This window comes from Thunnus maccoyii, chromosome 21 (genome assembly GCF_910596095.1).
Source record: "Thunnus maccoyii chromosome 21, fThuMac1.1, whole genome shotgun sequence".
In the NCBI taxonomy this organism is placed as follows: domain Eukaryota; kingdom Metazoa; phylum Chordata; class Actinopteri; order Scombriformes; family Scombridae; genus Thunnus; species Thunnus maccoyii.
In genome coordinates, this window is record NC_056553.1 from 25,121,554 (window position 1) to 25,193,642 (window position 72,089).

Below are 72,089 nucleotides of genomic sequence, written 5' to 3' on the forward strand. Positions count from 1 at the left end.
GGGGTGTTTCAGTCTCCCACCTATAACAGGTAAATAACATCTCTTGTATCAGTTAACATTGTTTACACAAAAACATAACACACAATATAGTCCTCACCATAAGTCAAGATAAGAACAAATCACATAAATACTAACCCAAACATTTAACTAAATACAATACATTTGCCCCCAACCGATGACAACACTGTCAGCAGGAGCTAAAAGCAGGAGGTGGTTCTGTGCCTCCCCCTTTTGTCTCATGAAAGCATGATGGTTATGGCAACACAACAAGCTAATATATAACTCAAGAAACTCATGAATAAATCAATAAACAATAAGTGAACTTAAATACTTGTCTGTCTTGATTAAACCATACATGGAGATATAAATGTAACAAAACAACGGTAAACACAAACAAAACCCAGGATAGTATGCAAAAGCAATACTACAAATAGATATCAAACTGGCAAACCAAAAACAAATGATGAGCATGTTAAGAAATACATCAGGTACTCAAAGAAATACTTTGATTTATAACCAAATTCAGTAGCAAAACTAATGATGTGTCCATCAGCAGGTCTGCTTAACATTAGCATGTTAACATTTCCAATGTGAGCGTGTTAGCATGTAGAGCTGCATCAATTAATCAATTAACCAATCTACAGAAATTTAAACGCCAATATTTTGATAATTGATTAGTTGATTGAGCAATTTTGCAAACAAAAATGTCAACCATTCTCTATGTCAGCTTCTCAAATGAGAGGGTCTTTTTAGATAGTATTGAATACCGTTGGGTTGTGGAGTGTTGGTCAGACAAAACAAGTAAACTGAAGACATCACTGTGGACAATTTATAGACTAAATGATTAATTGAGAAAATAATTGGCAGATTAATTGTTAGTTGTTAGTTGCAGCCCTATTAGCATACTGCCATTAACATTTAGCTCAAAGCACTGCTGTGCCAAAGTCAGTCCTCCCCACTCCGCACCATCGCGACTACTGCCCTGTCTAACAATCATCAGCCTTGCTTGTTCGCATACAGTAGTGCATCAACAGTCACTCATGACTGCAGTTCAAATTTATGACCTCTTGCGGCACCAAATACAAGTCATATAATCATTATACGCCCATAGTTAAGCATACATATATGATACAGAAATTGCATCACAAAATGCATGCATACCAGCACTTACACACACACACACACACACACACACACACACACACACACACACACACACTAACAGATGAAAGCGAGCCCTTGGCCTAATAAGTTCAGGTGCCATAAAGTCTAAATGGCCTCAATAAAAGGGAACACCAATGTCCAAAAACAAAACTCATACAACACTGGCAAGTGAAGCCTGCATACATCCCTCTGTCTACTCACAATTGGTGCAAGAGCAAGAATATTGCACAATTCAATCAATAACCGCAGGTATTAAAGTCTGTTCCTACCTTTAAAACATCTTCCTGCTGGTTTCACATGTGGCAAAGTCCTTGATTAGAGCGGTAATATCTAGGGCTCTAATAATATCACTTTCCAATGACATTTTAAGTCAAGCATGATTCCATTTTAATTTAACTTGTTTTGATTGTTAGCCCTAACATGCTAACCTCAGGTAGCCGCTTTCAAACTTCCCGCTCCAGCATCAAAATTATTTAAGTTGGTGTTAACTGCACGCACACTCATTCCTCTCTCTCTCTCTCTCTCTCTCTCTCTTCAAGCTTGTGAGGCTTGGATGATATTGAATTGAATGATATCACGGGCGAAATCTACAGTCAGACATGGGGGGGATCAATTGGGGTTGTGGGCTTACCTCGGATTTAAAAATAAAAACAACTGCACTGACGGAACTGGTTTTCTAAATGCACTCCAAAGGCAACTTGTTGATATTTGAATCATTTATTACACCAAAAAGGGGTTACAAACATTCACAAAAATGTAACTAACTAAAAGTTATAGGTAATAGTCATAAAGTGGTCAAAATTGGCTTGATGTGCAGCCATATACACAGGGACATCCTGGCACGGCACAAGTGGACCTGACTGCTGTTGCAAGGGAATTTGTCCAGAATTTGTTACTTTTGATTTCACTGTGCTTGTCTCAAGTGTATGAGTGCGCACGGCTCTGCACACCCCGCCTGTCTCTGTGTGTATAAGATATTTATCTCCTGAGTGCTGACTCGTAATAATAATAAATATGATGATGATTTAGACTTGCGGCAGGATGTGTTTGGTTGTGAAGTGGATGTCTGTTGTTCACTATTGTTTCATCTGTACATTTATGTGTAAATAGGCTTGGCCTGTTGTGTATGAATTTTAGTGTTGGATCACAGGGGTTAATCTGAGCATGTGTATGTGTGTGTTCATCATGTATGTAGATAGAAAAAAATGTTTTGTAATATTACTCAATACTCATACATCAGTAATATAGGCCTATGTCTGTTTCAATAAATAGGCTATGCCCCAACCCCCTCCACGTGCCTTGAAATTATGGCCCCTCCTTGTTCAGATGCATTCCGTGGTCCATGCGTTCAGTGACACCTGAACATTATTGTAATATTCAGACATTAATGTAACAGGTAATCATGGTAATCCATCCCCCACTTTCAGTGTGCAAAGTACAAGTGCAGGCAAGGGCAGATGAAAAATTGTGAGGAAGAAGTGTCTTTCTTTCTTTTTTTGTTCATTTGTTACCTCAAGGCAGAAAATGAGGAATGGCACCCACTGGCAAATTTTTATTTATTTATTTATTCCTTTGAGCGCCCGCCAGACAAGGTGGCACCCTAGGTGACCATTTATATGGCCTATGCCTATGCCCTGTTGTTTACAGTTTGGGAAAGGTCATGGTTTGGGTTAAAATAGCTACTTTGATAGAGTTAGGGATCCCTCATCATCATGGTTAAGAGAGGAACTGCTTGGTTAAGGATAAAGACAAATGTCATGGTTAAAAGAAACCACAGTTGACAATTTGTAAGAATCAGGAAACAACCTGCAGTTCCCTGTGTTAATGTCACACACCTTGTCCAACCACCTGACTGAGATTTTATGACTCTATAAGAAGATCATGCTACTTCCGCCTTTGCAATGTAAAGTAAAATCTGCATAATGAGATGAAACACTGATTATTAGTCTGGAGCTCAGACTTGCAGGATGTCTTGAAATATTTTCAAAATATTACTTTTTAAAAAAATCTTTATTCTTCTTTTTTTTTTTTTTTAGAAATACTGAAGTTTTTTTTTTATTCTTCCATAGATATCCTGTTGAAGCTTGTTGTATGGTTCTCTCATCCACATGGGATCATTTTCTTCCATTACCTCTCTGGATTCACATTGGTCTGATTCTCAGATTTCAGCTCTGCCTCTGCCTGATTTATTAGAGATTGACCTCGCCTCGCACCGTAGACAGGATCTGCTGCCTCCAAAAGTCGGCTTAACTCATTAAAAACTACTGAATGTATAATTGATGCACAATTATGCAAATTTTATTACATTTTCATATCCTTTTCTGAGTAGAATTAAATACATCATATTGAAACTTTAATTATTTACAAGGCTGGAGATGTCGTTTCACAGGCAGAGAGTGAGAGCCAGGAAGAAAAAGAGATGCATGAAGAGAAAGGAAGAGTGAGAGGAACAGAAAGAGATGCATAAAGAGAGAGAGAGAGAGAGAGGGAGGGAGGAGGGGTGGTACAGCCTGTGGTGAGCCTTTGCAGATTTAAATCTCCCCCAAAATTGTTTCAGGCCAGCTTGAAAATCAATCTTGTATAGCGTGGAATTACCAGCGATCAGAACCTTTGGACAGCCCTGCTGAGAAATTCAGACATGAATAATTGTTATGAGAATTCCCTGAATATCCCAAATGTATGGAAAATTAAATTTCACACTAAATGTGGATGTGTGACTTGGTCCATGTTGTTAATTTATACACTGTGATCACACTGATTGGGCCATGATGGCCTGTGTTAAGCCATTTCCATCTAGTTAGCACTGGTCTCTCAAACCCCAACTCAGCTGTCAGTCACACTAATCATATATTGTACTTATCGTTCTCTTGCAATTTACGAGAAATAAGCGGTTTCTAGTGAATATTTCTTTTTTTTCTGTTTTAGCAATTTACCATTACCACTCAATAAGTGAAGTCAACAGATACCGTGATTAAATTCAAATATCTAAATAGAAAAAAACCAAAACAATATTTACTAAAGAAATGTTTGAAGAGGAATTATTTTTGGAAATTATATATTTCATTTGATTACCAAAATTCTAAACTCTGGATGAACGGGAACACATTTGCCATGGATTTTAATATATAAAATAATACATGAAAAAAAAAATATAGACTCCTGTATGCAGACATTTTAATTAAAATCGCTCTTCACAATTATAGTCACAAAACTATTGCTGCATATCTAGGTCTTGAACAGTCTCCAGTGTGCAGATTTTGTAACTAGAATCATTAACTCATATGAACTGGTACTGCCCTCCAGTGGCACTGTTCTGGACCAAAACTCAAATGTGCCTCAGGGTACTAATGCGTGATATTAAATGTTTTAAGCTAGCACCTCCTTCAAAATTTTTACTTTTAACACAAACAGACCGAATCAAAAAATTGAATGACTGAAAGTTGCTGCAGTTAAGCCGCTAATTAAAAATTATGGATTTTTTTCTATATTACAAAATGACCTTTACCAGTTTCTGCCCCAAGATTTGTTAGTAAAGCTGCAATGCACAGATTTACATTGAATGTGGCCTTGGAAACAGCAGTTTGACTAAAAAAACTGAGTTATTGTTCAGTTGTCTTTTGTCATCACCTTGGTTACATGATGACACCACGAGCCACCTCCATGACTGAGCAAATTCCATCTCCTGAGAAAGACTGCAACAGTTATAAAATTTCTTTTAAACCAGAGGTTTAGCAGTTCAGCATCCACTTTCTTTAAAAATGTCCACACATTCATCAGCTAATGAGTAAGGTCCAGTCATATTCATGCAGGTGTACAGCTTGGCCATTATCTGTCAATTCTTACTGTTGCTTCACTGATGCACTCATGCTTTTTGGTGCCGGAGCGCCTTCCATCAAACCAACTTCCTCCTTGTGTCGAAGCTTTTGGTATCATTATTTTTTTTTTATTCAGATTTAATGTCCATGCATGTGTTCAAGAGGAGGATTAATTCTCCCAGCAGAACCTAAACGGCAGCGAGCTAGTTGCTTTAAATGGTCAGTTCCTAGATGTGTCTGTGTTTGAAATGTGTAAATTTACAACTTGAAAAAAGAAATCATACCTGAGGATACATCCAACAGATGCTTCAATGTAAGTGTCTGTCATAAGAGGTTTGAGGGGCATCAGAGGAAAAATGTTCTTGCAGTTTTGGTGAACATACACTCTTTGCACATTTGCTCCACTGCTATAATCATTTGTGTCCTTCAATTAGCAGCAGACACGTCTGCAGGCAGATTAAGCATCTCTTGTTGGACATGTTGTCTTTAAAGCCAATGAATGCGATGTGTCTTCTCCCTCAGCCCCACCGGCCCTGGAAGTATCTACCACCCATCACCATGACAACTAGGCAGCCAGAGGGTGTAACATGATCCACCAGATCCAATTAGGAGTATGGGATAGGATTAGATTTGAATAGATGTGATTGCATTAAGGATAGATTAGGTTTATTGCGTTATTAGCTTTAGAAGGGCAGGACGACTGAGCTCCAGACAATTGGTGGGGTGATGCAGCATGTGCTAGCTCGTCTGATCTGTTGAAAGCAGAGAGAAGGAGGCAGCAGTTAGAATGTTCTTTCTTTTTTCATGACGATCAAATAGCAGAGGAAAGAGACACAACTTCAATTGCCAACTCTGTCTCATACAAATTATACTCATATGTAACTAATTTGCAACAGCAATTTATGTTTATTGGTAACATTTATTGCCTTTCAAAACTGGAGACCAGGCTAATATCTCATCTCATACTACCAGTCACTGATGACATCTGGGATATTTAAATACGACCAAAACCATAACCCTAAACTAATGGTTTAAGATGGCTAACCTTAAAGGATAAATCTCATGTGCAGAGCCAAACCAACAATGACCTCATCATGCTAACAAGTATTGTGTGTGTGTTAAATCCTGATATATCTTATTCCTCTGTGCCATAGACCTCCGTTGTTGTCCAGAACTATTAAAAATATGTCATTGAGCCACACTGCTGCACTCGTTGACATGTTCCTTCACCACAAAAATAGGGTGATGGTAGTTTGTTAAGAAATTGCTCCAAACACTAATGACAGTGATCATGTTTTCAGTCTCTGGAGTCTCCAGAGAGTAGTTCTGTGTAAGGCAGACCCTGCTGAGCAAGCACAGGAATACAGTTCCATTTACAGTGTTTTGTTAGCTTGTTGTGCTACATATTACAACCTCCTGACTTTGTACTACATTGTAAATTTAAGAGGTTGTGATATGTAGCTGGCAAAAAACTGTAAATGGAGCCACGTTCCTTGGCATGCTCAGTGGTGTCAAAAATTGTGATTTTCACAGTGTTGGTAAACCAGAGATTCATACTCCTACATATCAAACAGCCAATGTCATCCATCTACAGTGTGATAGCGGGTTCACCACCTGTTACATCACTAAAACCTGCAGAAGCCAAGAACAACGGTTGTAGGTTAATGTTTTTTTAAAATCATGTCGATCATCTCATTATCTTCTCATGTCACCCATTAGCTTGTTAATTGTCTTGTTACCACGTTAAGTATTATCTTGTTATCTTGAAGTAAGTAATTTTCGTAGGATAATGACATAATTAACTCGGTATCTCCGGTAAATTAATGTTTGTTTGTTTTTGCTTTTTTCCTTCAGGATAACAAGCTTATTAACCTGTTATCACATGAAATAAATTTTATCCTGTATTTTCTCCAGATCAGGTATTGGTAGTAGCTGATAAGGACAACATGTACTTAAATTTCTGCCCACATTCCTTTATTCTCCAAATGATTTCACTAAATGAACAGAGGCTGTTCTAGGAATTTTTTTTTACTGGGGTGGCCTCAGGGTGACAAAGGGATGTCTAGAGGTAGCCACAATGTGTTGTTAATGTGTATACACAGCATGCAGAATTTTTTATATGCATTAATACTCTACTAATCATTTTTATGAATGTAATTTCTTTATTGTAAAGCACTTTGAGCTGCATTTCTTGTATGAAAGTTATATAAATAAAGTTATTTATTATTATTATTATTATTATTATTATTATTATTATTATTATTATTATTATTATTAGGCTAAAACATTAATTAATAGGCTACATGCATACACATAACTGATGATGGTCAGTCTCAGTCTCTAATTTGCAGAACCTTTATAGTCAAGTAGGCTAACATTAACTATGACAAATAAGTAGGACCTTTTTCATTTACAAAAGTTAAGGCTATTGAGTAGTCAAATGCTATAGGCAAACCACCAAACAAAAATGCATTATGCAAACCCTGATTTCTGTCTTCCTCTAAATTAACTCAAAATGAGTAATATGAATTATATAATATACCATCAGGGGTTAAAGTGGGATTTGGCAGGTGAGGGAACCCTAAAATCCAGTGTAGCGGTGCAGCAGGGAAAAATTACTCACCTCAGAATAACTCCCAAATTGATTTGTACTTTGCGCTCTGGTGGACTTGTTTTCTTAGTGTGAGCAGTGTGGCTATGTGATCAGCTGACATTCCTTTAAGCACCTGCTTCTTGCTGTGGCTCTGGACTATGCTGCTGCTGCTACTCTAGGCTGTGCTGCATTTGAATTAACCAAATAATTCAAATAACACATCATGTACAGATCCACTGTCTGATTAAAAAAAAAAAAAAAAAAAAAAAACCTATCTCTTTACCCAAGGTTTAAATAGCTTTGCACTTGCTCTCTGCTGCACTTTTAAAATGTTATATTTTAATTTATTTTATACATTCTACGCTTGAACTTGTTCTTATCATATTATATTCTTTGATTATAATGCATTCTTTGTTTTTTTCACTTTATCAAGTGGGTTTTCATTTTAATTTTATTTTCCATCTTATGTTACATCAATGTTTTTTTCTAAATGCTAAAGGCCACTTTGAAATAATAATAATAATAATAATAATAATAATAATAATAATAATAATAATAATAATAATAAGCAGACTTCAAGAAAGCTCAACCTCTGCTAGAATGAAATAAGCTTGCAAGAGAGTTTCAGATTGCAAAAATACTAGCTGATGTATTATGTGTCTATCAGGACAGGATTAGTAGACAGGAGAAACTGAAAAATCGCTATTAACATAGCGTCTCATTAACATCACAACCTCAGGGAGGGAGTGAGAAGGAATTACCTGTATCTGCTACACAGCTAATGTTATCTGTGGAAGGGATACTTTGTTTTCAAGAGCCTCTTCAGCTACTTGGCAGCACTGTTTGTATCAGTTGGCATTAGTGATGTTAGCTAACATAGCTTATCACTGCAGAGCACACTCTTGGGTTGAGGGCTATTGACATCTGCAGACAGTCCAAATAACTCAAGATAATTTTCATACTGTCTGTTGCCAATTTTTACTCTTTGTTTCTTGATGTGGAGTGCCTTTATCACAAAATACATGGAGTTGTTGACATTTAATGTGTAGCTAAATAATTATTCCTCCTCCTGTTACCAAAATTGAGAATGTGGATGGAGCACACATTAGGTATATAAAAATGAATCGGTCATCCTAATGACAATTCCATGGCACACTTGATCTTGCCTCATGGCACACCAGTTGAGAACCATTAATCTAACAGCTAGCTAACCACTTAGTGTAAGTCGAATAACATAGGCTACAGTGTCAACATTAGCCTGCAAACAAATTCCTTGGTTGTAGATACTTGAAGACGTTTCGCCTCTCATTCAATGGGCTACTTCAGTTCTAACTGACTGGTGGGGAGTTCCAGGTATTTAACCTTGTGGGGTCGTTATCAAGATCAATGATACCACTTTGTTCATTAGTGCTCCTTGCTAAGGGTGTTGGCTGGACTGGTAACCATCAGGGACTGAAGCCAGATTCTTCTCCATCAAAATTTTTACAAAAAAACTTACTTCTAAATAGATTATTTCCGTGCATTTTTTTCTTGCATGTGAGAGCTACACATTACTTAAAAATGTGAAAATTGGAGAAGGAAGGACGGGTTTGGATTTGATTCACCACTTGAATGTCACAAACCAAAATTAGCGTCATATCAGATACCTACTACCATTATTACCAGGCCTACATGATGGGAAATCCTCAAAACCCATATAATACAATGGCAATTTCATGAATGAGAGTTGAAAACAGCTAACTACTGAGTAAACATTTATAATTTGGTTGTAAAATCATTGCTGATGGACCTACTCAATATGAACCACAATGCCCACCTCAATGGTACAGGAGGTAAAACATGACAAATGTTATCTGTTAAAATATGAAGACAATGATTGAATTCTGTCCTTTTAAAATTATGTTAACTAGTTAAATTTTGCCTCCTTCAGTATTGTTACAACCCAACTTGTCCAGGCTACAATATAAGAAAGGAAACAGACATAAGGTTAAGATTAAATGAAATGACTCAATTTATTTGTAATTAGGAAGAAAGAAAGAAAGAAAGAAAGAAAGAAAGAAAGAAAGAAAGAAATAGAACTGTGTTCTCTGAAGCTAGTAAACAGTGCTGGCAATTAAAAAGTGCTGCGAGTAAAAAAGAAAAAAAAAACATTTTTATAATTATCATCACTACAGAATGTTTTCTACAATCAAGTCAAAGACCTTTTAAATGCTCATTATCCAACTTACTGCCAACCATTTATTTTCCATCAAGCTTTGGTTCAACTAAGCAGTGGTGGAAGAAGAATTCAGATCCTTTACCTAAGTACCAATACAGCAATGTAAAAATACTCCATTACAAGTAAATGTCCTGCACGAAAAATCCTACTTAGATAAAAGTACATAAGTATCATGAGCTTGATGTAGTTAAAGTATTGCAATAAAAGTAGTGGTTTGGTCCCTCTGACTGATATATTATTATATATGACATCATTAGATTATTAATACTGAAGCATCAGTGTTACAGCAGTATGTTACTGTTGTAGCTGCTGGAGGTGGAGCTAGTTTCAACTACTTTATATACAGTTAGCTAGTTTAGTCTCGTGGTTCCCAACCTAAGTGTCGGGCCCCTCCAAATGGTCACCAGATAAATCTTAGGGGTCATGAGATGATTAATGGAGAGGAAAGAAGAAAAAACGAAGTTCTGATGCACAAATCTGTTTTCAGCAGGGTGACATGCCTATATGCCGATCAAGATTTTTTCCTCGACTCCAGAAAACCTATTCTCAAGCTCCTCCAGCATTCTATCAATAACTGGAAAGAAGATTCTCCCTCTCAGATTCCAATAGTGAGGTCTCACCCTGTGACACAAAATGTTTTGACTACATAGTCCTCTATGTTTTGTTTTGTTTTTTGCTTCTTCCTCCAAGTCCCAGTAGCATAAATCAAGATCTTCACAGGGCCTTGGTCTTCTCATACAGTTCATGTGCTTTCTTATTGTTCTGTTAACTTTTGAGTGTATTCTGAACTGCTGTTTTGTATTCTATTGCCTGCACCAAATCAACTGTCTCTTTCTGTATGTATTTGTGCAGGTCCTAAATTACTGAGAGCAGTGTCTGAAACAGGTCACGCATGTAGATGGTACTGAATCTGCAAAGCTTGCTTTCCAGTCCCTTAGCTAGAGGTGCTGAAATGCTCCATAAGGCCAGGATCAAAGGAGGGAGGTTTTGTAAAGTGGCATTCACAGATTAAATCTGGCACCCCCAGCGAGTCTTGGACAGCTGGACAAGTTCTCTCTCCCTACCCCTTGCTTCTTTAAGGCTTGTAATTTATGATGGTGGACAAGAGATGTGGAAAAGAAAGTAGAGACACTCCAGGAGATCAAAGAAGTTGCATTCCTCTTGGATGGCTTTGCATGTGGAACAAAGGACAAGATTAAGTTCATGGGCATTACAATGGATATATAGTGCCTCTGGATGCTTTTGTCTAAATCAAGCTTGTACACCTCTCAGTGCTCCACTCATAACAGAAGCACCATCACTGGATTGAGCAATGCATTTAAGGTGTCTTCCCTGATAGCATCAACTTTTGGGTCATATGTGATATTTAACTGGCACATGGCTGAGATATGGCATAGCAAAACACATGAGGGCCAAATCATTATCACATACGTTTTACCATATCTTCAAAATTGGGGGGAATTTCTCTTCTGGATCACTTCTGAAATTAAAGCACTTGGCCCAGATAAAAGTATTGACTTTTGGGCCACATGTGGTATGTTAATGGAACATGTGACACTGCAAAACATATATAGGCCAAATCATAACCACATACATTTCGCCATACCTTCAAAATTGGAGAGAATTTCACTTCAGGATTACCTCTGAAATTTAGGTACCTGGCCCAGATAAGAACTGACAGCTGGGGACCACATGTGGTGTGGTACTGGCAATCATGTGAACTGACATGCATTGATGTTCCCCAAACATCACCCAAATGGTTTGCACCTGCTGCTGCACCTGTATTTGGCTTCAACCTGAAAGACACATTCTGGAAGGTTATGAAAGCAACCTTTTCAACTGCTGTTGTAAGACAGATGAACTGGAGGGGGGGTGAATTAAAAAATGTCTGTCCAGCAGCTGATCTTGAAGACAGTTTTCATTGGTAAGCAGTGTGATTTTAGTTATTTATATGTATATATATATATATTATCATGCTTTGTCCTTAAGTACCCATAGTTGGGTAAACGTGTGTGTGTATAGGAAGATATAACAAAGATATGAATAAAAATATAACACTGCTGTTGTCTTGTGTTCTGCTTTCTATAAGCACTGTCAGGCGAAACCCTATGACGGCAACCGTTTCAGACAAGGAGGTGGAAGTACTGATGGTAAAGTGGCTTCACCTGGCTGGTGACAGAGATGGTAGGAGGAAACAAAGACAAAAAAAGCTGACAAAGCTGATAATTAAGAGACTATACACTTTATTCTTGTTCTTTTTATTTGTACTCCATATATACATTGTTCTTGTTGGTGTTTTTATTTGCACTCCACTGACACTCTAAGTTCTCAAAGGCTTTTATCAAGAATGTTATTGCTAGTGGGTTGGCTCACAGACCTGTGCTGTAAGGATTTTGTAAATAAATTTTAAAAAAAAGTTACCCATGTTTTGTTTTTTTACGTTTGTATTAGTATCCTATAAAAGGGGTCACAAAATGCCACATTTGTCAAATTTGCAGTAAAAATACTTTTATTAACCAAGGCTTAATAAGCTACTTCTTTTAATAACCTTTGCCTTATTAGGGAAAACCATATAGAAACAGGTAAATTGCCAATTTTACATTAAATTGACATTTTTAAATTTCTGGATATCTGGACTGTTTGCCTTCGGATTCAAAGTATAGACCATTTGGTAAAATTCTGGAATAATACTCATGGCTATGTTATGGTTCAGTTAAGGCTATTACAGACTTCACATCACAGTTGTGGTGTAGTTTAGGTAAATTCAGGGCAAAGTACAGATTTTGGTCTGTCAGCCATATGTGGGCCACATAAGGACAGTAAGGCCTTAACAGATCTCAGCCGTACAGATATTCCATATCAGGCCCAGCTATGAGCCATATCAACTATTTGTATTTGGCTTACTCCTGGTAGAAGTCTGGCTTTGTTATGATTCAGTTATAGCTGTCATACTCTTGGGCCAGATATGGCCCATCATTCACTTCCAAATGTGGGTCACGTCTTTGCTGTTTATTTGGCCCACATCCTTGCAAAAGGAAATTTGCTATTAGGTTTATTCCATGTTTCTCAAGTTCCTTCTCTATGGTGGCAATGATGGAGCTAGCATCAAATGCCTCAAGCTGGGAAAATCCAAAGAATCTCTCTTTCATGATGCTCTAAGTTATAACATCAGAGGTGCTTTGAATCATCTCCTTTTTGGGATGATGGTGAGAGGCAGGTTACATATGAAGGCAGTTTGTATGTTTGCAGGAAAGGATCAAACTTCTCAAGAAGCTGCATGCACTCCATTAAGTTCCCTTTATTGTCACTGTCTGGTTGTGACCTCGAAAAGCAATCCCCTGCTCCCCAAGAAAGGCTGTCACTGCTGCTATATGTCTGAGAAACTCCCTACGATCCACAATCTCACTGATGTTTGCAGCTTATAGCGGCTCTGTGATGTCCTCGTGAACCTGTGTGGCTTTAAAGCTCTTTCAACACATCACTGAGGCCTTGTGCCTGTTGGATTATTCATGCTCCCTAAAAGAATCTAATGCTCTCCTCCAGTTTGTGTAACCTGTGGTGCTGAGTGTATCCTTTTGATCCTTTGCCTGTTTTGGTTTGCCATATAATCTGCACATGAAGCAGAATTCTGCATTGGCAGTTATAGAGTATTCCAGCCACTCAAATTTGTCAAACCAGCTTGGTTGGTATGATCTTTTTTGCAGGACAAACATGCTGGATGGAAAGCAGTGATGTCTTACTGGCCTTGGACCTGTACAGCCCCTAAATCAATGAGTTCAGTTGGGATGTTTCCTGTTGCCTCCTGGGATATCTGTTGCCCTCTGTTCTGGTCTCCCTCATCTTTACTGTCTACTTTATCTCCCTCTTCTGTCTCCTTTCCTTCTGTATCTCTTGTTCTCTCTTCCTTCTCTATCCTGTCTGGCTCATCTGTAATAATGGTATCAGTAAACACAAAAAATAATGATCAATTATTTTGTCGCTCCTGCTCCTGTTTTGTTTAGTTTATTTTGGTCATTTTCATGTTCTGTAGACAATTCTACTGATATATTTGTGTGACTATCTGCTTTATGCAAGGCAGAAAACTTACTGAATGTTTAAATTGTTTTCAAAAGCGCCAGTGGGTTGGTAAACGCAAGTAAATAGTCAGCACCATCAAGTGGGATGAACTAAATAGTGGACAGAACAATTCGCCCATGCGATACAGAAACAAGGTGAAGTTAACCATCAAAACATGCTCATAACAGTTACTTTTTTCCCTAGCTGCACATCTTCATCGTTAGCTGGCTAACAGCAAATAAAACACAAACATGCATGCTCACTTCATCTTGTAAAATACACATGCAATAACATGCACATAACTTCGCTGCAAACCTCACTTACTGGCAACTGGCAGTTCCCCCTTTTAATGTGAAATCCCAAATCTCAATCCCCTGTTGTACTCATTAAAACAGCTAAGATGGCACCAGCCACCTTTCTCAAAGTGGAGAAGTATTCGGGGCTAAAGAAAAAATCTTTTGGGTACAGCCCCGAATGCCCAGGCCAGGCAACGCCCCTGCTCTCTGGCTGTTGTAAGTTGTCACCTGAGGCCAAGTAAACAACAGATGTTGGAGTTGTCACATAAGGGCCAAATGTGAATGGCTAAGTCTCCTGGGAAGGGATGAAAGGTCAGCATTGTAGGTGGGGGATAAGTCGTGTTGTAGACCTTGTTCTCTGTTGAGAGATGGTTTCTCTACTTTGACGTAGACAGCCTCTTTCACTCCTCTTTCAAACCATCTCCTCTGTATCCAAAATATGTACATTGTTGTCCTTGAAAGAGTGTCCCTTATCTTTCAGGTGTAGGTAAACTGCTGAATCTTGACCTGAGGAGTTGGCCCTCCTGTGTTGAACTATATGTTTGCTTAATGGTTGTTTAGTTAATATACAAGTGCATTCCTCACTGCATTGGACTGCTTACACTAGATTGCTTTTCTTGTGTTTGGGTGTGTGGTCTTTCAGGTGGACCAGTTTCTGTCATAGTGTGTTGCTGGGTTTGAAAAACACAGGGATGCAGTGTTTGTCAAAAATCTCCAGAGTTTCTAAGATACTCTAGACCAGTGGAAGCTGGTCAAAAAATAGAGGCAGAGGAGGTTGCTCCTCTATTTTTTGAGAGGCAAGAGGGAGATCAAAATATAAAAAAGAATATTTGGTTGAAATAAACCATTACCAAATTTCAGTATTATTAATTAAATATTTTTTCTCTCGTCTTTGGAAAAAATCCATTATTGAAATTCTGGTTAAAATGCTTCAACAGCGACACCTGCAGGTGGGGGGTAGTGGGGGGCAGAGGAGGACAGGCTCCTGCTGTCCTCCTCAGGGTGGGATCTTGTGATGGAAAACTCTCCTTCCATGAATAGGCCAGTAATTGTGCAAAGGAAACATTTACATATATAGCAGATAGTTTCTATGGGAATACGGCAGGGGAGAATCAGCAATGTCATATTTTAATCTTCTGTGTGTGATGAGCGAAGGCCGCTAGGCCATGTGTATTGTGAGAAATGTGGAAGATACCAAGTACAACTGATGTTAGAGAAGTGTGAGACGCGAGATGGAAGGACTGTCAAGGACTGTTGTTAATTTAACGGGAGAATGGATCTGGACTGTGTGGTGCAGCAGCAGCAGGATGCCACTGGGGAACGACTAAAGAGAGAAGCAACTGGAGAAACAACCAGGAGAGTCAACGTTAGCTTGTTTGTCATTGTTGCTAATGATATCAGACTGGTTAACAGCAGCCAGAAAGTTCTGACTAACAAACAAGATGACCAACAGCCACAAATGGACATTATGACATGAATACTTCATCTCCATGAAAGAATGAAGAGGACATCAGATAACATGAGTCAGATACAGCTTCTCTCTCTCTGTTTCTTTGGTCGCTAATTTCATCTCTGATGGTTAAATGTCTCTGTGGCTGTTGTGTGAATTTATCTCCTTAACAAGAATGCAGCAGAGATCATATAATGTTCTGTAGGTAGTTTGCTTGTTGAAGTTACAGTGAGCTGTCTGGACTCACTCATTCATTTGGAATTGATCCAGTTTTTAATTGAGTGGTTGTTCAGTCATCTGTTGATGTTGTGTGATTAGTGAATAAGTGTGCAGGAGGTCTGGCTGCTTGTTGTGACAATTTCTTCAGTTCATTTTTAAATCGAGCCATATATTAAATAATAATCTTAACGTAACTAGAATAACAAGTGTTAACATGTCAGCTTTGTAGACTATATTTTGTATGTGTTGCACATAAATAAGTGTGTTTAAGTCATATGTTTGATACATGCATTAATACTTTCTGATGTGAACCTACACTTTTAGATCTGTGAATGTTTTTAGTGTTCAGTCTTTCTAGTATTCAGCGCTGTTCTGAACCTGTATCACATAAGCTTTGTGGTACTTTATATATTTCTGTATACTAAGAAAATAAATAGGAAACGTGTAAATCGTGTGATATGTTGTCTGCTTTTGATGAGAACATAAATCTGTTGTCACAATAGAACAATACTGTAAATTTGAATTTCACTTTGTTGGTAAAATGACACATTCTGAACCACTCCACGGCTAAAATGAGCACTTCTTTGTTTAGAAACAATATGTTTATGCTAAATGTCTTTAAAGAAGCAGCCTTTTCACCACTCAGGGTTTTTTGTTTTTGAAAGCAAATTGTTTTATTGGCATATAAAATTGCCCCCCACCCCTCCGATTTTATCAGGTGGGGGACAATGATATAGTTTGATGCAGTTTGTTGTAAGATTCCATGTTTTCCTCCAGTCCTCCCCAGTTCTTTGAGTCACCAGCCGCCACCAGCCGCCACTGCTCTAGACACGTATGGAATGACGATGTTGTTGCATCTGTTCTTCACCTTCTCTGATTTAAGGGACGCATATGATTACACATGGGTCAAACAGCTTGTGTGCCTTACCTAATTACTTAAATCTTCCTACACAGTAGGAGGCAATGACAAAATGGGTACACAAAATTCAGTGTTTTTCTACAAGCTGGTGAGCTACCTCACAGATTCCTTATTTAGAGTGTGTGGCAGGCGTCCTCAGGATCCGTCCTGAGATCAATCAAGTTGTCGAGACGGAGTCAACTATTGGTGAAGACAAATAAAACAACAAATGCATCCCGCTTATGCTTAATCACAGACTTCAACCCTTGTCCTAAACAAATCAAAACATGAGACATCGGCAAACAGAAACAAAAGAAGAAACAAAGTTACCACCATTTTTTCAGAGGCTGTCCAAACATCAGGGATGCACTTGTATGCTCTTTGGAGAAGACTGAATGTCACTTAAAGGTAACTTTAGGTGTAGCAAGTGTGCCCAGTACTGTAGTACAACAGATTATAAATATTTTAAGCACCCTCTGTGATTCTGCCAATGTCATTTAAATACTGACCTGCCTTTCTTTAAAAATGTATGTCAGTCAAACAAAAAGAAAATTAAAGCTACAAATATTGGAAGACAAGACTGTAATCAGAACCAAAAACACAGTATGTTATGGCCAAACACTATTAGGGTTTTTTCCATTAGCTTGGGTTGGTCTGCTTCAGCCACGCCATGCCAAACCACGATGACATGCGTCTCCACTACAACCTCACAGCAAGGGATAACCGTGGCTCGCTGGCAGGGCCGACCGCAGCCACCCTGATGACCTTCCTTCTCCCCCTCAAACAAGCGGTGTGCTGCGAAACTCAACTCATGTCTGTGCTGGAGACTAAAGACTAAGTTGTCAGCTCTCTGTACTTTTGTAGCTTTTAACTGATTTTTTGTAGTTTGAAGCTTAGTTTCTCACCTGCCTCCCTGTTTGTACTTTCAGATATCTGCCTAATTTTATAGTTTCCTGAGTGCTTTTAGTTATATTGGAGCTGTGCTATGTTACTGCAAATGAAAACACAGCATTTCCTGCTATTGTGTTTCTAACTGAATTAGCAGAGCTTTATTAGCGGTGCAGTTCTTAAATAAAAACTCGTTGACACAACGAGATTTGGAGCAATTTGGTGAGTGAATCAGTTGTAAATATTGCAGGGAGGAATAGTGCAAGCAGAAACAGCCATGGTGAGATGTTTAATGAAGAGCTGAAGACAACAGGCTCTTACTGCATTTTCTGCAAAAAGCACACCTCCAACAGGTAAACAACTTATGTTACGTTGCCATGTTGTGTAATGGAAAAACACTCAAGTGTGCCAGCCCGACTCAAGTGCTCCTGACATGTCTCAGCACGGCTACACTATGTGAACCATGGCCTGCCTTTTCCTTTTGGTTTGTTGGCCTTGAACAAGTGTCATTGATGCCTGAGGGAGACCTCCCAAAACACTTATTTCAGGGCACTGACTTACTTTTTATTGGATATTTTATCAATGTAGAACCTATGTGGGTACATTTGTGTGTGTGTGTGTGTGTGTGTGTGTGTATTTTTAATTCTCACATTTCACATTCTCTGTAGACTTTTTTATTATTTATGTCTTTTTTATTTTATTTATTGTCTTTTTGTGGGAAGTGGAATGGAAGATCTTCCTCCAGGTGTACAGGTGTAATTGTTCTCTGTTGACAGGTGGTAACATGATGTACTTATAGCAGGCATATATGTTTTGATGAAGGCTTCATGCTGAAATACATCAGCAGATTTGTCAGCCTATCGATTAAGGATAAATATACCCAGAGACCTGAAATCAGCATGAGGTGATTCTTTTGCTGCCACCGTCCTCTGGTGTGTCGTCTTTTCCCTGACTTTGTTTTTGGGATGTACAGACATTGCTGTTTCTTTTTTTTTTTTACTTTTTTTTAGGCAGACTACTCAGCTGAACTCAAGTGCAGAGATGCACCTGTTTAGGGTTTAACACTTTCTCTATGTAAACTGCAGATCCTATGAAGGAGCCTATTTTACAAGTTGCTGCAAGAGTCTCATGGGCTGTTGGACCTGCATGGAACAATGGCAGGAAAGCCATAGCTACTGCCCCAGACTTGGGGCAGAGCTGTGGGCTTTGACAGCCATGCACAGTCAGTGGTGGGGCTGGATGATGCACTGGCTGCACTGCACAACATTATTTCTTAGAATATCGCAGTAATTTTTTTTTTCGTTCGGTTGTTGAGAAGAGATTTTCTGTTCAAAATGTTGTAATGCTGCCATTACATCTGACATCTCTATCACTACATCAGATGTAGTGCAAGAATAAGGCTAGGAGAAAACCTGGGGCTTTTCCCAGTGGTCAGAAGGCACAACAACTCTTTAAATTATGATTATTAAGTTAATCAAGAGCAATTTTGATAATTTTTTAAGCGATTTATCAGGCAAAAGTGCCAAATGTTCCAGCTTCTCAAATGTAAGGATCTGTTGCTATCCTCTGTTTTATGTCAGTTATCACTATACATCGTGAAGAAATGTTTATTTATTTTCCTAAATTTTATGAATGTATTATGATGTAGTATTTTAAGGATGAAAAGGTTGTTTTGTTACTGTTAATATGTATTGTTCAAATGTTGTAAATGTTATAATACTAAATGTTTTATTTTAATTTTGTTCCACATTAACTTTGCATTATATTGTTAAATATATTTTTTTCTATAGAATTGTATTGACTTTTTAGAATTGTTCTAATGTATTGAATTCTGCCTACAATTTTATTTGGATACAAAAGAATTTAAAGTCTTTTGCGGCTGCTCGGGTTAATTAAGTACAACAACTAAAATGATAATATGTTCAACCATTGTCATATTTTAAGTTCATTATTATTCCTAAATTTACAATCACCACAATACCACAGTACTGCAACCCATGTTTAAGGTTAATTTAACAGATGTAGGTATATATTCTTGCATTCATAAGTCCATCAAATCCAGTTCATATGCTTATGTATAATAATACAAAATGTCAGAAATGTATTCCAGGAAAATCAACACTTTTGATATGACAGTTATGTGAAATCTGAGGGAGCTATGTACACTGCCTTTCAATTTTGGTGGCACCTTAAGTGCTTTATAACTTTCCACAAATACAGTACACACATGCAGTCACACATCCATCAAAACATTTCACACATGCCTCTCTGTCACATTCAGCAGGCAGAAAAGGGCTTCATTGAAAACATTATGGTCATTGTTGAGCACACTGTCAAAAATGACAGATAGATCAGGGTAGGCCACTGCAAAGTCCTCTTCTGCCTGGCTCCTGTCTTCCTCAGACTGGAATGGTTCCACACCAAAGGTTGTTTCCCTGATGAAAGAGGATCCCAACTCCTACTCATATCCGTCTGCCACAACAGAAGCACTGGGTAGCAGGTCCTCTGATATTTTGACTGGGCATCCTCTTGCAGCCAGGTCATTAGGTATTCCTCAGCCTAGTAGAGGAAAAAAAATTAAGTTTCGTTTGATACCTGGAATCCTATGTGCATTCCATGACTTCACAACCCGGTTTAACCCAATCTGGCTTTGTCTGCGTTTGACACACAGAATGTAACAGTGTTATCTTGCATGTCTTTGGCCTCTTGGTTGATCAGGTGCACCACGCCCTACTTCAGTGGGTAGTTGACCTGATTATTTACTTCGGGCCAAATCCACTCCACCATTGGATTCTGTTGTGAACACAAGATATGTTAGAAAAATAAATGAGGAAGATAAACTGCTTATACTAACTGGTAACTGCTTCCTATATTAATTACTTTGTTCAAAGCTGCTGACAAATCCTGACATATTCTGCTGCTAAACAACCTTCAGATTCTATTTGACATTCCATAAATCAGACATAGGGAACCATGCAGGGCTAACAGTCTGCAGGTTTCCACTGCAGCCATATCAGTTGATTTCACTAAACAAATAACTAATCAATGAAATTAGGTTAGGTTAGGTAAGGTTACAGGTTGGAATGAAACAGTTGCCTTTTAATGACATACGGTTTCCCTGTCTAAGCCATGTTGATTCTTTCATCTTTCAAAAGTCTCAGGTTATCACTGGAGCCCTTCCTTTTGAACAGTAATAGAAAAACTTACCATGGAAGATGCAGACTGAACATAAGGTTGCCTGCTGAGGTTATACCTGTGTCTGGAAAGTATTTCCTGAATGTACTAGCACAGATAGAACTCCTTCCCATGGTCAACTCTCACTTGGTCCCACATCCCATTGGTGACCCCTGCACATCTAGATGTGGTCATTTACAAGACAAGAAAATTGTATTATTGTGGACACTGAAGGGATAATCTGTCATTTCTTAAAGACAGTGGTTGTTGGCCAGTATATTTATATTATTCTCTATTCTTTCACCTTACATCCACCTATCAATTTAAATTATGCCTTTCAGGTGTTGGAGTGAAAAGAGAGGCTGCAAATGACAAAATAACAACATCTATTGTTCTCAAATAAATTACAGACCGTATCCCTTAAGCCTTTGAAATAGTTGTACATATTTCATACACATGGCTACCGCATTAATAACAGAATGACTAAATGATAAGTGCTAAACATCTACATTGTTATGAACCATATTATACTGAGAATAACTGATTTGGAACAGTTTGAAAAGTTTTGTACATATTAAAACTGACTTTTTTATCTAATAGGCCTGCAGTACTTGCCTAAAGTATGTGGGACCAAGTGCAAGTTGATCATGGCAAGGAGTTTTATTTGACGCTCTTCATGCTGGAGCTGCTGTCATCTCATTACCATAATCAGGAGAGAAGGCCTTATTTACAGACTTCATCCACAAGAGTACAATTCAATAGTTTGTGTGGTTGCTTCAGCAATAAACCAGCTCCAGTAACCGCTGGATGGTTAGCATGTGAAAGGTTTTGCAAGCGATGCACCAGTTTAGGGTGCAGAGATCCAAACTGGGTTTGAAATCTCCCATCTTCTTAGTGACCAGGAAGTACGTGGAGTAAAACACCTTGTGTCTGTCATGTTGAGAACGACAGACACAGTCTGTTTTATCCAAGAGGGAATCTATTTCCTCCCAGGAAGATAGACTCACTTCCTTGACAACCATGAATGGAGGAGGAACACGGCAGAGCTGGAGAGAATGATCCAGTTTCAGTGTCCTGTCCATCCACTCTGTCAATACACATTCATGCCGTCGCACCTTGTAAAATTATGCCAGTGGGCAAGCGACCAGCTGTGTAGCAGCAATCAGGAAGCTGTGATATCCTGCCTCAACCCTCTACGTCATCAAACCCTCCATAAACGGGGGTTTGGCCCATTGGGGACGGTACAGAAAACGGCAGAGCCAGCGGAGAGGTCCGTGAAATCACCACTGCTGGTCGTAAATGTTGAAGCAGCAATATTCATGTCATTGTGTTCAGTCCTCCTCGTCTTTCATGTGGAGATCAATGAAGGAAAACACGACAGGCAGGTACTTCCCTCACTCTGTGTGACGTGCGCATCAGGTGTATTTCTCCCTGATGGAGAGATAATGCACTCTGATGCTTCACTCAATGCTGTTCCAAGGCAAAACAGTAACGGCAGCATTAACAATGGGGGGCAAGTGTGGTATGTGCGCACACACTGGCACAGTGCTGTGATGCCTCTGGATGCCTCTTTTAGTGTTAATATCACTAAAAGAAAATGTCAATAAGAATAGTAGTCAAATCATCAACTTCCTTCTTGACAGTTTATGCTGAACACCAATATGACATCATCCAGCCCAAACATGTAAATACATTCACAGCACTACTATAAGAACTCTTACCAAAATTTTTGATTCAATAAAACAAACTCAAATACAACATGCCTCTTTGTGAGTATAAAAGTGCAAAATGTTACTCCTCTTCAAAAAGGGATCTCAGAACAGAAAATGCCTCTGACAGACCATTAACTTTAAATGTGCTGTTGCCTGCAGTGTTCCCTCTACATTTTGCACAGTGCACAGAGGTCTCCTGCCACTGTTCCACATGTTTTGCAGCCCATAATGCTTCGGCAACACTGTGTGAAGACCGGCTCCTCGATGAACTCTAAAAAACAAAATGAGAAAAACTAGTCATTCTCTGTGTGTGTGTCCCCATCTGTCCTTTAAGTGTTCTTCACGTATTGGGTGACAGTGTTTTCAATCAACTTTAATGCTTTTAAAAATGTATTTGTTATTGTATCATTACATCATGGGCTGTTACACAAAGTTGTCCATCAGTACATGTAATTAATTGTAGTGGATGAGACACAGCTGACCTTGGTTACAGAATGTAATATGTATGTGTACTTGGAAATCTCAAATTCTGGCGAACAACAACTAAAATGGATCCAAAATTATTTTACGCATGGGACAATTACTACCTATTGCATACTTACTCATAGTAATAACACAGCAGAACCCTTGCTTGATGGTCTGTAGCTGGGAAACAGTCAGGATAACTCTTTAAATGGAAGGCAGATTGGTGAACTCTCTGATTGCTGCAGTGACATCTGGTAGATCTTCTATTTTCTCAGTGACCTCTCCAATGCCTGCAGCATCTTCATCGTTTTGGCTGTTACAAGGAAAAAAGCATAATAGATATATACTGGTTGTGTTTTAGTGGTTTTGGTAGTGGTGATGGGATGGAAGCCTAACCTTTTGTTTGAAAGATTAGAAAAGGGGGAAAAAACAACAACTAAATAGCAAAAGCAAGGCTTTTTATTTACGAATGTACCTTGGCCAAATCAGGGCTGCTTCTTATGAAATTTATTCATTCAAAACAAGACACTTGTTTCACACACAAACAAAATGGCAAGGGGGGTGTAGGCAAGCTCAATTTCCATCTCTGATGATGAGAATATATTTTTTTTAAGTTGACAAGCTCTCAGATACTTTGCCAGGGGAGCTGGCACCCTGGCATTCTGCCAAGGTGTTAATATATGGGAAACCCTAAGAGCCAAATAAATCTTTGTCCCAAACATCATAGAAGCCGCTGTACTGTATATACAGAAGCAGTAATGGCCAAATGGTAGGCAAACAGGTGATGATTTAATTAATAGTTTTTTTTAATAGTCTGAACAACAAAGGTAAGGATAAGTCTAAGTAAAAACCCACAATCAAATCAAAAATTGAATTCCCTTGTGCATCAGTCAGTACCATGGGGTCATGACTTCCAATGGCATCTTGCACTTTTCTGATGATCCCCTGAAGGGTAGCCTCACATTCTAAAAAACAGACCATGGCAACATTGTTTATGAGGTATTTTTATATATTTCTGAACGTGCCTGAGACACTGAGCACTAAGTCTTGAACGTACATGCCAAGTTTCATTCACAGTAACATTTTACAGTGCAATAGTACAGCTTAAGTATGCAAGAAGAGTGGAAGAATTATGACCAAAAAATGGCATAAACAATCCAGGTCCAGGCACTCAAGGTAGGTTTGAAAAATAAAAGGCCTTTATTTCAGTGGGCTAGAGTCATTAAAAAACACACCGTGTGTCGGCTTGCGCCTTCTTCAGAGTGTGGGACATTGAACTTCCTCGTTTCCCCACATTTATACAGAGAGATTAAAAAAGTTTGCTTTGCAAATGTTTTATGAGGAAAGAAATGTATTCAACATGTTGGTTAAACCTCACATAATATGCTATCAAACATTGAATGCAAACATAGCTTCGTTTTTTTTTTTTTTTATCTTAGAGGTGTTGGCAAATCAGAAAACTTTCATTTGAATCATTTTTTTAAATGTTATCTGGACTATTTTGGAAGTGACCTGCATATTTTGTTGTACACAAGGTCAGACTTTATCAGCAGAACATTATAGAATTAACACAAATACACATACACTGTAGTGTGTTTTTTCTATTCTTCTTATATCTCCCTTGACCTCCCGCACTTGTCTATCTACCCTCTGTCTTTTATCCCCTCTGTAAGAGTCAAATAGCCTTCCTATGATGCTCCAGGCTCCAGTGAAATCCAGTAGTGTTGTGTATAAGGCTGTCCCTCGTGATCAGAGGAGGGGGTTTGCTAATATCTCTCTCTATCTATTGATCGGGGGACAGGCGGCATGAACAAATGGCACTATTAGTGGAACAAGGGTCTCGAACACAGCAAAATAACAGACTGCACATCAATTCAGCCAGTCAATCAACTTGACACTCCACTGGTCAACCTAAACCTCCTTTCAGTACATGTCGATGTTTCTTGCTTTATTCACATGTCACGAGGAAACAACCTTATCCTTGTGTGCAGCTGTATTAGTCTATTTAATAAAGTGAAGATTTTTAAAGAAACAAAGGCTTTGCAGTCGCTATCATCAAGGTGGTTCACTGCAGAATTAGCTAACAAAAATAGCTACATACACCAGCTGATATGTAAGATTAAAATTTCTTGATTCTGTTTTTTAAACAAGGTTAATTTGACTCAGTGAAATATCTTGTCTTAAATGTAATATATATTATTAAACAGAGTCTTAATCCAATGGTGTTGGCCATCTCTCTTGTTGGTTAACCTTTTACAACATTGCAAAAACAGCAACAGGAACGGTCAGAAAAACACTTTGTTTAACTTTGTTTAGAGTTTAAAACAAAGGTGAATGTTGAAATGCTAAGTTAGCCCAACCTGTTTTAATCTTATATGAATACATTCACCTTCATTTTCCTTTCCAAGCAATTTAGTTTAGATAATCAGCTGAAACAGCTGATGAGTAAAATGTCTTCATTGATAGTAAAAATTATAAAGATAAGTTGAGGAAACAGTCTACATTCTAGGTCCACTTACATGCTTGTTGTGGAGCTTTCAACTGGTCTTCATCAGCAGATGAAGCTTGCTTAGTCAGCACGGTCTGTAGATGTATAAAAACATTTAGATAAACTTTCCATTATACTGAGCACTTATATATCAATATCATCTTCTGATGAAGACTGTGTAATATGGTCAAAAGCTCCAGGACAGGTGAGTGGATGGAACTTAAGTTTGTTTTACCAACTATGTGTAAGGTTATTTTAAGGTTCCTGATGTCAGTCACTTTTATTGTTAGTGCATGGACCCATGCTCTCATGAATTTATATTTTTAAGTTTGCGCTGTGTGTGAAGCTGGATTAAGCTTCTTCAGATACATGTTATTGGTAAGTGTAGGTCACAGAGGCAGAGAGGTGCACACCAAGTGTACTTAACTCCATGAGATGTGGTTGACTGGGCCAGAAAAAGCTAGTAAGTAAGTCCACTTCACTCATTCAGGTTAAAATGGGAAGAAGCAGCTGAGTGAAGTTGAGCCTGCAGAGGAAGCACCAAGACCGTCAGGTAGCTGGTGTATCTCTCCTCCACTGACCAAAAACACTGGCAGCTCTGAGACACCCTAATAGATTGCTTGGAGGTTGGTTTCACACTGTGCAGGTTTTTTGGAGGATTGTGATTGGATTATTGGAAGGTTGTGGATGCTAACTGTGGAAAAAGTTAATGAACTCTTGACCAGTGGGTGGTGATTTTAAGACAGCTGATCACCACAGAAGTATGGAGTAAAATGCATGAGTAACCACTTTAGAAGCAGTCGCAAGCAGTGAGAGTCGCAAGCTGTTATGATGATATTATGAGGATATGGTCACAGCTACCCAATGAGGATTTCCTTCTTCATGAGTACGGATATTGACACATTTTACTCGGATGATACTTGCGCTCGTAAAAAGTACATTTTCCGTACTGGATACGCATATGGAGGCAGAACAAAGAGACATACACATGTGCGGTCTCATCCCTACCATTTTGGGTCTAAGTCCGCAATTGTCCCTTTTGTCTATTTCCTTCCACACACACACGGTCTCACCCCCACCATTTTGGGTCCAAGCCGCCATTTTGAGTCCGAGTCGGCCATCTTCCTTTTGTCTCCCCATGTCTCTCACCCTCTCTCTCTCTCTCTCTCTCACACACACACACACACACACACACACACACTCTCACTCTGACATACACAGGTGCACACACTCCATTTTGTTCTGTAGTTAAGTACATTCGGTGAGATTACGTATTGTGTGTTTTACTTTATTGTCTTTTAAATAAATGCTGGTCTATTTAATGTTGCACAAGAGTGAATGCTGCAAACCTCTACTATTCAGAACTCCAAAACCCTTCAACCTTTATTAGCTATTGATATGATCATTTTGGTTGTAGTTATTAATTTAATTATTAACCAGAGTTCCAAATTGATAGTTTTTTTTTATATCTGATGAGACTAGATTAATTAATTGGCTATTAATTTTTCCTTTACAAAGGGTGGTGCCCCGAGGTGAATTTAAGGCAGGTTAAATTCTATCATTTAGTATAAACATTGATCATCTCTGATAGCCTTTTAAGCTCTTGTACCTACAAAGGAGAAAAGGCAAGCTTCTAGTCTGTTTCACCTTCAGTGTTACAGTTACATCACTAAGCTTGTTATCCACCATCACTGCTGATTCCATTGATCCAGGAGGTCGACCCCGACAGCTGCAGTGAGTCGTTTAACTCACCTGAACCTACATCTGGAAGTGCTTGGCTGTCACAGCTCCCCCAAACATCAGCAGAGAAATGGTCCTTTACAAACCTCATCACCTTAGAGCGGAGGCTGAGCCGGTCAGTGTGGAAGGCTAAGTTAGTGTGCAGGGCCCCCAAAAAGTAGTGAGATCACTCGTGATGATAATCAGCTGACAGAAAGTTAGCCTGTTAGAATGCATAAAGGTTTTCCACTCACTGGTTGACAGTTGTGTCGCTACCAGGTGTGTCCTTTATTCCATTGATTCAAATGATGGAATATGTCCTCAAAGCATTTATTTAGTGTCTCTGTACTAATGAACGGTCTCTTCTCTATATCATGTGACCTGTATAATGACTATAGTGCTCTTTTGCTTGCTGAAACACCTTGGTCACAGCTTAATTACTACTTGAATACGTATTAATTGAGGAGATTCAGTTAATGACTTGAACCAACTCGTGTGTGAGGTAAATTATCTCTGGAAGCTGAGCGTGCTACTTTCATCTTTTGGATATGTATGTATGTACAGTATGTACTGTACCATGAATACCAAGAATACTGTCGTTTTACTGGACAGCCATAAAAGAAAAGGAGAGCTGTTCTCCCACTGACATTTGTAGCTCTCAAGTATTTATTGCAAAGTTTTGACCTGCAAGGTCTTCATGAGGTTTTTGCCTGACAATGACCACATTTCAATATGCCTCTCTTTTTCTTTTATTGCTGCTTTTTGGCTTGCACCTGTACCCAACTAGGGTTGGATGTGCACACTATCCACCTTTTTTGCTGAATTGAGCAGCTCCTATTAGGAATATGCAGAACTCTAAGGGAGCATTTACATTTATTAATTTGGCAGATATTTTTGCCCAAAGAGACATACATTTGAAGTCAATCCAAGCTACAGTAGATCAAAGAGAAGCCATTGAGAATAAGTGCCTAGACATTCAGTTCCATGCTCCACCTGACTGACACAAGTGCCACAAGGCTTGCAGGTACTTTAAGTGACAAGTAACATTTAGATGTAGCCCAAAGCAAAGTTATGCCTTACATACTATGTTATATATCTTCAGCCATGCTGTAGGGATGATGATGTTGATTGCTCGGTGCATTTGGGACTGATATTCATAATTGCCTGACCTTTCATCTACTACCACCATCAGGTTGACACTTTTTTGTTTTGCGTGAAAAGACTTGACAACTATTAGATGGATTGTCATGACATCTGGCAGAGATGTTCCCATTTGTTGTGTTGTTGTGTATTGGTGTAATTAGCAAACATCAGCATGCTAACATGCCAAACTAAGATGGTGATCATGGACAATGAGGTAACTAGGTACATGGAACATGGTAATTGCAACGTTGATGTCATGGGACGGATGGTCAAGATCAGAAAGATTCCCATGTTTACAACTTCCAAGCGTTCATGTGACAAAACACAAGACTATGATTACAGAGTTGGTTGGAGTGAGGATTAGTGTGTATTGACAATATATCACGATAATCAGTGAATGTTTAATCTCCTTGAGTGGACGTCTTTTGCTCATGGGAGGCATCCCTATTTTCTTGATTTGTAGACAATTCGTATTATGAAGTGACAAGTTGGATATATCACAGTTTTCAGAAAAATCTGAGTTTCCTGGTCGTAATAATGATTTGTATTTTGATGTGAACACTATTTACGAGTTAGAATCTTGTAATAAGAATAATTTTAATATGACATGAGCACAGCATAAAGATCAGCAGATTAATACTGTCATTGTGAGTATATTAGAGTGCTGCTTCTAGCATTTAGCGCAAAGTACAACAGTGCAGTACAGCCTCACATAGCTGCTAGGATGGATACAGCCACTGAGTCGAAGTGGAGTTATACAGTCCTGAGATAAGTGCAAACATTTCTCTTAAAGGACGAGTTCACAGTTTTTCAAGTGTGTCTTATGTGTGTGCCCATATGAAAACTGAAAGAGGTTTTCTACGCCGTAATCATTCCTCCTGTTCATACTGACAATTAAAAGATCTCCTTCAAATGTACTTTCAATGTAAGTGATGGGCACCAAAATCCACAGTGTGTCCACTCAATCATTTTGTGTAAAATGCATTTAAAAGTTTATGTGAAGCTTATATGAGGCTTCAGCAGTCTGAGTTAGTTATATCAAGTGGATATCTACTACATTTACAGTCTTTTTCTTCTTTGTGTTTCCTCAGACATAGTTTCCTTGTTGAGCTGTGGTGGAAGTATAGCAACAAAAAGAGGGACTTTGTCACTAAAAAGAAGAACTGAAGCTTCATATTAGCTTCACATAAAAAACATTTTTGCACAGGAGGACTGTGGATTTTGTCCCCCATCACTTCCATTGTAAGTGCATTATGAAGGGATCTTCTAATGGTCAGTGCGAACAGGAAGAATGATTACAGCAAGAAAAAACTGTTTCAATGTTCATTTGGGCTCCTGACTGTTGTTTTAAGACAGACTTGAAAAAGTGTGAACCTGTCCTTCAAGTTTAATAATTTACTTGAACTTGAACCCTGGCGTGTGTTTACCTGAATTTATGCCGCCTACAGTGAATCTGCTTCTGTTCACTTCCACTTGCATCCTTCCATTGTCTTTTCATGCAGTACAGCACCTATAGAATATACTAAACACACCTTAAGAATGAATGATGATTGATTTTCTTTGGATAGTACAGGCTCGGAAGGCTACAGTGAAACAGAATATGATTAAGAGCTGGAGGAGAAGAGAGAAGGGGAGGATAAAGCGTCAGAAGAAACAGTAAATAAAGCAGTCATCAGCAGTGGAGAACAGTGTGAATCCTTCAGCTTCACCTGCTCCTTGTTTACCTGGATCTGCAGCACAGTGAGTACTACAAATGTCTGCTTGTCATGTTTTCAGTGTTTATCAGCTGAGGATTACTGTCTGTCTGACCACAAATCCTAACAGCAGCATAACTATTCTGGCTGAGCAGCGCTGCTGACTGCCTGCTCCACTTGTGTACTGAAGCTCCACCTTTCACCTCACAGCCTTACATCCTCCATGATAGAACTCGCTGGCACCCATTAAGACAGGCTGGCTCTAATAGTCTAATGTCCACATGAGCACACACACACACACACACACACACACACACACACACACACACACACACACACACACACATACACACACATACAACCATTTATGGTCCCCAACGAGCCACTAAATGGCTCTGATGGATAGGTGTGGGGGAGCTGCCTCATTTTCTCTCCTGGACCATAAAGGGCTGCTCGGCCATTTTCAGCAGCCCACTGGTCAAACAGCCATCTATCTCACCTTCACACTGCCATAAATCTGACTGCTCCTTTATCCGCCCTCTCCCTTATTCGATGCCCCTCTCCCACTCTGTCTCTTTGTCTTTCTTTATATATTATCTTTTGTTTGTTCTGTCTATGTCACAATTCAAACTGGAGAGTTTATCAGGAAGCCTCCTAATATTACTGCTCCACTGACACTAATGTCTTAATGATACTGGCTAGTTGGTTAACACATATCAGAGTTTTACTTCTAGTTATTCTTCATGGAGGCAGAGCAGCTCTGGAGATTAATGTTATCTTTTTGGTTGAATTAAATCTCATTGGGCAGCTTCAAAAAGTTCTGGCTTAAATAAAATGATAATTCCAGTTAATTTCACTTCAGATTAGTGCATACACACAATGTACAAAGAGGGATTATTATTAGTGATATTTCAGGTGCACCCACAGTTTAACCTCCAAATAAAGCTCTTTAGATGATCTGGATAAAGTGTTTACAACCTGTCTGATCACCTGTATTTCTTCCTCTGTCTCTGGTTGTCTTACAGTGATGTTGCTGCATTCTCACATCTCAGCATTTAACTGGATGATTACAATGTTATTATAACTGATAGAACCAATGGCCAAAACTGCAACAATGAGACTCAAGTTGTACAATTTGAAATTTGTACAAGTTGTAATACAATTTAATAGTTTTCCTCTGGGAAAAGAAAACAATTCTGGCTAAAATTAGGTCCTGATAGGATACAGATGAATTTTAATCTTGCAGTAATATCATGAATTTGACTGTACAAATATTCTTTCAGTTTGAGGTTGTTTTTTTTCCTCCCCTCACAAAACAGATGGACTACTGTGTCTGTATTTTATTTCTTGTTTCTGTCTTTTATTGTGAGGCTCTTTGTGACATCAGATCTTGCCAGGTGCTATGAAAATAAACTTTACTTACTTATAACATGGACTCACTTAACTGCAAATGTTTCACTTTTGTTGAAGCATTAACTCATTTCTATGTCACGTTTAATCTGAGCACATTGTGAGAATTCTCTTAATTTATCTTAATAGAATACAGCAGGAGAAAGCTGCAGAACAGTGGCTCTGTGAAGACTAACTGCTGTCATAACAACAGAGGTTACATCTTACACATAATGAAGCACACAACACAGAGACAGCAGTAAAAGATGCCAATATAGCAGTTCTTTAGCAGGGAGGGAGGGGAGGAAATGATCAGTCAGATAGCTATCTGTGGATACAACTCTTTATGGTCTGAAGAATACAAAGATGGATTCCTTTCAGACACCTTTATTCTCCACATATGTCACACAGTTTCTTTCTATAAGGTGGTAACTGCTACTGTACAAACCTAAAGTGAGAGCAGAAAGAAAAATGTTTCCATGCCTTGTTAAGTGTACAGTGTGTGAGTGTGAACAAGCTCCGTCATCAAGTTTCTGACACTGAAAAAGCTTTAATCAAGAGTTATGCTTTCATGAGTGAATCAGAGCAGAATACATGAAGTTTACATCGCCAGTTTGTTTACTGTTGTTATTATTACAAGCTTGTCTAACTCACACTGCAGAAAAAAATGATAATGTGAAACATTATAGATTTAGTCTCCCATTTCTTTTGTGATTCGGTGTTACAATTGGTCTGTCATATATACATAGACACATTAAAAACTTGTACTGTCACTGACTGGCTGTGAGCAAAAGCACCCCAGCAGTCAGACTCATGCTAATAAAGGGAAACACAATAATAATACAGCAGATCTCGGAGCCACTGGTGATGATGTCACAGTACATTACATATGTCCTACTGTCTGAGTTTATTTTTTTATTTTTTTCCAGAGTCGATAAAGTATGACATTCTATGTAGTATTGAACAGACATTTTTAAAATATAGTGGTCAGTGTGATTATTTGTTCTTTTTAACTAAATTAGATTTTATGTATTTCTTATATTGTTTTGTTATTAATTCGCTATTTAATTAAAGCAATACTGGACATTCATTATTATCATTAATGATGAATGAATGAATGAATGTTTAATTAATTAAGAAATAATAATAATATATGTATTTTTTTTTCAATGCTGGTCCTCCTCACTATACACCGACTTGTATATTTTCAAAGTAATATTTTAACCAACACCAGGCATAAAAACCTGGGGATCTGTGTCATCACACTGATGATGATTTGATGTTGAAATGACACATTTTTTTAATTATCATTATTCTGCTGCCATTTAATGCACAACTGAAGGGGCATCTTGTTTCTGTCTGCAGTGATGACGTTTCTACCAGTGGTAATGCCATTTCTGCCCACAGTGATGACGTCTGGTGACATCAGTAGCCGAGGTAACGAGATCAGTGATGATAATGACATGATCATATCTGGACATAGTGATGACATTTTTATCTGAAGTGATGATGATGATGTTAACATGTGCAGTGGTAGTGTTTCAGCTAACAGTTAAGATGATGATATGTTATTTGCAGTGATGACTACCAGTATCCAGCCAACCTCTCAACCCATGGTGATGATATTTTCTGTCGCAAACTGACAACATGTCAATGTGTGGTGATGTTTCATGTCGTTAATATTGCATTTATACCCACAACTATGTCACCTAAGCCGATGGTGTTGACAATTCAAGGTGTGGTTGTCTTAGTCTCATTAGTTCATCACTGAAAGTAATGAAATTGGAACCCAAAACCTACCTTTAATGACAAAAATCATTTCAACATGCTTAGCTGGTTTTGTTGAGAACAGTAACTCAACATGCAGCAGCTTCATCAATAAGATTGATGATGATTTCATGTAAAAACAAAACCGTACTTGTTTATTTGCTTTCTATTTGGTAATACTGTGCATCCATTAATTTCTGATAGTGAAGCTAAGTGCCACAGTTTTCATCCAAGCAGGTCCACTTACAATAGTATAATTTATTATTTCCAGGAGAATAACTGCAGGATTGTTTGTTTGTCAGAGTACATCCTTTGACAGTTCTATTTAGCTTAATTTGTGTATGATTTACCAGTCTTGATGATTCTATAATTAAATTGTCAAAGTGAGTGAAGAGATGGTCACTAATGTGGGAGATAAATAATGCACATGGTCATATTTACTCTTCAGCGTGTCTAGAACATGCAGAGTATGTCAAACCACCATTGAGTGGACCAAACCTAAAGCTGAATATGATGTTAATTTAACTTGTACAATTAAATTGAAAAATAAACCCAGAAGAAAAAACAATAATTAAAACCGTGTTCTCAGATTGTGTTGACAGGTCGTGATGAACGACTGGACTTTGCACCTTGAGGGTTTCCAGCGAGCAGTACCTGTGGCCGTGTACAGTACTGTGAAATTGAGCTTTGCTTGGTGTGCTGCAGCCACACTCATAGCATCCATGCCTCTATGACCAGAACATGGAGGTGACAAACATTTGTAATTTATGGCTTTCTGCAAAAAATTCATAAACTATTTAGAAATACACCTTTTTTTTTTAGTTAAAAGTAATGCTGCCTGTATTATGTTGTATGTCAGTCATTCATTAAAAAACACTCAAACTGAACACAAAGACCAACGCAAATTGCTACATGGAATTAGGGTGGAGTTAGGATCTTCAGAGAGTTGGTGTTAACTGCACGCACACTCAGTCTCTCTCACTCTGTCTCTGTCTCAAATTTTTCAAGCTTGTGAGGCTTGAATGATATTGAATCAAAATTGAATGATATCAAGGGTGAAATCAGACACTGGCGGGAGGGGGGGGGGGGTCAAGTGGGGTTGGGGTGGTAGGCTTATAATGTCCTGACAGAGCTGATGGAGCTCAGGATTCATCCATAAGCGTTGCTTTATTACAAATAATTCATCCATATAAACCTGAATCTGTGTGTAACAGCTGACCTGTGTAGATGTGTAACAGAACACAGAACATTAATTACTGTCTGATCCTGACCAATCCACTGTTAATGAAGTTGCCACTGCTGTGCTGCGTGCGTTAATGCTCACAGCCTCTTTCTCAGTTTGGAGATACATTTATGGTTTCAGCTGCTGTGTGACACACAGCCAGCTGTGGGCAACAAACAGAACATCAGTACTGATCCCGGATACATTCATTGATACCTGGACAACATTATAAAAGAAACAAAATACATGAAAGCTGGTTTGTGATTGTGGAGAGCTCTGTGTGTGCACATCTCTGAAGACGCAATTTGAGGCTTTTGTGCTCTCTGCAGTTTTCACTATTGACCAATCTGTGTGCTCAATGTAGAGGAAAGCCTGAAACACTGGATACTGCTCTGTTCACTCAAACAGACACGAAACAAGGGCAAACTGCACTCAGCTGCAAAACTTGATGGGTGTGTTTGTGCTGGCATATCATTAGCACAACATCTTTTGTGAATAGGTCCTTAAAACGGGGCAGATTGCAGGTACAAATGCCGCACAATTCACAGTGCTATTAGCGGGCGCAATCCATTCTTTGTGGATTCGGCCCTATGTGTTCAATGGTTTACTTGTTTAGTTTGGCAGCTGCTTTCCTTAAACCTGTCCTATTGCTCATTTGTCTGCTCCTTTGTTGTGCCTTTTGTTTGACTATGCTGTCATTTTGTTGGATTCTGTCTAAATCTGTGGAGTCAGATTATGTAAATAACCGTGTCAGCACACAGCAGCACAGTGCCAGCAATTATTTTCTGTCTGTCAAAATGAAGGATGGTGTTGAAATCTTTCAAAGCTTATAAAATGTGGTAAATGACATAGTGACTCCTGATTCACTCCATCTCCGGACTGTCAGAGCACAGTGCCACAGAGCGAACAGCTTTGGATGGGAACAAAATGGTTTGATTGGTCACAGCTGACACCGACTCCCACCACATCTACTGATATTGCACTTCTTCTGATCCCTCAAGTTAATGTTTATAAATTACAAAAACTCAGTTAGCACAGCGCTTGGGGTCGTGCCACATGTGTCTGACCACCTTGTGCTCCTGTGATACAAGCACAGAGCCGTCGGTGTGTTTTGATTACATCAGTGATGCAGTCATGGTCATCTCATTTCCAGGTCTGGGAGCTGCACTGTTTCTAAACATCCTTTTAGTCAAGGATACTTTTCCCTCTTATTACAACTCTGATTATGTTGCCTGGCACTTTCCACTCAGACTGCACGTCTGTCTGTTTTCCTCCAGCAAACATGCTTTCTCAGGGTTTTGGATATGCATGACTACAGCCTTTGGGAGTGTGAAAGGCTTCCCTTCTCACACTCTCCCACCAAGGAAAATAAATTCTCTTCCCAGAATAAGACAGCGAGGATGTGCTCTGACCCTGCGGGCTCTTTGTAATCAACACGGTGTGACTGCAGAGACGCCAAAAGATGCGTGAAGCCCAGCATGGCGCAGCGTCACACTGAAAGACAAACCATCCCTCCCTCTCTGTCGGGTGAATGCTGATGGCCTGTTGTATGATGCAGTCAGATCTCTGTGGAATCCAAACATTTGACTAAAATACAGATATAATATCAAAACTCATTATCCACATAGGTGTACATGAATTTCTTCTAGTTTGATTGTAGCATTTCTTTAATAATGTTAATGTTAAATATCACAAAATATCAGATAATCATTACCTTCAATTCCAATAAAGGTCAACAGAAGTTTGCTCTGCTAGGATCACATGACAGAGTTACATACTTAAGTCACGCCGAGGAATAAAGTGTGATGTGTTAAGTAGACCAGTAAGTAGACAGAGCCAGTAAGTAGACCTTGAGTTAATATTTTCTGTGTCAAAAACAAAGAAGTTCCTATGTAGACTGATCCTCAAATATTAATTAATCCAATTTTTTGTGAACCCTAAGACAGATATGTTTTTTGTCTTCAAGTGAGTGAAGACTGATGACAGTGTGAGGAGCTTTATGCTTGAATCTCCTCACAAAACACACCTGACACCTACTTCCACACTACCTGGTACTGAATTCCTATCCAACACTTCTGGTATGAAATTATTGACTTTATCCCTCCTCCTGAGGAGCCGCATCTAACTGTCTCCTCTCTCTGTCTGCTCGGAGTAACATCAACAGTTAACAAATTGACTACATTTCTGCTGCCATTAAAATGTAAACCCCACTACTTATTAACTCCTTATAGTCCTGAGCCAACTATCGTCAATTTTATTTTATTTTTTTCGCTGTTATTACTTATATTATTATTGCTACAATATTGGTGCCAACCTCAGTAACAAGTACACAGTTATTACGCTCATAAATCAAAAAAACTAAATCTCCATTTTTTAAAAATGTTTTTTTGTGTCTTCGTTTGTTTTTTGTTTTTTTGTTTTACAGACCTTTACACGTGCATTCATACTTACCGCAGCCACACATAGCACCACAATTTATCTGGTACATAATGAACTGAACCTCCCACACCTTCCCTGTAACTATATAGTGTGGATGTCATAAACTGTTTTGGTGTTCTATCTTAATGTCTGTACTTTTTGACACATCTACCATTGTCTAAGTCTGTCTGATGTCCTTTTTTTTTGTCATATTGCACCAATAAAAAAAAAGGTTTCTGGCATGAAAATTGTTACATTTAAAATATGAAGTTCATGCTGAATGTCAAAGTGTAATGTCACAAATTGAAAAACCCCTTTTGTTAGTGTTGTCTTTCTCATTTCAGTACTCTTAAAGGAGCTTTTTATGTCTTCAGCTCATACTGAAACCTGGATACACAGTAGTAGACTGAGCACAACTGAGGTCTCACACAGTTTTGAAATACTGTCCTTGTCAGCACAGAGGAGGTGAATGAAATTTCATTTGTGGTTTTGAAAAAATCCATTTAAAATGACATAAACAAAACCTGCTTGTTTTTCCAAAAAACAATATTCCTGTTATTCTGGATAATACACAGATTTCGCTGTCAACAGATTTCAGAAGGCTCTTGCACACCTATTCTGTTCAGTTTGTTTTAAACAAACTTTGACGTCTCAGCTGATGTAAAAGCTGTCAATCAAACTCTGGTGGAGACTAAACAACCAGACTGAGGATGCCTGAAAAGGAGAGAGAAGCAAACAGACCGACCACAAGACATGTGCGTTTAGCAATTCAAAGAAGCTATCTTTATAATTATGTAATATCATTTGGTAACTATGGTGACATGTAAGCACATCACGTGGCAATGAGAATTTTCCCTGACGGATCAGAAAGTAAAAAACAGGGTGTGATGTGTATTTCATCAGTCACCATCCCCTCTTAATATTACAGTACAAGATACCTCCTTGTTGTCTTGCTTTCTACGTATCTGTCAGTATTCATGACAGCTGAGCTCCAGTTACAGTCTGGACTATTAATGACCATAATCAGTTGTTTCTTCATGAGCTCAGAGAAGATAAACACATCACTTACAACCTGCCTGACATATATAAAGTCCTGGATGGTCATTTAAATGCAGATCAAATTGAAATGAAGGTCTTTTGCCTTAAAGCACATCAGGAAAACACAAATCTAAACTTCATTTCCATAACATAACATAAGACAGCCCTTCTGTCAGTTCAGGAGTATCACTAGATGTTTTCTTTCATTTCAGGTAGCATTTAATGCCTTTCTTTCCAGCCCATTGGAATTCCACAGAAATCAATCAAACACCTCCAGCTTGTGCAAAATACAGTCCTGCTTCCAGGATTCTCAGTAACTAGAAAATATGATCATATTTCTCTTGTTTTGGCCTCCTTACACTGGTTACCTTGTGGCCTTCCACTGGTCCAGACTGGAGACAGAGGGTTGCAGGGTGTTTGCAGACAGGGGTCCAAAACTTTGCAATAACCTTCCACTGGAAATTAGACATGCAAGCTCAGTGTCCTCTTTTAAATTTCCATCAAAGACTTATTTTTATTTATTAGCTTTTTATTAGTTTTACACTGGTGTTTGATTTATTTACTTTGGTTTGTTTATTTCCATATGTTCTCTTGTTATTTAAACTTTCTTTTACATAACTGAACTAATTACGTAATAGTAAATATAATTAGTAATTTTCTTTTTTCTTTTCTTTTCTTCTTTCTAAAAGTGCAGCATGATGCATTGCTGTTAGTCAGTTACCTGTCAGTTGTGACTACAAGTTTGCAGCTCTAAGTCATTAACACCAAACAGACCAGAACTGAAAAGCAACAAAGGATCTTTTTTTTTTTTTCTTTTGTCCAGACCGACTGACCCAAACTACAGGTGTGAAGATGACCATAGAAAGTAGTTGAAAACTGCTCACAGTGAGCTCTGTGGATTAACCGGTTACACTGTCTCTTTAATTTGGGTGAACAGACCATTTAATGTGAAATGTTATGTTCTTGGTTCTCTTTTTGATGACACTTGAAGACTGGCAGCTAAGCACACCTACCGAGCGCACCATTCAGCACCATGGACAGCACCTCAGCAGATGAAAAATTATGTTTTGCTTCCCAAAATCCACCAAGGTACTTTCAGTGTGCACAAGCGCAGGCTGCCTGCTAAACGGTCGGCTGTGACAAATTCTCTGCCAGCTTTATTTTTTAATTTTTTTTTTTTTTTAAACAAAAAAAGTATAAATCTCTTTGTGGCCTATAAATAACTTTAAAGGTTAGGGCTAAGGACACACATATTCACAAGATTCCTTCCTTTATAGTTAGATAACATAAAAATAACTTTAACTTACATCTTAGCAACCACAAGCTGGTTGGTTACAAAATGAGTTTACAATTGCTACAACTGTTAACTAAACGTATAAACACACAAAACATTAAATTCACCATTGCACCTTGTTAATAACGAAAACCGAGAGAGAGCCTTTAAAGTAAGTTACCTTTAAGAGGATTTTTACATTTTGTAGTCTTTCTTCTTAGTTTCTTTTCTGGAGCTCTCAGCTCTCAGGGAAACCACCGTTTATGTTTGGCCATCTTAATATGATCTTTTATATCGATATTTCAACTGTGTATGACCAAAAATGTACCACAAGCTTCATAGAAATAACACAACTTATGTTGTTGACAGCTTGACAACAACACATTGATTGATGGACATACATGCAGACAAATCAGTATTGAATCCAGACACGTGTTGCATTGTTTATGTTTTTTACATTGGGTTAGGTAATAATGAGTGGGACAGAACATGATAAATGTTTGTGTAAGCGCTGAAAACTAGTATAATATTATAAATATTATTTTAATTGTGGTGAAATCTGGGACATTTTAGTGTTTTACAGATATTTGTCAGAACTCAGGACACCCAACTTGAAACCAGGACAATCCTGGACAAACCAGGACATCTGGTCACCATAATAGTTTGTGACTTAAGGCCTTGGTTGGCTAAAGTCTCTACATCCTGGAGGTACTGAATGATACATTTCAGCTCTTTTTTCACATCACCCCTGCTGTTGTTTTCTCAGACTCTTACCCCAACTCTAAATCCTCATCTGTGATTTTTCTTCAGCGGGCATTTGCAATAAAATTTCCAATCTCCTTAATGTAAGCCTCCCTGGATATCCGAGCATCTGCTAAATGCCTGAAATGTAAAACTCAGGGCTCAGACGGAAGTTTGTCTGCAGCCGGTGTGATGTCGCTCAGGGTTTAACCGTGCGTCTTGTGTTGTTCGACAACTGCGCCGGATAAGAGGCGGCTGTGTATGAATGGCACCAGGCCATAAGGAGCGAATGTGATTACATTTAATTAACAGTTCTCTCATCTGGGCCTGATTACTGACCAGATGATAACAAAGAGTAGCGGTTACTGTCACTGCCAGGTGTGTGTATGAGGGGTGTATGTCCATGAAAGAGATTATCCACGTCTGTTCATTGTGTTTATGTTAGTGTGTGAGCATGTTTCTGTGTGTGCAACAGTATAAAGGACTGTACTAAAATTATTTGGGGATGGGAGTGTGTTTTTATATTTTAGAGGGTAGTTTTTGTGAGTGCAGGGGAGGGTTTTTTCATCATTTTGTTTTGTATTTGGCCATAGGCACAGAACAACATCCTGACTCTGTATCATGGCTTCATTTTCATTGTCAAATCAGCTAGTTAATAGAACCAATATGTCAGTTTTGAGAAACAGATTAAGCCGGAGTCAGACTACAGGAGCTAACTGATTTTGAGATCAGGTTGCATCACGCACATAAGGAGAAACCTCAGAGATGCTCTTCTCTCTAATGTCAAGCATGCACACACTACAAGTTTGTAAAATAATAGCTCATCATACACTACAGGATATTATTAAGATTATCATGCCACAGGGAGCAATGCACCACCTCATGTGATCTCACGTGATGTCACGGGGAAGTAGATGTAAACAAAATGCTTTGCAGTGAGAAAAAAACAAAAGCAGAAGACTAAACGAGTCTGGATGAAATAATGGTCGGGGAGATGCGGTCAACACGGGTTGTCTGTTCTTCAGCGAGAACTGGAGGTGAGATTTTAACTGTCAGTTTTAATGTCTGTCAACAGTAGTATACTAGCCAACATTAAGCTCAAGGGCTAGAATGTTTACTGTTGCTTGGCAACACCATCAGCTCTTTCTCGTTGGCTATTGTGGTCCTTCTCGGAAAATAGTGATGTAATTATTATATACAATATGCATATTGTATATAATATTAAAAGGGACATATTCTGCAAATTTCCAGTTTTTACTTTTATTCTGGGGCTCTACTAGATTATCTTTACATGATTTGCAGTTAAAGAACTCTTTATTATGAGCCCATTCTATTCATTTTTCCAGCCTCGGGAAGCTGCCCTTTCACAGGTTCTTTACTCAAAATGTCAACTTCTCAAACCATCTATACATGTTCAGGCCCGTATCCAAGCAGAAACAAAGACTATGAAACAGACGGCCGTTTATGGACATGTGCAACGACATGATGTCACCACATGTAATCATCTCATCTCATGTCAGACAAAGCCCAGGTATTAATGATAAAAAGAAGCAGTACTAATACTGTTATACTGAGCTAAAGAGCTCTTCGATGCCACAAGATTAAATAATAAATATCAATTTCATTAAATGCTTTTCAGCAGTCAGTCCTTTACGTTTCAATGTATATAATACTCAAAAGTTGCTATGACAACACATAGACTAATTACACTGATTAAACCATGACTGAAATTCAACAATAATGAAGGTCAGTCTGAGCGAGGAAGAAACAACCACTGTGTCCTGATCATGGGAATAGAGACACAACTTCTTCTGTCTGTCTTCACAACAATATTTTTTCATTCACTTATTTTTAATATTGCTATAGACTTTCACAGAGTGCTACTAGGGATGTAACGGTATGTGTATTCGTCCCAAACATGGTTAAAAAAAAAAAAAATCACTCAGGTGGGGGACTTGAGTCACATGACTTGACTTCAGTCAGACTCAAGTTGCAAATTTGAGGACTTGAGACTTGCTAATATTACTAAATGACTAATATTGATAAAAGACTCGACTTTACTTTGACTTGGTATTCATGACTTGAGACAGATGACTCGAAAGGACTTTACTTTTTTTTATTAAATATTTGCATTTTTCTAGATATTGATAAAGTATGTTTTGTTTTTGAAACATGTTTGGGTGATTTCTAGTGCAATGCGCACAAACCTGGTAACCTTCTAGGACATGGCAGACCAGCAGAGGCCAACACAAGCAGATATCATGGAATGGACTAGTCCAAAAAATAATAAAATTTGGATTCAAGGATAAGGGTCCCTATTTTAACCGTGCAAGTGCAACGACAAGTGTAAGGTGGTAGTTCTTACAAGCACGGACTGTGTGGGTGTCTCCATGTGCACCTGCTATTTTGGTTCATGTGTGTGCAGCAGTGTAACATGCAGAAGGGCTGAGTGAAGGTGAACTTAGATGAGTAGGTGTGGTGATTATTAAATACTCTCTTAGCCAGTCACATCACTGCTCTCATAGCTCTGAAATAGTTGTGCCAATCACAGTTAAATATGATAACGACGGCTAAACAAACAGAAAACTTTTCTTCAGCAAATGTCTGGATGGTTCAGAGCATCACGACATCAACACACATCACCACAAATCTGCAGCCAAAGACAGATGGAGTAGTTTTTTTCACCAGTTAGTTACTATAATAACGATAGAAACAAAAAACTACAGAAATTGATTTGGTAAAGCTGTTTAAATGATTATATTGGACTGACGCTATTCCAGCAATAGGTCTAATGTATCTCAGCTTGTACATTGTCACATAGTTTAGTAATTAATGTTATACAACAGTGTTTGCACTGCAATGTGTTCAAGGATAAAACATGAAACACTACTGTTGCTTTACAATAAAGTACACAAAATTCTGAGTAGCTACCAGGGAACAAATGATGATTGAATGAGGAACTAACTGCTACTAAACCATTAGTTAACAGGCAGTTCTTGAGTAACTGCTAATCAAATTCCATATAGAGTAGCTAATGACTAGTTAATGATTAGTTAATTGAGAAACAAGTGAGGAACGAATCAGGAACAATCTGATAATTGATGAATCGTTAACAAGTACTTCCCTAATAATTCCTGATGGAGGAGATACAATTACTAGAGGACAGAATAAGAGATCCTATATTAATGAATCGTTATTGATCAGTTCATGAATATCTGTGCATTGATCACACTGACCACTTTCCTCATGAGTCATTCTTGATTAACTCTGAACCAGCTGCTGAAATGCACAAAACTAAGAACTCCTTCATTACTAATTACTTAAATATTAGTTACTGTTTTTACATAATACTGAGTAGTTACTTAACTTTAGTTCCTTAACAAAAATCTGAGACAGCAGGATTCAAGTCACAGGTCATATGACTTGACTTGTGACTTGCTTGATCAGAGCAATAACTTGACTCGTCTTGCTTGATTCTCACCACAGTAACTTGGCCCTTGCTTGAGACTTGAAGGTTAAGGCTTAAGACTTACTTGTGACTTGCACATGTGTGACTTACATGGCATCACTGAACTATAGCATGCTCATGGGTGTATGCTAGCTAGCTTTGCCAAGGTAGCCTGGTTACCTTGTAGAGTTGCTGCCGTCAGAATGAGAAATAAGAGACCTATGAACACTGACTGAGTGCAACGCTATTATTATAATATGCTCCGTTATCTCTGTAGTGAAACAATAATCATGTCTCCCAGTCCTGCTCGCCTCTCTGTGACTGTCGGCTTTTCACTCTGCCTCTGAGTAAAGCCATTCAGAACAACTATCTGAGGTGGTCAAACAGCACGTTGTAAAAAACAGTTCTGAGAGAGAAAAATGTAGAAAAATGTAGCTAAAAAGTTTCAAATAGTGGTCTGGTCCATCCGTTACCTTTTTTTTTTTAATTTAACCAATATTTAACCAGGAAGTCCCTTGAGATTGAAATCTTTTTTCCGAGGGAGACCTGGCCAAGACAGCACACCAGTTACAGTTTAAGTAGAAATAAATCAACAGATAGGGAAGACAAACATCAAATACAGACTAAATCCAGCTTAAATAAGGCAGTTGCAATTCTCAGTTACATGGACTTTTACATGGCCTTAAATTTTTCCATCCAGCAGGGTGTTACTGTTGTAGCTGCTGGAGGTGGAGCTAGTTTCAAATACTTTATGTACAGTTAGACCATAAATCAGCACATAACAACTGTCAGCAGGTGTCTTGACTCCTTGAAACAAACAGAAAGTTTTTCTTTTCCACTGCAGCAACTAAACTGTTTCAGTAAAAGTTTTGGCCAATGAGCCATTGTTGGATGTTTACCTTTTTCAAAATAAAAGACCAAGATGTTATTTTCTACCCTTCTTTTTTTCTGTTGTTCCGAAATCATTACCGAACTGTGACGCCAGAACTGCCAGAACATACTGAACTGTAGATTTTGTGTACTGTTTTAATATTCTGGAGTTGTATTGGCTTGCTGATTTTAAACAACTTTTATGTATAAGGTAGTTTAAGGTAGTGATTTGCTTTTGATTTTATACATAATCTGTATTTTTTGAGATCCACCAAGCCACTAAATGTCAGAGCCTTCAAAAGCGTACATAGGTGATTTAGTGTTATGTAAAGGTCAAAAATGAACCAGCAGAAGGTGAGATTTTCTGACTTTTAGTTCGTAGTGTGAGACAAGCTCCAAAATACAAAACAAATATTCAATTATTACACCCTCCATGTTGAGAAAATGCCCCCGTTCTTCAAACTCCACACCCCTAGTCAAGATACATTTGATGTCTCAAGCCCAATTTGAGATCAACCAGATGACTTCAACAGGGGTCATTTTCTCAGACTTGACAACAGTTCCTCCAGAACCACTGACAACATTATGCAACTGTTTTCACATGCAGAGTACTAACAACGATCTTCATGTGTAAAATTCGTTGTGTGTCCCTTTAACAGAACAAACTCATGCTTTGCAGTCAAACATCATTCAAAACTGTTTATTTTTAATTCTAGTACAAATGCCGAAGTTTCCAAAGATACCAAATATGTCAGGTTGAATTTTGGGGAATCGTGTGTAAAATGATGCACAAGACATATAGAATACTTCCACTGAAGTGTTGGGTGTGAATATAGCTTAGAGCTGGAACATGATGACACACACCCAGACACACTTACATGATACTGTGACACAGTGTAGAATAAAATGTTTTTTCCAGCCTTAAAGATAATTTACGGGAAACAAAAGGGAAAGCAGAAACTTGATTGAACTTATGGTGTTTGAAAGGTTACACCCTGAGATCAGATCCTGCGCTGATGATGAGGATGGTGATTGAGTGTTGAAGTCTAGTTTTGTAGCTGCAGTTATATTTGTCACCAGCAGAGGGAGCTCTGGCTATATATTGACTGCAGAAACTGGCGGGGTGTGTGTGTACTTATGCGTGTACTTGTGTGTCTGAACCTATAACCATGCCTACATGTCCGTGTGTGTGCACGACTGTATGGAAATTTCGACATGCTGTGTTGTGTGTGTGTGTGTGTGTGTGTGACTGCTTTTGTGTGTGTGTGTGTGTATGAGGCAGAGGGAGGAGGGAATGCTTGGAACCAGTCCAACACAGTAATACCTTTACTTTTGGCCAATTCTCCCAGCAGCCCAGAGAGAGAGAGAGAGGTTGCTTTATGCTTGCCGTCAGCCGGTTTCCATGACGATAATAACCATAACCAGATTTTTATTCCTGTTCGGTCGGCTCCATGTGTGTTCTGTGTGAGTACATATGTGTGTCCAGGTTATCTTAATTAGCTCAAATGTAAAGCTGGGCATTCAAATATAATTAAATCGTCAAACTGAAGTGTGTGAGTTGGAAATTAATTTTTAATAAGTGTAATGAATTTTTTAAAAAGCTCTATGGCCGTGGTGTTGTGGTCAAAAAATCAAAATGAGAGAGAATTATTGCAGGGAACTATTGATAGGATGAATGGTAAGGATAAAAAAAAAAAAGATAAATGGCAGCTTTTGTAAGTGCATCAACATCCAAATAACATGCATGTGATGTATTTGCATAAATACTATGGGAAAGAATCCTGTCATACATCAGGCACCATCTTACAATAAGCAGGATCCAGTCTGTAAAATGTAACATATCCGGTTGTGTTTTACTGCTGTGATTCCTGTTGTAGAGACAGTCGTTAATATAACAGATGAAATAAAAATCATGAGATAGTGTGACCCAGGCTGTCTCTTTTTGGCTTTTGCTACTTCTTGACAGTCTTGAATGCTGGTATCAGTGTGTGTGCAGAGGGTTACTGTACACTTATTGAAATCCTATTTAATACTTTTAAAGACCTTTTGAAGACAAAGACAAATTAAATACTCTGCACAACAGAATGAATGCTCAATGCCAAAGCTGAGCGATATGTTTTAAATCAATGAAAATATTAACAAGGATATTCTTCTGGTATTGTTACGTATCTCCACATGACAAATATATAATTACATGCAAAATAATCCAAATATAATAATCAATAAACTGTGCTCCACTGGTATGCATTACATGAAACAAAAGCCTTTAATAACTCATTTTCTTAGCTTTAAATTACAATTTGCTTGGAATCCTTCATTTGGACAATAGTAATGTGTGAAATGATAAAGCAATATACAATATTATTATCCCTAGTGCTCATGAATACTGACAGGACTGTCATAGTCATCTCAGTCTAAGACTGAACACTGTCAAGTTCAACAGTGAGTCCAACAGAGCTTTAAACTGAGACAAGACCAACAAAAATAGCCCTATTCCAAGACGCAGCTTTAATCAGCATCTATTCAGTGTTTTTTTATTCTGTTATGTCAGATTTAATATATATAAGTATAAAGATTACTCAGGACAGTACACTTGTTTTATACTGTACATCTTGAAATCATGAGTGGCATATTTTCTGATGTATTGCAAACAAAGTCTGGTAATCTTCCTCTAAATCCAGGTGACCACATAAAAACAACTCATAAAATAAATGACTTATTTTACTTTGTCTTGTCTTCCTAAACGGAGGCATCAGAATGTGAATGCTTACGATGCTTATGTCACACATTCATTTATCAAACTAAAACACAAATGTGTTTCCTGTAACCATAATACCACTTCTGCTGAATCATTACAATAAATGGTAGACCAGGCTCAGATTGCACAAAAATGCATTGACTAATTGCCAACTGGACGTTACTCACACTATAATCATCACATGCAACACAATATGATGATCATCATGACAGAACACACCAAACATTTACCTGCACACACACAAGCTACCTCGCGCTAATGAGAGCTCCCCCTCTCCTCTTTATCTGTCCAGTAAGACTTAATAAGGTTGTTATTGAAATCAGTTTCAGCAGTTCTGGACATATTTGCACTTTCATCCTTTTTTAACAATCAAACTCATCAGAAACACCTACTAAGTGGTTGCCAATTAAAAGACTCCTCTCCTCCTCTTAGTCACTATGTGGCACACATTTGGCCATTGTGGCTCCGCACCAAAGAAAGATTCTCACAAATATCAAACAAAGACTTTGCTTGCGTATTACACAAAGACCTCTGTAATTATCTCACTTTCATTTGCGCAGATGGTGTTTTAAGAAATTGCAGAGCCTTTTTTTGAAAAATGAAACAATATATCTATGAACTGTTTTATCAGATTCAGTGAGAACCAGTGGGGGCTGAGTGCAACAGACAGGGTAGAGAAGTACTGAGAGATAGACTAACAGATTGATGGTTTTGGATTTTTGGTCTTTTCATGGTGTTCAGTCACAATAAGAAAAATGTAGAATAAGTCCAGCCTCATTCTTAATATGCAGTAGTGGGTATAGTTAATCGAACCATCCTTCAGTTGCCATATGTGGATATTGAGAGCAGTGCATGTTTTTCTAGGTCCGTTCATTCTGAACATTCTGTCATATTGGCATTATGTTTCCCTTCTCAAACACCTTCTACTACTAAAGAAGTTGCATACAGGATCAGGCTGCTGTGTCAGCAAACAGATAAATCAGACTGACTGGAGAGACTTCCTCCTCTTCCCTGTTGGTGGACTGAGACACGTGTTAAAGATGAAGATTTTCATGTGTGTGAACTGTGCTAAATGTGAAAGTGGCCTCTGCAAAGCCTCACACTGCTTATATTGGATATCAAACAGTGAGCTCCCTCACATCCTGCATGATTGAAGCGGCATATGCATAGCCCCGTATGCCTGATAAGCAACAAGAAAAAGAAGACCGAGACGCATCCGGATGCAGCCGTACATCAGAATGCACACTCATGTACGCACACCCACACACACATACACAATGGACAAACATCCAAGCAACGGGGAAAGATGTTGAAAGCAGCGCGGATACACACTCAGACACACACACACACACAGAGACACAAACACACACACATACACACAGTGCCAGGCAGGTCTTGCAGCACATCACAGGGTCAGCGGCACACATCGGCATGGATTATCACACTGTCACACTCCGCCTCACGCCAACGGATAACAAGCTGCAGACAGACGTCCACTGGGGGAGAAGGGGGAGGCAGCAAAAGAGAAGAGTGTGGAGGGGGGGGGGGGGGGGCAGGAGAGGAAGAAAAACAACACATTGCTTTACGCTCCCAGTGTGTGTATCTTTGGTGTGCACTCAGAATTCTTTGTGTTTTTTGTGGCTGTGAATGCGTGTCCCCTAGCATTAGCATGCAACATCGTGCCTCATACCTTTAATGCATCTTTCATCATGCGTGTTTTTGCTCATTGTGAGCCAAATGAAGGAGTGTGAATGGAAGTGAATATGAGGCTTATTATGGTCTGCGCTGCTGATCCTGTACGGGCTCTGCTGAATGAATATTACATGGAACACACCTTCAGTTTTTAACAGCTAACGCCATGGGATGCATGTAATATTCAACACAGCCTGTCAAAGGGGATAAAACGCCCTTTGCCAACCTGTACATAGCATCTTTATTGATACACACACAAACAAACACACACACATGAGAAATGTCTGCACACACATACTAACCATACAACACAAAACATCCACCCACAGCCCCTTCGATCAAGTAAATAATAGTGTTGCCAGATGTGAAGCTGTCTCTAATATGGAGCAGTGGGGCCGAAGCAGCACCTGACATGTATGCTGCTGTAGTATAGTTTACTGCTGGATTACTATGATATATTTGGGCTGCAAAGTTTAAGACACTACACTGGCTGTCTGTGGGGAAATCTTAAAGGAACAGTATAACAAGAGACCGCTGAGACAGGCTGTAATCAGAGACAGGCCTGTGATTCTAATTCCTTGTGTTTTATGATGCTATTTTATCATACTTTAGTAAGTAGACATTGTTTTATGATCAGCTCCCATTTGCCATGGTCATTTCTTGTTTGCTGTTAATGCTAACTTAACATTCTTGTATAAGTTTCACATTTTTATTTAAGATTTTTGTAGGATTACATTGCTTTTTTGTCTTCAGCAACATATCTGCTCTGCAATCACTTGTCCTGTGTTTTCCTATGAGAAAAAAAAAAAATCAGAAACCAATTTTGCATTCAATCAATGGAATACTGCAGTAACTATCTATCATAGTCATAACAGACGGTCACACTGAGCCTGATAGCATCCGGTTACACAACAGAGCCAGACTCTGAACAACAACAGACATTAGCTTTCCTGCTGAAGTCTCCTTCTTATCCATTGTGGAAATTTCTGTAATAAAGATGGATTCACAAATAGTGAGTTGTCTTTCACAGTTTTATTACACACATATGGATACGGGACTCAGAGTCTAATTTAGACAAAGAGACCCAGAGTGAAGTCAGGCACATACATATATAGTCATAGCCACGCCCACCACTGAATGCTATACAACACTCTGTGATATACAGTCTTGGCAATAAATTGTACAACAGTTGGCCCTTTGTTCATTCCTTATTAGTCCCTTTCTAGCAGAGTTCTTCCTCCCCATCAATTTGCCAGGAACTAAAAGTTGAAGGTCAGACCACACAGTTTTGCCTCAGCACATTCTCACATGAAAGTTATACAAGTTTAAAAAGTTTCACTGTACATACACATCTACATAAGTACAAGCATGTGAATCATAAAACAGTATAACATAAGTGTAAAAAGTTCCATTACATTATCTAACTTACAAACATGAACACACGTCTTGTCCTGCAGCTTGTTGAACGAGCCACCGGACATTAAACATTAACTGAGGAAAAGTGCAACGCTAACATCAGTTAGCAGGCTAGATACCGAATTAGCTGCTCAGCTGCAGCACATTAATCAGCATGTAAACATACGTGCAAAGACTTGTTAGCTTCAGTACCACTGCTAACAACACAGTCTGTCCATGACATGTAGCTACAGCAGTTTGTTTCCTCTGTCTCTTATTCCCTACGGTTTAACACTGTGTGTTCATCCACAGCACACTGAAAATTTCCAACTTTATTTCCAACCAAACTTTATTTGAAAGGAAAAATGAAAGTAAGCACACCCATAATGCTAACAATCCCTCACTGCACAGGTAGGTTAAAGCTGAAGCAGGAAGTGGGTCTGTAACCTGTGATGGATGTTTACAGCAGACACTTTGGGTAATGATTTTACCGTCTACATTTGTTTACACTTCAAAATAAATGAGTCTAACCTGAGGGTTTGTTTACAACCTGGCAGATCATCTACTACTCGTGTTTCTTGACACACCTGACTTTTTTAGCAATGTTGTTGCATTTCCAGATCTCAGCAATTACCTTGGTGAGTACAGTGTTGTCATAATTGATAGAAATGATGATGAGAACTATGAAAACAAAACCCAATCCGTAATAAATGGCACAATTGTAGTTTTATGGGGGGGGGTTATGTGCCAGACTATTTCTTTGCCGGGAGCAGTGATTACCTGGAGTCTCCACCGGTTGCTTGGCAACCTCATAGTGACAACAAGACTCCAGGAAGTCTTGTCTCCTGCTTCTCCAAAGCTGCTCACAAGTGACCCTGCTGGTAAGCCTCCAACCTCTCTAGCAGAAAAGCAGCCTCACATTATGATCAGCTCACACACACACTTGCACAGGATCGGTTTTTCCTTCTTTTGTTCCTTCATTTGTAGTCATCTGTTTTTGTATTTTTTGTATCCTGTATTTTTGAAAGCTGCAGAGATCAGACTGGGAGAATATCTCATTCTCTCTGTCTCCCTCTCTCTGTCGCTCTTCGTTAGCAGAGCAGATGGTGTGAGTGAGCAGGCCGGTCATTTCTAAATCAATAGCCGGGCACATGGGAGTCACTGTGTGTATTTGGAAAAAACACATACACTGTAGCGCGTGCACACACACACACACACACACACACAAAGAGGCATTTCCAAGTGCACACCCACTGTCCACAAACGCACAAAAACGCACAAGAAACACCAAAAAAACACACACACATCGAAATAAATACATACACATCCACAGACACATGCACACACACAAGTTATTTCTGCACACTCACACACACACCAAATGGGAGGTAGAAGGAGAAGAAACGAGGGAAAGAGATGAAGAGTAAACCAATAGCCCTGCAGCTTATTTCTGGAGACAAGCTGTTGTTTAATATGACTGCAGCAGACGTCGGCCCCACGACAATCATTTAAACCTCCAGAGCCTGCTAGACTGAAGGAGATGCAAGTATCTCTCTTTTTTCCCTCTGTTCTCATATGTTACAGTGCTTTTCTTGTCCTCTCTCTCTATCTCTCATACCTTCCCCTTTCTCTCTTTCTCCGCGAATAGCAGCAGAAGCTGGAGGTGGTGGAAACATATTAATGCTTCATTAAGGTCATAATCCACACCTGTTGTTGTCCACTTCTTTTGTGAAATGATGACTGTCAGTAAGATACAAAGCAAAAAAAAAGAAAACAAAGAAACAGTCTGAAAACTCTGAAGCCTTCCGTGGTTTTATTCTCTGCTCCAGATGCTTCTTATTTGTTGGCAACATGTTGTCTTGAGTTGCTATTTTGCAGATTCCTCAGGGAGTGCTGTACACTCTTTTCATTGTTTGGTTTGATTCGGATTTAAAAGAACATGTTTGCTTGTTGATTTTGTGGTCTATGAGGACATATATTATTTAGTCATCCATGTGTCCCACATAGCTTGTTGGCTCTTGTACTTTTTATGTTGAGAGACTGTTGGTTCCTAGCCCCGTTTGGGACTGTCTCATACCAGGAAGAAAATATTAGACAGCTGTGTGTTGCTCTTACAGTAATAGGTGATGAGGAAGTTTACCCACCGTATATTTACCAAACCATTCCTGTAGAACTCAGCTCAAAATATGTTCTCTTGCTAAAGTGAATCATATTGTTTGAAAAGGCTTCCAATAAAGCTTAAATCTTACCTTTTAGGGGTTTGTACATGGATGTTTTCAAATAAGGCATCTGCTTTGTCAGCTCATTACAGCCTCCTGTAGCCAATGGGAAGAACACACCCATTGCAGTTGCGGTAGGCTCTGGTACTAATCAATGTGGAAGTGCCTTAAACCTGCATCCTCTGTAATGGCCAGCAGGGGCGACTCCACTGGCTCCAAGATGAAACCTGATTGTATAAAAGTCTATGAGAAAATGATCCTACTTCTCACTCGATCTATTACCACAGTAAACACTTTCCTAATGAGTTTATGGTCTCATATGGTCTAGTTTCAAGTTTTCTTCAATACAGCATGATGTTCATTTTGTAAATTATGGCCCCATTTAGAGTAAAATAGATGATAAAGCAGGGTATGCTTTAGGGCGTGGCTACCTTGTGATTGACAAGTCACTACCATGGCGATGTGTGAGCTCCTCCCCAGCTCCGCGCTCTTGTCCAAATATGGTCATGTCTCATCACTTCTGTCTCCAAAAAACCAAGATGATGATGGTCAAAATGCCAAACTCGAGGCTTCAAAACGAGAGTCCAAAAACCAATGGGTGACATCATGGTGGCTATGTCCAATATTTTTATACAGTTTATGGTACTAACTGAGAATGGCTGTTGCAGTGCTTTTTTTTTTACCTCTCATCAGCCACAAGGAGCAGCAATGAGCCCAATTCAGCTGTTCATACTTGTAGAGGCCACACAAAGATGTGATTTGTGGTTTATTGTAGTTTCAAACAATATGGTTCACTTTCACAAAACAAAAGGCTTCAAGGATGAGGATGTTTTCTAATTTCATGGTAATGCTTTAGCATAAAGAATGGTGAGTAATAGTAGGCCACTAGAATTATCAGTTATAAGACTGCTATACAGTATTAGTGATTATACGTAGTAGTGGGTTTGCCCTTTAGGCCATGAAATTTGTTGAGCACAATAGGTGACAAATGAAAGTAAAACCCAACACAGAGCCTGTTAGTAAGGTCCAGAACAGCTTCAGTGCTCTTGACTTAGATCAAGTGTGAGGAACTCTGATGAGCAGCATTCTTCCAAAAGATATTCCTCAACATTAGAACCACCCACCTGGCATTTTCAATTGCATCTCACTCTGTTAAAATAAAATCTCTATATCTCTCAGTTCTTCTCCTGAAATGGGTTTATTAATCATCTAGTGAATTATAGGGAGTATGTAGTAAAAAGAAAAAAAAAAATCATTCATACCTCGAACCACAGAGGGGTCATTTTTACCCCTCATAGAAACCTCTGTATGATGCCCCGCTCAACATTTGTGCCACGTCCAGTTGCTTAGCAACACCCATTGTTTAGACGTCTTTTGATAAGCAGGCTGACATATCATGAGCTAGAGCTAGCTAGATTTGATAGAGGAAGAATTGCAGTGTAAAAGTGCGCAAAAACAAAACAATGAAAATGTGCATGAAGTGCCCATACAGTGTGTGGACAGTGCACCATGAAAGTCTACATCATTGTGAATGGTGTGCGTGTACCTTTCTTGTTGAAAGGGTGGGCAAGTCACAATTCTTTGACTTGGTAAGAAAATGCCTGCAATTCTGTTGCTGCATATACCAAGAGCTTATCTGGGAATTTTACGGATACATTCCCTCATCATCTCCTTGCAGTTTTCATGCATGACTTCAGTGCTCTTGACTGTATAGTCGCTGTGGCAGCTTTGACTTACATATTGTAAATAAGACACTGTTCTTAATGTCTTGACTGGTAAAATAAAGGTTAAATAAATAAAACATTTTGCACTACTGCAAACATGTATCATCCACGGGTGAACAGAGTGAGTAAGCAAGCACTACATTTCTTTATTCCCAGTATAAAACATGTTATTATCCAAAATTCCTTTTCCTCTACTACAATAAAGACATTATTTAAACATGTTAATTTTTTTGTTGTTTCTTTGTTGTAGCCTATTGATGAAGTTTAAAATGTATTTGACCTTTTCGATCTGTACGATCTGTTGAATCTGATCTCAAACTCAATCAATTGGCAATGAACAAAAACTAGAAAGGTTCAAAATACCCACAGTTATTCTTTAAACGCTTCTATGTCAGCTGTCTTTACTCTCACAGACAGAAATTAAACAGTGTACCCACTGCCACTGGGGAAGTGGCACAATTGGTGACTAAAGCATGTGAAAATGAGTTGAAACCCAGAGGAGCTTCTGTGAAGCTGTGGCAGAGTTATCAGACCACCTCTGAGTGTGCTGAATAACAGGCGGCATTTGGGGCTGAAATTAAAACCGTAGTTGAGGGGGAGAATCACTGACATGATCAGCCGACTGGATTCAAATTAGGAAATAGTAATTACAAATAATTAATCTTCAGTAATCCCCTCTGAACAGGGCTACCGTTTACTTTAACCCACCTCTATGAGTTTTACACTACAAATATCCATCTTAACATTGTGACTGTTAATGAATCCTAAAGCATCTGAAAAAATAAGATTTTATGACTCATTTTTAGGACTAACATTTTAGCAGACATTACTTGTAATAATAATGGCTGTTATAATGATAAACGTGACTTACTGCCAATACATTTAGTTTCCAGCTCTGGAAATGACTTCAAACTAACTAGCTATCATCTAGTAAAGAAAAGAATGAATAAGCCATGTACTCATTTTCTGCCTGTAACATACAGCACGTATCCACTCGAATAAATCAACAACCTTATACACAAAGCCATAAAGGAGAGAAAAAAACCGTCTGACAAATATCCTCACCCCAGGCAACTTAATTGTGAAGAGGCAAGCCAAAAAGGGAGATGAGGGAGGGAAAAAAACAAGCGAGGCAATTCATCCATTAGTTTATGAAGTTCCTTCCCTGAAGGTGTGAGGACATGATTGGAGGTCACTGACACTGATTTGTGTATGTGTGTGTCTGTGTGTTTATGTGTGTGTGTTTTAGCTTTGAGTTATGTTCACTGTGTGGTTTGTTACTTTGCACATAACAAGTATATAGTTATATCGTCTGGGTGGCAGAAATGAAAAAAAAGGGATTTCATTGTTATTAGACCACAACACAGATCACAGATTAATATTAGATAAGTCACATAAACCCCTTTTTATCACACTTTTTTTTTTAACCGGTACCAGCACAGGTGTATCTGATATGAAATATGAGGATTAGTCTTTTAATTTCTCCATTTTACTGCAGAAATCCCGACATTGAATACCAGTGTTGGGAGAAGAATTTGATCCTTTAAGTAACATTAGTCTTCACAATCTCCTAATAATATTTTTATTTACTGATTTGCAAAAGAAAATACTGTATATTTTGAGAGGAATGCAATGGCGGCAGAATTGCGTTTTCTATTAACATGATGGGTTTACCAACAATTTACCAACGATGTATCTAAATATCTGCTCTGGCAATACAATAACTATAACTAAAACATGATCACGTATTTTACGGTTATGTTTAGGCAATCAGAACACTTGATTAAATGCTGAAATAGTCAACAGTGACTTGAAACACGAGACGTACTTCATTTATATGAAACAAAAGCCATCATCTTTGCTTAACTTTAACTGTAGTGCTTCTACGCTTAAGCCTTACCACAGGACCCAAACCTATCTGTGGCATCACAGTCCTGCACTTTGTACACCCATTAACCTTACAGAAAAATGAAACTATACATTTGTATGCCGTTTTTAAAGATTTATGTCTTCGGAAGAAATAATGGGCTTGGGGTTGAAAGCCCCACACATATAGTAGTCAGAAAGCATTGAGAGACAAAGAAGCATATCGCTGGTTTAAGTCTTTTAATGAGATTTGTTGACAATGAGGAAAATATAGAACAGCATGAGCATGATCCTGTAATCATTAAAAGTAATATTTATGTATGCTGAGTGGCCCCTTTATTAGTATATACAGTATATTATTGGATTATTATTATTATTGATGCATCTAAATGTAAGTAGCATTTAATCTTGCAGCTGGTTGAAGTTGATCTTATTTTAACTACTTTAACTACTGTAAGCCAACCTGGGGGTTGGGAAGAAAAAATGAAAGTGTCACATCACCAGATACCTTTGTTACACAAAATAATGTATATTTTTATGGATTTCCTTTTATATTTGCTTTTTGCGTGAGGAATGGATACTTTCACCTCTTTAGACCTCTAAAAATCCCTCAAATGAAACAAACAGAGCGAAAAATCCCTCTCTGGTTGACTGCTCATAACTTGTGTGCACATTGCGCCTCAACCTGTGATGAGGGGTGAACAAGAACAGACATTACCTTTTTTAAGGGGTCACAAACCAAAAAAAGGTTGGTAACATCTGGTTTAAACAATATGTAATATTTGACATGTTAATCAGATGGCTTGTGGGTAAAATTTGATAATAGTAACTAAAGTTCTCAGATACATTTAGTGGAGTATAATGGAGAATAAATTGGAAAAACATAAAGGCTAAATACCTCAGATTTAAACTTACCTGCAGTACCTGATTAAATGGACTGTTCACCACTACTGATTGTGATCTATCTATCCATTCATCCATCCATCCATCCATATATATATATATATATATATATATATATATATATGTGTGTGTGTGTGTGTGTGTAGTAATTTAATATATAATAATAATAACCTGTGATGAAAGTTGGTGTAGCAGAAGTTGTTTGAATTAGAAACCCTTTCTGCTTGGTATTTGACTCATTATATTCCAATATAGCCACCAAATAAATTTCTTGGTCCACACTCCCTCAGGTGAGTGTAGACAAAGGTGAAAATTGTGCAGCCTTAACACTCACCTTTGACAGCAAATCAACACCTCTGTGCATTTCCACATCTCCCCGGAGCAGAATAATGGGATTTCACTCCATAACCACATCATTTTGAAGAGCTCTATTCCTCTGCTGCAGTCTGGATCATACAACAGTGCTCTGTCTTCTCTCAGGGTTACGACTTAAGTGTAGCAGCTTTGCAGCTGCAGCACAGGTCTGCCAGAAACCTTTCTGCTGTTCCATCATGGAGGTCCAATGTGAATATTCAGTAATATCTAAGTCTACAACAGTAGACTTAGATATTAACAGTCTTAGAGAGAGAACGCTAGATGAAAAACAATACTGCAGTCGTTACTGTGATGAATAAGAATGAACTGTTAAATAGAAATGAATTGTTGTACACATTAGAACATGTGTATAAATGGGTCACATTTTCAGCTGCGAACCCTTCAAAAAACCTGACCCTAATCCAAAAATATATCCGTAAAAAGACTCACAACACAGTGGCTGACTTTGATGGTGATGCAAAATGTGGCTTATGGCTCAAACTGGTTACCATAACAGTCTTTTTGTTATGATCAATCCTATAAACTTTGTAATTAAAGCAACTTTGTTTAAAATGTCTGATGTCCACCAGTGGTAGTTTAAAAAAAGACATGGTAGCAGTCAGGGCGGCTCCAGTCATTTTGGTGCTCTAAGTGAGGTTAGGATTTGGATTTATTTTAGTTATGACTTACGTCCAAACTAGTTTGGTTATGCCCTGAGTAATCATGGTGTAACTAATGTTAGTAGCTAATTTTGTTACAAACTAACTAGTAGTTACTAAGCCTCCAGTGTTGCCTTTTACTCTAAATTAGGAGAGAACTTACACATAGCTGGTGCAAGCCGGTGCAGAATCTATGTGTTTATGGATACAGCGTTGGTCATTATCACTGATATTGATCAGTGAAATTTCAGCACAATGCCTTATGTTCTGGGAAGGAACAGTTATCCATATAGTTAGCTACGGGCTTGACATTCAGATTCATATCAATCTGTATCTGAGTCTAGCAGCTATCTTAGCATCATTATCTAACTAAGCATTAGCTTTATTGCTACTTAGCTGGCTAGCTACTACAAATGAAATATCCACACACAAAACAGCATTTTAATAAGAGGAAATACCTCTATACTGGGCTTTCTTTTCCTCTTCCTCTTTTCTCTCTTTTCTTCCTTTCCCACTTGAAGGCTTGGACCTTTTCATTATGAAATAAGATGTGAAAATAGATATTTGCTTCTTGACATCTTTCCATCAGTCAGTCAGTCTAGCAGTCTCTTGCACTTCTAACGCCCCGGACATTGGCTGTCTGTGATGCCCATCACATGGTAACCCATCTCCTACTTTCAGTGTGTATAGTACAAGTGCAGGCCAGGGCAGATGAAGAATTGTGAGGAAAAGGGGTGCACTGTGTCTTTTTCTCTTTCTTCATTTGTTACCTCAAGGTGGTCAACAAGCAAACATTCCGCAACTCAAGAAATCACATGTAAATACAAAAAACACAAGCAAATTAAGAAAACATCATCAATTCATCAATTTGAGAACACGTGCGCAGCATTTAGAAAACCCGCTCCAAATACCACAACACAACACATTACAGAAATGACAATGGAAGTTTTACCAGAGGACACTTAAGAATAGTTAACACGTCAATAACTCATGAGCGAAACATTGTTAAAACACAAACAAAGCCTCTTTCCTACCGCAGTAAGGTAGACAATGAACTACAACCTTATTTTCACTAAAACAAGCCATCCTCCGAGCTGAACATTGTTCTCTATGTGCAGCCAGCTGTGAGATGAATGCGCAGGGACGTCTAAAAAGTGCAAAAAGAGATACTTTATAATATTTAATAACTTCACTCTTATACAGTGTAGTGTCCCCAAAATCACCTCACACATCAATGGTCTCATGTTGGTTATAGTACAACACTTAATTTGGAAAAAAGGGTTAGGGGTTATTGAATATTGTTTGAAGTAACTCTAAAGGGGTTGGTATATAAAGATGAAATCTTACTGTCTTTTCTCTTTGTGTCTGTGTTTTCTCTAATTCAAGCAGGTTAGATGAAAACGCATGGATCCGTTGTATCTGCATGACTAGATACCACTAGAGGTTAGACTTTTTTTTTTTTTTTTGGTTGAGTCTAATGCTTTTTCCGTCAGTGCTCATTATCAGTTTGTCTGGCCAATGTTCATCTTCTCATTAGTCTTGGTTCATAAATTGTAATTTGAACACACACAATCGGCAGCAATAAAGTTTACAGCTTTCCTCACCTCATATCATTCCATTTTTCCCTTTCTCTCATTTTCCCGCTGCACGTGTCTCTGTGTGCTTCTTTAACATGTGCGTCACTCTGATTCTTTTGTTGTAGCTGCTACAGTGAAGAATTGCAGAATAAAGCAAAGACGAGTTTACTGTTGCCGAAGGCGGTGTGTGTCTTAGTGTGTGTTTGTGTTTAGAAGGGGGGTTTTATAGAGGTGAATGCGCATTGGTGAATGCTATTTTGTGTGTGTGTGTGTGTGTGTGTGTGTGTGTGTGTGTGTGTGTGTGTTTCTGTTTGCGGGCTGCTGAATGGTGAATGTGCATGAGGGAATGCTTGTGTGCATATGTGTGTGTGTGTGTGTGAGCATGTGAGTGTTCATCTCGGAGAGATAACAGCTGTGTTGCCAGGAGAGAGGAAGAGAGAGATTGAGAGGGAGACAGTGAGAGGAGGAGAGAGAGATGACTCCCAGAGGTGCCTCTGGGTGCCTAATAGTCTGAGAGATTCTGTCACAAAATATTGCCTCCACTGTTCTACAGGGGAGCTTTAGGGAGATTGCGCGGGTGGAGTAAGATGAGGTGGGGCGAGGACAAAGAGATGAAGGTTTGAGTCTCAGTCTCCCTTTGTGGCTCCCAGTCTCCTCCTGGACCAATGAGGAGGCGAGGCTGAGTGAGAGCACATCCTATGTAAGGCCCTGTGTAATGAGACTGGCTCCCTGCTGCCACACCATGCCTTGCTTAGGGACACGTTGGGGTGTCATACATAAAATCTCTTCCCCCGCTGCTGGCTTGCAGCCACCGTTAGGCCAACAATTGTCTCATTTATCTTGTGTTGGTGTGAATGCTTAAGAAAACATAGTTCCCTTTTCAATTATGCAAGATGCAGGTGCCAAATTTACAGAATATTTCTGTTGTGTGGAAAAACTTTGAAAATGGGGTGCATTATAAGCAGATTACAACACACACACATGAAGTCTTGTGCAAACATGACATTTTGTCTGATTTTGTCTTCATCTGCCAGATCAGAAAACATTCATGTGGATAATTTTGAAAGTTAATGACAGTGTTGTTTACTTTGGAGGAGATATTGTCGGAATGCATGTAAATAAGGAAACTATCTTTCTCAGGGGTTGTTTTTTTCTGAATTTGGTAACATTGATAAGAACAACTTTTGGGTTGCCTTTTTGCTGGCATTTATCCTTTTATTTGGAAATAAGGCAGTTATAAATGTTTTTAAATGCTCATTGCTTTTCCCATTCTAAGTCATTATGCCTGCAGTTATAAATTAGTTAGTAAGCCATTAAAAAGGGTCCTGACTTTCTCACTTGCCAACTAGCCATCATGTCTACAGTAAAAGTATAAATGTAATTAAGTCCTTAGTAAAAGGTTTTTTACAACAATCCATCAAGTCTATGGTTGTAAATGTTTAATATGATGTTAAAAAGGGATTTTGGAGCAGATACTCTACAGCTCTTTCTGATGGAGTGGTCTTCTTGATGAACTAAAGAACTATCTGAAAGCAACCCTGTCTCCTAGAAATTATGTCTATGTTATATTTATAGGCTAATAAATTGTTTTCCCAATTACATTGCATTACCAAACTCAACAGCCGTTAATAACGCTTTTTGAATGAATGAAGCGCTACCTTTATTTGCCGCACTGAAGTCTGGAGGTGGTCAGCGTGGACGGTGGCTGGCCATACAAAACATAGGATGTTGACACCAGAAGTTCACACTCCTGAGTCTTGTGTGTGTTTGACTTAAGGCAACAAAAGCACTTTGGTTAAGATTAGTGAAAGATTGTTGTGTCAGTTAAACGTTTATAACAACATCATGTCTCGTATAGCGGATATTGTACTGCAAGGTCTGATATTTTGGTGGTTGTCACAGTCACTGAAAATTTAACTCATATGTTCAATATCAACTTGCCAGATACGCATATCAGCAGAAAACATAGTCCAGCCTGCATTATGTTTCCTGCATACCAGCCAATTGAGTTTATTCACAACCTTATGGTTCTATAAACTATTATTAGTAAATTGCTTATTAACTATTAATAAAATCATTATTTAAAACTTTATAAAGGGTGCTTTATAAAAGGGCAGACGTCTCTGGTAAAGCTGGTATAAAAACAAATAGATTAACCATTTAGTATTTTATTTTGTACATTGTGCACATGACACTACAGTAGTTATAAAAGCTAAATATTCAGCCTTTTTAAAATTGACCAGTTCAGTCTCTTCTTACAACAGTGACAGAAGCACATATGTCTTTACTTTGATTTACAATTCTCCTGTTTCAACAAATGAGAGGGGTTTTGAGCCATTGTGGCTCTAAATGGAATCACTTATCTAACCAAAGAGCCTTGAGACCTCTCTGGCTTCAGCCACATTGCTGATTTAAGGCTTTGAGTTTATAAAAAATACAGTTGATTAATATTTTAAAGCACTGAACATAGATCTGCTGCATATTCTCTAACAGTCTCCATTAGTGGGTGGAAACTGGCTGTGATTGCTGCAGCTTATTGGACATCAGTGGGCTGCTCTGTGGATGCAACGTGATGAGCTATGAAGTGTGCTGCCTGCTGGGTGATTGATATACGTTATCCAGGCTAGATTGAAGGAAATTGCTGTTTTCCATCTCATTTGCACTCATTGATCCCTCCAAAGGCTGGAGGGAGGGAGAGATGGAGAGATGGAGAAAGGGAGAGAAATGGTTGATGCTGCCACACTGGGTGCAGGTGGGAGTCAGCAGCAGTCCAGACCTTTTCATTACCCAATCCAGCTCCATCTCAGCACAGCATGTACGGATCCTCTCCAGGAGGTACAACACAGGGGTTTGGCAGCATTTGACTCAAATGAGTTAAAACACATTAGTAGGGCAAGGTGATAATTCAATATAATTGTTAATTGTCTTTCCATATAATCAAGGAGAACATTTTCTTTAGGCTACTTGTGTCTGTTTACACAGACTAGATTTCTAGTAAGGTATGGTATTAACATCAACATCTTTAAAACTGTAGAACAGCTGCTGGAGACCAACCTTTGTCCCAATGACGTACTACATACTAATCAAACTATGGGGTATGCAGTGTTTTTTACCATGAAAAGTGTCAAAAGTGTACTTAAAGTCGTAAGTGTGCATATTTTCATGGCCGGATTAACCTCCTGCTGGTCCCCATTAACCCCCCCATACCTTCCTTCCTCTCTGTGCAATGTGTACAGCTTTTCTCTGGCCCCAGATTGATGTGTGGTAATTTGATTAGACACATTAATTTGAGAATATGAAAACATATAAGGACAAAACTGAAATAACCTGCTTCTAGATCTCTGAATCTCTGCCTGCATCATAACTCTCTCTCCCAGACATTACATTTATATATTACTAAATTGCAACAGCAAATAAGTTGTGCAGGAAATGTAATGCTGGCTGAATTACACAATGATAAAATAAGACAACATAATGAGAAATGTTTTTAATTAACATATTTAACAAGTTGCAAAAATGTGGACACTGAAAAGACAGCAGAATGTTCAGTGTCAATGTATTTCACTCATTTTTTTGATAGCAAACTATCTGATCTTGCAGCACAATATGTGCTCAAACTAAGTAGCTTACAACAATATTAAATGTTTTTATTACTTTGTTCAGACTCTGGGAGCACTTGGTTAGGAAAACATCATCTTTGTTTAATACAGAAAAAGTCTGCACTGACTTCAAGCACGAGACACAACGTGTTTATTCATGTTTAATGCCAGGTTCAGACTACACAATATTTTTGTCTGAAAAGATGTCACTATGTCAAATTAGACGATTTTAGAGTCATAAATTCTTGCTGTGACTTGGCCAAGAGACATCACAGACTACACGTTGGTACCCAACCAATCATAGATTGTCATCTTTCACGACTTGTGTGATGTCATTGGAAGGAGGTGCCAAGGACTGACTTCCAGGAACAAGAATGTAAACAAAAAATGGTGTATGAAGCTATGTGTATGATACTGGCTGTCTGTTTGAAATGGTGCCATGAACCTTTCTTATTTTACAGTTCCACCTCACAGCATGAGCAGCACCGACAAAATAATTCTTCCTTCACTTTGACATATTTATAGTTCTGCACAGAAGAGCGCTCTGTGAAGCTATGGTCAACATCAGGGAACACGCTGTGGAAGTTGTCATACTAGGCAAGATAAGATAAAATAAATTCTGACAGAGATGCTCCAGATGTGGCATCGGTTGTCGTTCACTGTGCCCATTTATGGTCCTACGTCTGTCGGGTCAGGCTATTATTGGGCTGATATTGATAACCTTGCATAACTGAAACCACCTTCTTTCACTACCCCTAACCAAAGTGCTTAGTTAAAGTCCTGTGCTTTGTAAACCCGCCATCCAGCCTGGTCTCCTCCCTACAACTTTGGTGCAGTACATAAATGTAGTGCTTCATTCAGTCAGTTATGATTACTACTGCAGCATAATTGGGAAAACAATTTAATAGCAAACATTTCAAGGTGACATGGTTGTGTGTTGTGCCCATTAATGGTTGATTAGAGTAGCTTGCTTCCTAAGTTGCTAGCTACCTATAAGGCAAGTAAAAGTTGTGACAAAAAATTAACCACAAAATGGTAACAACCATAGCAGTTGTACATGTAAGTCAACTTACAGAAATCACAACACTTATATCAGCATATAATGTTGATCATGATGAAAAGCAGTCCCCGGCTGCAGCAGGGGACTTGGATTCAACCATCCTGGCCCAATCTGATGATCCATCATAACCACACCCACCTCAAACTCTGCCTGGACACTTGGTCCGTCCCAGAGGATTTAACGGAACCAAACAAAGTACCACCAAAGTAAGTCCAGGCTGTGGAGGTCTCCCTCAATCTGCTGCTTCATCTCTGGGTTGACCCACTTTGACTCCTTGTCCCATCCCATCTGACCAGTCTCCTCCACCCACTTTAGTTATTGGCAATTCCATTATCGGAAACATGAGGAAAAATTCAGCAGTAACCCATTGCTTTCTGGGTGCTAAGGTTGTGCATATAGTGGAGCAGATCCTAAGTGTTCTTTATAAGCACCCCTTTACCTCAAATGTAATGGTCCTTGTCAGTTGCAATGATGTCCTTAACCAGATGTCCAAAATACTAAAAGATGACTTCATCCATTTTTTAAATACATTTAAAGCCAGTGGCAAAGGTATCTTCATCTCTGGCCCAATTCCTCTCCCCTAGAAGAGTTGTTGAACGTTTTACCAGGATTTTAATTCTCCACACCTGACTGCAGTCCATCTGCCTATTGCATGTTGTATCAATGTTTTATTGATAATTCTAATCTCTTCTGGAACCACAGATCATTCTTTAGAAGGAATGGTCTTCTCCCCAATAGCCTAGGTGCTTGCGTTTTAACAGATACCCAAATATAAGACGACCCTGATTATAAACCGAACCCCCTTTTTCAAGATTCATTTTTGGAAAAAGACTTACAACTAGGGGATTCCTGTGTTGAATCTGGTGCAATTTGGACACGCGACATGATAAATATTCATAAATTTAAACTCCGAATAAACAAGCCATCAGCCGCTCCGCTCTGCAGCGGCAGGGTGGAGCTTCTAGGCTTTGCTACTATATGTCACAATCAGAACTTTACAACTCTGCCATGAGAAAGAGGAAGGGACGACATCTCTCTTTGTTTAATAATATTAAAAGTTAGGCTTTGTTGTGGGTTTCCTGACTGATTTTAAAAAAGACAAGAAGAAAAAAGAGAGAGAGAGGGCGAGTGCACTGAGAGCACCAGCAAGCAACAGAGAGATGGGCTAGAAAGCTTTCCCTGAGAGAGAGAGAAAGCCCGTGAATGACAGAAATATGTTATTTTCTGATTGTTTCATGACGGTTACATTCTAAAGCACAAATAAACAACCATCAAACACTCAACAGGTGATTTACTGAGGAGACAGATGCTCTTTTGGGGCAATTTGGACACAAGACACATTTAATATAAATAAACTGTGAATAAACAGGTGAACAGTGAGCTGCTCAGCTCTGTGTCTGAGTGGGGACTGTTTAATATAACGAACTGGAGCCCACAGTGTTGATCAGGTATTAGCACAGGTGACCCACGAAAAAGGCATCAAGCATCGGAACTTACCGACACGGGTCCAACAAGTGGACCCGCTGCGGAAAATTGGCTTCAGTTAGTGGTTGTAGCTTCTTGAAGGTCGGTATCAGGAGTTCTGGTTGGCTGATGCTAGTTAGTTCCCATGCTAAAAACAAGCCAGGTTGATCCGACAGGCTGATCCCACCAGGCAACGTGTAACTTAAAACTTAAAATCTGGTGCCCAAGAGCTAAAAACCCTCACATCATTAAAACACATTGATAAAGCAACTTGGGTCTAAAAGCGTAACGTTAAAATGCAGCTTCAAACTAGATAAAAATGTCTATTTTTGGTGGAACTTCTGTCAGAAAAACACAACACCAACACACAACGCCAAGAGCATACACAGGAGAAAAAAACATACGTATATACATATATGGTTCTCAAGAAATAATAAGCAATCTGCCTGTTCCAAACAGGCACGTTTTGAACGGGCACTGCACTAGTTTATCAAATAGACCATTTTCTGTGATGGTCGGTAATGGTAGGTCTGATGCTGCTGTCTTGAGCGGTCTTGGAGTGCCTCAAGGGTCTGTTCTTGGCCCTATTTTATTCTCTATATGCTATCATTGGGCCTTTAATTCATTGTTTTAATATATCTTTTCACTTTTATGCAGACAACATGTCATGTTTGACATGTCTGCCAAATGTGATAATCTAAGCAAATTGTCTGACTTTGCAGGGGCCGCCCTGCCCTGACTGGTTGAGAGTCTGGATGTCTTTCATTTAAATAAGGATAAAACAGAGGTACTTATCGGCTCTGAAAGTGCTCCATAGACTGCAACAGTTTCTGGGAGCTTCAACCTCATATTCTCATATTCCCTTGCTTTTTTAAACTGATGTTTTTCTGTTTTGTTGTTTTTGTTGATTTTATTTCTGTTTTGTAACTATTTTATTTTATATTCTGTAAACATAAAGCTTGTTGTTATTATCATGGTTACTTGATGCTTTTAACATGAAGCACTTTGTGACATTTGTTTTGAAAAGTGCTATGCAAATAAATCTGTACTTACTTACCTACTTACTTACTTACTTACTTACTGTTAGTAATCCAGCCTTGCACACCGTAAGGCAATGCACAAAAGGAATTAAAAACTAGCTGCTCACAGCTGGTAAAAATGAAAATAGTCTGTAGATAGTGGTCAGACAGCTCCAGGAAAAAACTATGTAGTGTGTATCCTACTAATTTACAACAGCAAATACATTTAGAAAGAAATGATTACAATTTTATCAACATAATGAGGAAACATTAAATATCGGATATAAGTAGCAAAATGTTTATATTTTGTTTTCCTACTATATCCACTCATCTGCTTGTTTTTTCTTTTTAATTTATCATTCATTCATAAAGGTAAAGATTCAGTATGGCAGTGTAAGTCCACTGAGACATTTTCTCATCAGTACAGTGATCGTACTAGACAAGACAAGAAGAGGCTGTAATGACTCCAAGCAATACTCCCCCCCGGATAGAGTCCTCCAGCTTTGTTAAAGTCACATCTGAACCTTCCTCTCAGTGCCTGGAGGGGATGCTGCCAGTTGCCAGGCTGAATGCATAGCAAGTAGCAGCAAAGGAGAAGACACTGGAGCTGTGTGCACAATGAAAAAAACATTCTTATTCAACTCTAGCAAATGTTATGTTAAATACCCACTCCCTGATTTTATTTATGATGCCCTCAAATCCCCACATGTCCTCCTAGCTCACTGCTAATGTTTGAAATGCACAGTTTGAAGAGTGCAAGCCAAAGGTGTGTTCGGATAGAGCACATTGTGAATTTTCATTTTCATTCTGTATTCACGTATATGACCACTGCAGTGGTTATGCAGTCAATTTAGTCAAAGGACTAAAGTTTACTCACTGACAGTTCAGAGTCACATCGACTCTGTGTGTGGGGGGGGTGTGTGTGAGATGGATCAGACAGACTTATTTCAAAACTTACCAGGTACTCAAGCTGTTTGTCTTATTTTACTCCAGACCTATTCTTTCATTCTGTCCCTGCATTAAAAAAAAATCATGTATGTTGTTAACAATGTAAGGCTAGAATTATACTCTTTATACTCTATGAATCTGCACAGAGAGGGGTGTTATGGGAGATGAGCCGATTTGCACACCTCTAAAATCTCTACGAGTTGCGTGGCCCCGCGTAATGAAAAAGCTGACTTGGTTATTTAACTGCCTTTGCCATTTGCCGCTGAAGCTGCTGACAGAGAAGTGCGCTAGCATTCAACATTATTAAATCTGCCAAAAATCTCTATTCAGAGAGGGAAAGCCTCTGAACGTCCTCACAAACATGGCACAGCACTTAGAGAATATTGCTAAAAAACAGTTCTTTTGATGTCAGACGCCCCACATCTGGCTCATAACTAAATGTGAATAAACTGATCTTTGCACTGAGAGCTCTGTCCACCACATATCAGCCAAATCTGTTTGTCATTTTTTGAGATATATTGCTGATAAAAACATGGACAAACAGGCGGACAAACTAACAAGTGAAAACATAAGCTTCTTCCATCTTCACTGGTGGATTGAATGAATATGTGAAACTGCATGATATCCATTGTTTCAGAGGTGGAGCTATCCAACTGGACTGGATCTGATTTTTAATAAAAAGCCGACAGTGGCCCTATATATCAGCTGTTCCCCCTTCCATTCCCCACCCAACATCAGAAACAGCTTTCAGGGGAAGAGTGGGTAGAGAGCAGTCTGTATATATATATATATATATATATATATATATATATATATATATATATATATATATATATATATGACAGATCACAGGCAGCGGCTAAATAGGAAACAGAAGGCTCCATTTGGGGTTCACCCAAAGGTCTGCCGCATCCTGCTGCCACAGCCATGCATTTATTCTAAAATGTCTGCCGGTTATTTGTGCATTACAGGCCTACTTTGAGTGATACCATTCTCGGTTTAATGTGGAAGAGGCGGGAGGCAGCAAACCATCCGTCATCAGCTCCTAAAAGTCACAGAGTGAGAAATGACAGAGTGCTCCCAGAACATTGTTCAAACCCCCAAAAAGGCCAACCTCTCCATAACTGCTCTATAAAAAACCGTGAGGCTGGTAACCTGTCTGTCTTTCTCTGCCTCCCTCTCTGCGACAGGAATTAGATGGTTAGATAAACAGTGTACAGAGGAGAGCTGACATTTCAGAAAATGGAGAAAACTGTAAAAAGAAGGGCACCGAGCCCCCCGTAAAAGGCCACTCAGTTAAACTAAGCATTTGTTTATTCGGCTGTATGAAACCCTATTTGTATTCCCGTCAGAGGCAACAGTGGAAGTGAATGGAGGTCAACGTGTGCAGCGTAGACATTGGTACTGTTTAAAACCCTGGCAGGGAATTAATAACATCTCCAAGGCACAAACAGCTTTGGTACGCTTCCAGTAGAGAACCTCTGTGGACTCCATATGAAGCTGCTCCAAACTCTCTGAGCAGGCAGACACTCTGTACTGTATGTATAATATTTATAGAATACCAAAGGCCCTAATTTAATTGCGCATGTGCAATGACAAACACAGAGCGGTAGGTCTTGAGCAAGCGTACTTGCTGTTTTGGTTCAACCCAACGCTATCTCAGTCATAATTCTACTGTAACTCACATCATAAACAGTCACATCAAAACATACTTTGTCACAGCAGCATTTGCATCGTAAGGCATCCACTGCATTCAAGCTGCTACTGCTGCTCTGTTAAGGCCAATTCATGGTTTCTTTGTGGTTGTGAGGGTCAGCAAGACACATATTTCATCATCTTCCCATGTCCACATAGGGATTTGTGCATCCTGTACCGACTGTGCATGTGCTAGAAAATCAAACTAAACGCTTGTCTTGTGTATTGTATGTGTGTACTTTATTCCTAGTTCTTGGTCCTATCGTCATTAATTTAACAAATACATCAAACAAAGGAACTCTTCTTCTTGCTTTCAAGGTCACTGTTTTGTGTTCTAGTACGAGTGTGTTGAGCATCTGCCTATGCAGAACCCTGATTGTAGTATCTTTAGAAGCATGTGCACACCTGGATGTCCACGTGAAAGTTTTCAGCTTTTCACATACATGTGGCGACTATGAATTGGCCTTAATGTGCTGTTTACACTATGCCACGCTTCATGTTTAGCACTAATTAACAAATGTTAGCATGCTAACACAAAAATCTAAGGTGAACATGATAAACATTAATATCTAAACACTGGCATCTTAACATTATTAGAACCTTTATTTAAACAGGTAATCTCACCAAGATCACCTGTTAACATTGTCATAAGCATGCTAACATGCTTGTTAGCATTTAGCTCAGAGCTCCACCACAAATGTGGCTGACTGTTTTTCACAAAAAGCCCCTACTAGAATATTAAAGACACCATTCCCAAATCAAATTTTGGCAGCAGAAAAAATAGAATTAAAAGTACTTTATGCATGATTTTGTATTTGTCTGTTTTGTCTTTAATTATATTTGACATTGATGGATTTCCTTCTAAACACAGTTCTTATGGATCAGCAACTATCACCATTTCCAAAGCAGCCACACAGAGTATGAGAGCATGCAGAGACATTATCTGTATCTGGAACCAGTTAACAACATCTCGGCACGGTCCAGTGAGGTTTAGTTTAGTCAAGTAATAAACAGTCAGGTGAGACAGGGAGGACAGCCAATCATGCTCCTCTGTCTGCCAGCTGATTAGGTGTTGCTGCCTCATTAATCACAAACAACAGCTTTGGTGCACGGTAATTAATTAATGTATTTTAATCAAATCAAAACAAGATGGTCCTATTGTTTGGAGAGGAGTGTGACTGCATGGTGATGGGAAAAATTACAGGGCTTCAGTATGAGACCTGTCTTGGAAGGCTCTAATTGAGATATTGGCGGTGTCTGACTGAACCAGATGGGTTGAAAGAAGTAAGAGATGACTGGTGCCAAACAGAGCGGGCTGCATTTACACACTTCCATTAACAGGGGAAGTTAGTCCTGTGTGGCAGTGCTTACCAGAGACTACTAATGTGCACTAATCCAACTCCCATGGCTGTGCTGGCAACATGGAAAGTTTTTAAGCCCAGCAAATTTCATATATGTTCATCCTGTAAAAATTACTTGGCAGCTCCCAAAATACACCAAGGTTTTCAGTCTGTCTTGAGTCCAACATGAACGTCACTCCTGACAAACAGCAGATAGTGCTTATAAGGCACTTTGTGTGTGTGTGTGTGTGTGGGGGGGGGGGGGGGGGGGGGGGGGTAATATAGTGTTTTTTATGAAAAAAAATCTGTCTTCTCTTGGATTCCAGCTTCTAGTTTTCAGAAGTGGGAGTGATATGTTTCCCTCCCTTCCAATATAACCTTTATCTTCCTCTTAAAATTGCACATAAACAGCGCTCTCTGAAAAGCAGTGGAAATTTCTCTCAATATGCAAAACTATGTTCACAGGCCCCTTTATGGCTGTCCTGTGATGTATTTTTGAGATATGCAAATATGACATTTCTCTTCTGTGATTGCTCTTCAATCCCTGCCCCCCCCCATTCTCTCTCTCTCTCTCTCTCTCTCTCTCCCTCCCAGTCACTAAGGTGAAACACCTGTTCAGCTGTTCAAAACATTACAGCAGATTGCAGCATCTGTTTGGTACAACTAAAAAGAAATCGTCACTGTCCCTTTACCAGAGAACTAGGCTCATCTAGTGGTGAGGACAGCTCACAATTTTGGACTACTGAAAGAAAGTAAAGAGAAAAATGGCAAACCAAACTGCTAAAAAGCCTCTGACTATACTGCAGATCAACAAAAATCCTGTCAAGTGAAAATAATGTTTAAAAATAAATGTTAAAATTATATACTGTTTCTGCAGAAAAGCAGTTTTAGTCTTCAGCTGCTTGAACATACCAACCACATACCAACCTGCTCATCAGGAGATCTAATCTAATACTCATTCACACATACTCATACACCGATGGCACAGCCTTTTGGAGTAATTTGGGGTTCAGCATCTTGCCCAAGGATTCTGCGACATGTGGACTGGAGGAGCCAGGGATCAAACCACCGATCTTCCAATCGGTGGACGACCTGCTCTACCTCCTGAGCCACAGCCACCTGTAGAAACACCATAGAAAACAAAAACACAGATCCCTTCAAAATATGTGAAATATGAATTTAACTATGCTGCCCTACAAAAGCAAAGTGCAAAACTGGGTTCAGAGAGACAACCCCCTCCCATAGAAAACAAAAACACAGTAGCTTTCAAAATACGTTTGCAATATGAATTCAGCTGGTATTATGGTGCAGTATTGTGGCCCCTCACTTTCTGAATTTATATTTTATGAGGATGCTTATGCCTAATTTAAGCACGTTAGGGGGCTACATTGCAAAAAAAAATAAAATAAATAATAGTAGCATAGCGTCTTGCTAGCTTAAGAGAATATGAGCAATTTAGTTAATTTGTGTGAAATTAAGCTAAAACCAATCTGAGTATTTTAAACAGTACTACAAATTATTTTGGATGTATACGGTGTGTCCAACTGTATTTTTATTGGTTGTATTCACGATCATATTTTGATTGTAGTTATGCTAACGTTAGTCTAATTTCTGCAAAAGTTATTCTACTTCATCAGATCCTGTTTAAAGGGATTATAA

At 38.8% G+C, this 72,089-nt stretch overlaps 4 long non-coding RNA genes across 4 annotated transcripts; 2 read left to right on the forward strand and 2 right to left on the reverse strand.

Annotated features, from left to right (window-relative positions):
• The first annotated feature begins 10,687 nt into the window (after nt 1–10,687).
• Nucleotides 10,688–12,210, forward strand: LOC121888272. Its single transcript, XR_006093177.1, has 2 exons — nt 10,688–11,714; nt 11,880–12,210. It is a non-coding gene; the product is annotated as an uncharacterized LOC121888272 (long non-coding RNA).
• Nucleotides 12,211–21,394: 9,184 nt separating this feature from the next.
• On the reverse strand, nt 21,395–27,252 carry LOC121887739. Its single transcript, XR_006093029.1, has 4 exons — nt 27,189–27,252; nt 25,468–25,531; nt 23,086–23,261; nt 21,395–22,754 (listed from the first exon to the last, which is right to left on the reverse strand). It is a non-coding gene; the product is annotated as an uncharacterized LOC121887739 (long non-coding RNA).
• Nucleotides 27,253–29,874: 2,622 nt separating this feature from the next.
• Nucleotides 29,875–33,877, forward strand: LOC121887741. The gene is made up of 3 exons (XR_006093031.1): nt 29,875–30,038; nt 32,747–32,818; nt 32,960–33,877. It is a non-coding gene; the product is annotated as an uncharacterized LOC121887741 (long non-coding RNA).
• Nucleotides 33,878–56,046: 22,169 nt separating this feature from the next.
• On the reverse strand, nt 56,047–58,592 carry LOC121887740. Its single transcript, XR_006093030.1, has 3 exons — nt 58,187–58,592; nt 57,050–57,347; nt 56,047–56,497 (listed from the first exon to the last, which is right to left on the reverse strand). It is a non-coding gene; the product is annotated as an uncharacterized LOC121887740 (long non-coding RNA).
• Between the last annotated feature and the right edge of the window lie 13,497 nt (nt 58,593–72,089).